The sequence below is a fragment of the Odocoileus virginianus genome, chromosome 11 (assembly GCF_023699985.2).
Source record: "Odocoileus virginianus isolate 20LAN1187 ecotype Illinois chromosome 11, Ovbor_1.2, whole genome shotgun sequence".
NCBI classification, from domain to species: domain Eukaryota; kingdom Metazoa; phylum Chordata; class Mammalia; order Artiodactyla; family Cervidae; genus Odocoileus; species Odocoileus virginianus.
The window spans coordinates 3,309,723-3,366,504 of record NC_069684.1 but is presented as its reverse complement, the minus strand read 5'-3'; the positions used below and the strand labels follow the sequence as shown (position 1 = coordinate 3,366,504).

The 56,782-nt window shown below is 43.8% G+C and overlaps 1 long non-coding RNA gene across 3 annotated transcripts; it reads right to left on the bottom strand.

The window, feature by feature from the left end:
- Window positions 1-14,595: 14,595 nt before the first annotated feature.
- Window positions 14,596-56,262, bottom strand: LOC139037416 (uncharacterized). Of its 3 annotated transcripts, XR_011490203.1 has the most exons (5): window positions 56,012-56,262; window positions 29,235-29,295; window positions 21,463-21,569; window positions 18,626-18,703; window positions 14,596-15,085 (listed from the first exon to the last, which is right to left on the bottom strand). It is a non-coding gene; the product is annotated as an uncharacterized lncRNA (long non-coding RNA). The 3 variants fall into 3 exon arrangements; XR_011490201.1 differs by lacking the exon at window positions 14,596-15,085 and having other exon boundaries at window positions 17,848-18,703; window positions 56,012-56,260; XR_011490202.1 differs by lacking the exons at window positions 14,596-15,085; window positions 56,012-56,262 and adding an exon at window positions 30,903-30,964 and having other exon boundaries at window positions 17,848-18,703.
- Window positions 56,263-56,782: the final 520 nt, after the last annotated feature.

Genomic DNA, 56,782 nt, shown 5'->3' with positions numbered 1-56,782 from the left:
TCAGGGGCACATTCTGTAGACAATCTGATGGTTCTAGTCCAAGGAACTTGACCTGAGGTTGGCGTAGAGTCCTCTACCATCCCCTCGGCTCCCTGTTCTGAAGGCTCCCCATTCTCCCGAAGAGTCTGTGTGTTAATTCAAAAGGAGGGAGGAGCCAGCCCCCAACACGCCAGGTTGCTTTGAAGGTAGGCGTGGGCATGTCTGGCCATTCCTCCTGGCTGAATCGCCTGAAAGCCATCACTCCACCAGAAGGACGCCCCAAGTCCTTCCACTTCTCTGGTTCCTCCCATTTCCTTGTAAGTTTTGGAGTTTCCCAGGATTCAGTTTTTGGACCATTTCCCTTTTTTATCTACATTCCCTCCCAGGGTGATTTCATTCTGGCTCACAGATTTAAACGCCATCTGCATGCTGATGACTCACACACAAAATCTGTACTTTGCACCTCCATTCTGAACACCAAGAGCATCACATTCACTTGGCTGTTTAAAAGGCAGCTTGCCTTTCACAAGTCCTAATCTGAGTTCCTGGACCCTGGGGAACCTGCTTCTCCTATATTTTCCCCCGTTGAAGAAAATGGTTGTTCCGCTCACATATTTCATCAAGACAGAGTCATTCTTTCTTTCTTTACCCAGATCAAATTCTTCAGCAAATCTGTTGACTTTTTTTTTTTCAAAATAAATTCAGAATCTGGTTTCTCACCAGTTCCTTAATAGCACCCTGGTTAAAACCACCATCATCTCTTGAGTAGTAGATTGGCCTTATTCTACGAACTGTTCTTCTTTATTTAAAAAAATATTTATGTGTTTATTTGGCTGTATTGGGTCTTAGTTGTGGCGCGTGGGGTGGCGGCATGCACAGTCTCTAGTTGCTGTGTGTGGACTCGGTAGCTATGGCCCATGAGCTTAGTTGTTCCCTGGCATATGGGATCTTAGTTCCCCAACCAGAGATTGAATCTGCATCCTCTAAATTGCAAGGAGGATTCATAATCACTGGACCAGCTGGGAAGTCCCTACTGACTGCTCTTCTCTTCCTGTTTCGGCTCCACTTAAATCTGTTTTCTTTGACTGTGTGGATCACAATAAACTGTGGAAAATTCTGAAAGAGATGGGAATACCAGACCTCCTGACCTGCCTCTTGAGAAACCTGTATGCAGGTCAGGAAGCAACAGTTAGAACTGGACATGGAACAACAGACTGGTTCCAAATAGGAAAAGGAGTACACCAAGGCTGTATACTGTCACCCTGTTTATTTAACTTATATGCAGAGTACATCATGAGAAACGCTGGGCTGGAGGAAGCACAAGCTGGAATCAAGATTGCCGGGAGTAATATCAATAACTTCAGATATGCAGATGACACCACCCTTATGGCAGAAAGTGAAGAGGAACTAAAAATCCTCTTGATGAAAGTGAAAGAGGAGAGTGAAAAAGTTGTCTTAAAGCTTAACATTCAGAAAACTAAGATCATGGCATCTGGTCCTGTCACTTCATGGGAAATAGATGGGGAAACAGTGGAAATAGTGTCAGACTTGATTTTTTGGGGGCTCCAACATCACTGCAGATGGTGATTGTAGCCATGAAATTAAAAGATGCTTACTCCTTGGAAGGAAAGTTATGACCAACCTATATAGCATATTAAAAAGCAGAGACAATACTTTGCCAACAAAGGTCCATCTAGTTAAGGCTATGGTTTTTCCAGTGGTCATGTATGGATGTGAGAGCTGGACTGTGAAGAAAGCTGAGCACCAAAGAATTGATGCTTTTGAACTGTGGTGTTGAAGAAGACTCTTGAGAGTCCCTTGGACTGCAAGGAGATCCAACCAATCCATCCTGAAGGAGGTAAGTTCTGGGTGTTCATTGGAAGGACTGATGCTGAAGCTGAAACTCCAATACTTTGGCCACCTCATGCGAAGAATTGACTCATTGGAAAAGACTCTGATGCTGGGAGGGACTGGAGGCAGGAGGAGAAGGGGATGACAGAGGATGAGATGGCTGGATGCCATCACCGACTCTATGGACATGAGTTTGGGTAAACTCTGGGAGTTGGTGATGGACAAGGAGGCCTGGCGTGCTGCGATTCATGGGGTCACAAAGAGTAAGACACAACTGAGTGACTGAACTGACTGACTGAATCTGTTTTCAGTACAGCAGTGAGAGTTATCCTATTAAAACAGCCAGAACAATGTCATTCCTCTGTTGAGGGCCTCATGGCGATTGCCCAGCCCACTTAGGGTAAAAATCAGGTCCTTTACCAAGGCATCTGAAGGCGTCCGCCTTGGATGCCCTTCAAGATCTTCTGAGCTCCTTATCTGGGAGGGCACCTGCTGCCTCTGCATCCCTGCCTTCCCCATTCCCTCTGACTGCAGTGCTTTTCCCTGGAATCTGCTGTGAGCTGCACCTCCTGAAGCCCTCGCTCCAGAGCCGTGGTCCACAACAGGAGAAGCCCCCGCAATGAGAAGCCGGTGCATCCAAAGTAGAGAGTAGCCCCCACTCGCCGCGACTAGAGAAAGCCTGTGTGCGGCAATGGAGAACCAGCACAGCCAAAAATAAGTGATTTTTTTTTTAAGTGCTTGGGGAGTTCGGGGCTTTTTAGGTTCATGACTACCCATCTCCTTGCATGCCCCCACATTAAACCTTTCTCTGTTCCAAACTCTAATATTTCAGTTTGTTTGGCTTCACTGTGGGTTGGATGCACAAACTTGCATTAGCAGGATTTATTCCTTGAAAGGATATTCAACTAGATTTAATCCAGACTTGGTATGGTATGCACAGTTCCCTGGTGGTCTAGTGGCTAGGATTTGATGCTTTCACCACCATGATCTAGGTTTGATTCCCAGTCAAGGAAGATGTGCTTTTTTGAGGCTTCCCAGGGGACACTAGTGGTAAAGAACCTGTGTGCCCATGCAGGAGACTTAAGAGACGCAAGTTCAATCCCTGGGTCGGGAAGAACCCCTGGAGGAGGAAGCGGCAACCTACTCCAGTATCCTTGCTTGGAAAACCCCATAGAGGAGCCTGGTGGGCTACAGTTCGTAGGGTCACAAAGAGTTGGACACGACTGAGGGTACAGTGTTTTCTGAAACTGTTGGCTGAGGCATTGAGTGGGTATGTCTTAGTTTCCATGTTCTTGCTGTTTAGTGAGGAGTGTGCATGGCCACAAGAATACAGCACAAAGCTGGTGAAGAGCAGAGACTTGGGAGCAGAGAGCTTAGTCTGGGTCCCAGCTCAGCCCTTTCTTTCACTGCGCCCTGGAGACGGAGAGCTAAAACCAGTACCTACCTAACAGGGGTGCTGTGAGATTAAACTAGCTAATAATTATAAAGCACTTAGAAAAGTGTCTAGCACAAGTTAATGGCACATTTTAAAAATATAATTAAATAAAAAGTGTTCGAAACCTTATTTATTCCCATTATCTCATCAGCCTCACAGCTCACGTCCTTACGATTTTCTGTCTGCCCAAGAGGACTCACATCTCTACCCTGACAGGTCCTACTTGATTCATTTTTTCATCAAATTTATTATTTCAAGTAGGAATTTTGTTTTCAAGGCGAATTCCTATGGCTGAAAGGAATTGCCTGTAGCATTGTGATTTAGAAAAAGTGCTTCATTTTGTGACTTATTCTAACATAATAAAAACTCCTTTCTTTCCATCTAATTTTCTGTTAGTGCCTCAGTTGGTTTCTAATTATGAAAAATTGGGGTTTGGGAACTTCCCTGTAGTCCAGTGGTTAAGACTCTTCCTTCCAATGCAGGGAGTGTAGGTTTCCTTCCTGGAACTAAGATCCCATGTGCCTTGTGACAAAAAAATAAAAACACAAAGAGAATAACAATAAGAGTAGTAAATAATTAAAGAAAAAAGAAAAGTTAGGGTTTGGATTAACTACAATACATTAGTAAACTGTGTTCTTGAGAATTTTCACTATCAGACAATTTAGGGATAAGGTAAAAGGATTTAAACAAGAATCCAGAGAGGGGATGAAAGAAAAGCAAGACACTTCTTTTTCCCTGAACTAAATAGAAAGTTTTTCTTCTTTTTTAAGGTGTAACATAGGTGAAGTTATTTAAGTCAATAAATTTTTTAAGGAATTTCTTTGATTCTTGGAAAGACTTTGATTCTTTCCAATTAGTTTAGTTCCTCCAAAGTCATAATCTTCCAGATGAGAGGCATGCATGCTCACTTGCTCACTTGTGTCTCCGTGGACTGTAGCCCACCAGCCTCCTCTGTCCATCCAGGCAAGAGTGCCAGAGAGGATTGCATTTTCTCCTCCAGGGGATCTTCCTGACCCTGGGATTGAACCTGAGTCTCCTTCGTCTCCAGCATATGCAGGCGGGTTCCTTACCCGTGAGCCACTTGGGAAGCCTCAAGACGAGAGTGCCGTTGTTGCTCAGTTGCTAAGCCGTGTCTGACTCTTTGCAGCCCGTGGACTGCAGCACACCAGGCTTCCCTGTTCTTGAGTATCTCCCAGAGTTTCCTCAAACTTGTCAGTGTTTCTATCCAAGTCCTTTCAAAAAGAGGTTTTGCTCAATCCACAGCTGTCATATCAGCAAAACGCTTTATTTCCTAGTCCTTAGTATTTGAAATGTATATCAAGGGCAGATTTCAGGGGAGTTCTTTATTCAATGATATGCTTCATGCTTTTTTGCTTCAGAATCTCTTTGAACAAATTTGCAACTGAAAGTCAGTACCCTTGAACAAGAAAAACCACAGGATCTTAGACTTTTGTATTTCAGATGCCATTTCTCCCAAAGACTGACCCCCTGGCAGCTGGGCCCTAGCTTCTTAGGGTGTAGGGTAGCTCAGTAATGGTAACCAAAGCCCAAGACACTGGGGCTACACCCTCGTCCCTGATAAGGTGGGTGATCTTGGGCACATTACTCAGCCTCATCCATGAAACATTGTAGATAAATCAGGTCCTGTGTCATGAGTATATCTTGAAAACTAACTTGGATCAAGAGTGGGAAATGCCTGCAGGGAGAAAGCACTCCCTGAGTGCTATTGTTGTTAGCCTTTGGATAAAGCAGAAACCATGCCAAAATAACGTGTGACCTTCTTGCCTTTAACACGGCCTGGGTTATCGCAGCGAGTGTCTCTAGCATACTTCTGAACTGGGTAGGTCTTTTCAGGTCATCACGACTGCGGTACATCCTAGTGCAAAGAGCTATTTGCATGGGATACACCTCAGGCTTGAGTTTTGACCACATTGTTTTCTAGCCAAGGGACCTCAGGGTGTTGCTCTCCTTAGCTGAAACCTCTGTTTTTTCTTCCGTAAATGGTGATAGTTACACCCACCTTTCTCTGTGGTATGGATCAGAGATAATCAACAAAAGGCGCCTATTGTCATGACTGGCATAGAGGCAGTTCCCGGTAACTGTTAGGTATCAGTCTCAGCTGTTGAAGTGCTCGGCTGAGGAAACAGCAGCGGCAACAGTAGGTGGACTTGCTGGGTGTCCTGGGGTCGATCTGCAGTTTATAAAGCCGTTCTAGGGCCTGAAGTCTATGGCTTGCCCACGTCAAGATACACGAATGAACACCTTTGACGTTCTGTAGAGTTTGATTTACTTGCATTTGCTTAGGAGAAACAACACAACTGTGCAGGTTCCCTGGTGGTTAAAACCGTGCTCCGGTGCAGGGGGCGTGGGTTGGATGCTTGGTCAGGGAACTGAGATCCTACATGGTGCACTGTGGGATCAGAAGTCACACACACACCAGAGAAAATAATGACAATGATGATAACAAAACAACAGTGTATAGTAATTCCTTGAATTCCAAAGTTTGAAAACTACGGACATAGACTGAAGGAAAGAATGAAAGGAAGGAGTTAAACGGAGCAGGGCCCTGTGGTCCTACCCCCTACCTCACCACCATGTTCTCTGCCTGCCCTTTGTCTATGGAAAACTTAGTCAAAGATAAGTTTAATCAGAGAGGTGAGAAATGCTGAAACAGAGGAAAACAGCCCAAGGAGACTACATAATAGTAAGTTGTCGTTAAGCATAGTCAAGGACCTTTAGCTCTTTCTCAAGGGCGGTAGGTAGTATTCTGAGCCACATCCTGCGAGCTGTCTTAGAGACACTAAAACCCCCGGTGGAGAAGTTAGCTACACAATGGCCAGACTGTACCCAGGACATGAGCTGCCACAATTCCGAGAACTGACCTCAAAGAAATTGGAACAAATGGACTCTGGAACTGAAGTTTATCTATACTTTAAAACAACCAAGATGATGCTGGTCAGACCACTGAAGACCAATTTGAAGATGACTGTTAGAGATGACTGTGCTGTTTCTGCATGTAGCCTTCCCTCTTCCCCCCTCCACCCCCACTGCTTTCTATGAAAGCTCTTGCCCCACTGGTCGCCAGTGGAAGGGGAACTGGCCGTTGGGCAGGTTTCCTTGACCCGCCCCTGCCCAGTTGCTAGCATCTGAAATAAAGTGAACTTTCCTTTCCACCATCCTTGCCTGTTTATTGGCTTTTGAGCAGTGGGCAGCCTGATCCCACATGCTCTTTCAGTAACAAGAAGGTCTGGGCTTTCCAGTTTTTCCGGCTTTCGGACAAATACCAAATGCTTAATGATGAGTGGGGTGGATTAGACAGCTGGGAACTGTTTCCAATTGCCTGGAACGTTGGCTCTACTCTGTTTTACTATTAATCTGTAACCATAACATATATTATTAGACATGCTTGGTTTTGCGAAGGTTAAACAAAATAATGGAGGAGAGAGTCACTCAGAGTTAGATTTTAATGTCAATGTAATAGACTTGTGTTGAGACTTCACCCTTCATCTTCCAGAGGTACTTCTCTATCAAAGGAATATCAATTCTATAAAATTCATTTTTTATTTGACATATTTTAGATCAGTCTAGCAGAGAAGGCAATGGCACCCCACTCCAGTACTCTTGCCTGGAAAATCCCACGGAGGAAGGAGCCTGGTAGGCTGCAGTCCATGGGGTCGTGAAGAGTCGGACACGACTGAGCGACTTCACTTTCACTTTTCACTTTCATGCATTGGAGAAGGAAGTGGCAGCCCACTCCAGTGTTCTTGCCTGGAGAATCCCAGGGACGGGGGAGCCTGGTGGGCTGCTGTCTATGGGGTCGCACAGAATCGGACACGACTGAAGCGACTTAGCAGCAGCAGCAGCAGATCAGTCTAGAAGTTATAGGATCTGAAAAATCAATCAGTCCTCCATTGTACATGCTATGATATAAACTAGTTGACTTGAACTCCAAAAATTTCATGGTGCTGCTGAAACCATGTAACCATGAAGCAAGCTTTGGGTCTTTTAACTGAGGTTACATATCTGGTTCTGGGATATAATGAAGCTCAGGTTCTTGATGTTTTATCACAGAAAGAATTCAGTGAGAGACAATGTGATAGGTAAGAACTGGATTTATTTAGAGACAAAGTGTATGGTCCATCTCAGAAGGCAAGAACAGTCCTTGAAATATGGCATAGTTAGTTTTCATGCACTGAGTAATTTCATAGGCTAATGAGTGGGAGGATTATCCCAATTACTTCAGGCAAGGGGCAAGGATTTCCAGGAATTGGGCTGTCACCCACATGTTGGTCTTTGATGGTTGGTCTCATAATGGTCATGGTGCTGGTGGATGTATCAGTTAGCTAGCTGATGTTACAATGAATTGTATACTGAGGCTTAAGGTCTAGTGGAAGTCAACTGTTCACCATCTTGGACCTCCTTGGTTCTAATTACTTTATGTCACGCCCTCAGGCTATCTCATTCTTTTAAAGGCTGTGGCCTGCTCCCTTTCCTCCTCTTTCACTACCGGCAAGTGCACTGGAGACCCACACTCATGTGAATTTTGTATTGCCTTCTTTGAATCTCACCATGCCCACATCAACAGGGCATGCATTACTTTGCCCATTTTATGCATGAAGAAACTGAGAGATAGGGAGATCAGGTGTCTGGTCCTGATTATCTGGCTCCTTAAAGGTCAGGTGAGGATCAGGATTTGACACTGACTCCAACTTTTCATATTCTTTCTACTTAATATGTTTTCTTACACTTAAGAGGTTTAGGAATAAAACACACATGAATTTGCATGGAAAAGACTGGGTATTCTGCAGACAAATTGGATTGTTTGTACACGGGACTGAAACCATTTATCTCAGATTAGGACATGAACCCACATGGTTGGGACTTGAACCCAGTGAAGACCCTTGGTCTTCCAACTGAGATCACAGACCTGGTTTCAGGACCAAATGAAGCTCTGGTTCTTGAAGTCTCATCACAGAAAGAATTCAGTGAGAGACAAAGTGATAGGTAAGAAATGGATTTGTTCAGAAAGACAGAGTGTGGGCCATCACAGAGGGTGAGGGCAGCCTCTAAATGTGGTGTGGTTAGCTATTATGGGCTGGGTGATTTCATAGGCTAATGAGGAGCAGGATTATTCCAACTATTTCAGGGGAAGGGGCAGGGATTCCCAGGGTGAGACCACTGCCCACTTTTCGGTCCTTGATGGTCCAACTGGGAGCTGTCGTGGCACCTCCGAGTGTGTCGCTTAGCTTGCTCCAGGTTATAATGAGTGTAGCCTGAAGATCAAGGTCTGGTCAAGTTGACTTGTCTGCCATCTTGGGCCCATTTGTGTCTAACCAGTTTGTGCTGTGCCCTGGAGCTACGTCATTTGTTCAAAGGTTGTGTGCCCTGCACCCTTCCCTCCGGCTGTAGCACAAGGTCGTTGGAGGTGACATTCATCATTGACAGCCACTGGACCTGTCTTCTCCCCATGCCTCCTGCCTCCCTCTAGAGAAGCAGTGAAGGAGCTTAATATGGAATCTGAAGATGCAGAGCCTCGGAGGCCTTTCCTTCAGATAAAATGGAGTTGAACCATTCCTGGGCTAGGGTTTCATGGGTGGTTCTGGTTCGATCCCTGTTTCGGGAAGATCCCCTGGAGGAGGAGCTGGCAACTCACTCCAGTATTCTTACCTGGGAAATCTCACGGACAGAGGAGCTTAGCAGGCTACAGTCCATGGGGTCACACAGAGTTGGACACGATTTAGCAACTAAACAACAATAACACCCCCCCTCCCCAGGTTGGAATCAGTTGTTAAGGGACCAATGAGGCAGCACTTGGGGACCCTGCTGTCTTGGTTGGGTAGAAATTGCCAGTTGGGTGACTTAGGACATCACAAGATTGGGGGGATGAGGGTGTTTCCCAGCTTGTGTAGAGAACTGAGACTTTACACCATCATTTGCCCGTGACCTCTCACCAGGAACTCTCCACAGGGAGGCAGAGGGGGGAGGGCTTCCTCTTTCCCCTCACCCTTGCACTGTGCTACGCTTATATGAGTGTTTTTATCTTTAGGACTGCCTAAGAGCTCCTTTGACCCAGTTCCATATGGGAGAGGGAAATGAGGAATGCCCACATAGCTACCCACTTGTGATCCTGAAGAATGCTCAGGAACATCAGGAAAAGCAGTAAAGCATTAGGGGATAAAGTGCATAGGGGTAATCCTTTCACAATGGAATTATTACTGGAAGAAACCCTGACAAAACCAAACTGGTATTTGATGTGAATCCATAGGAGTTCAAGCAATCATGTTAAAATAAAGGTTAATTTTACTAAACCTTCATATGTTTTAAAATGGCTTAAAAAAAAGTGCCCAGCAGCAGTCATACAGAAAGTGTTGCCTGGCACAGCCATCCCCCTGAAATAGGTCCTGTCCCCTTGCATGCCATCTGGGTCCTGGGGCACTCCTAGTTCTGCAACTGTGGCTCCCAGGACGCTGTGTCCCTTTGACCAAAGAAGCACCTGATCACAGCAGATGGAAAACAGCATTAAGTAGAGGACTTCCCATCACTTTATGGAAAATAGATGGGGAAAACGTGGAAATAGAGACAGACTCTATTTTCTTGGGCTCCAAAATTGCTGTGGATCATGACTGCATCCATGAAATTAAAAGATGCTTGCTCCTTGGAAGAAAAACTATGACAAACCGAGGTAGCATATTAAAAAGCAGAGACATCACTTTGCCAACAAAGGTCTGTATAGTTGAAGCTATGGTTTTTCCAGTAGTCATGTACAGATGTGAGAGCTGGACCATAAAGAAAGCTGAGCGCCAAAGAATTGATGCTTTTGAACTGTGGTGTTGGAGAAAACCGTTGAGAGTCCCTTGGACTACAAGGAGATCCAACCAGTCCATCCTAAAGGAAATCAACCCTGAATATTCATTGGAAGGACTGATACTAAAGCTGAAGCTCCAATACTTTGGCCACCTGATGCGAAGAACTGACTCATTGGAACAGACCTTGATGCTGGGAAAGATTGAGGGCAAGAGGAGAAGGGGGTGACAGAGGATAAGATGGTTGGGTGGCATCACTGACTCAATGGAAATGAGTTTGAGCAAACTCCAGGAGACAGTGAAAGGGAAGCCTGGTGTGCTGGGTCACAAACAGTTAGATATCATTTAGCAACTGAACAACAAAAAACCACTTTGGAGCTTTAAGAAGACCTTCTGCATTGGGAACTCACGCAAAGAAAGAAGGGTCCATTGGAAGAAGAGCCTGGGGCAGAGAGAGCTGCACACCCAGCAGAAGGAAATGGGCAGATGCAGGGGATGGAGAGGGGGGAGGGGGATGGGGGGAAGGACAGGGAGGGACCAGGAAGGAGGGGGAGGGGCAGGGTGGGGGACGGGAGGAGGAGGGAGAAGACACCTGATGATGTGCAGTGGAGCTGAGCACGTGGGGGGATGGGAACATCTGCGTGAAGTAGGTTCCTATTCTTGTAAATGGTGGGTGGTATAAAAACTCAGCTGTGGGCATGCTGAGGCTTCTGAAGTCCAGACAGACATAAAGTACTTGTATTGTTATCTAGAACTGACGCATATACATATAAATTAAATCCAGTAACCCAATGGAAATGTTCTTCATTTTCCAAGGTTCATCATCTGACACTGTTATTGATTGACATCAAACATCAAAAGAAAAACAAAATGCCCAGACTCTAGAACTGTCTTGAACAAAATGGTAGCCACTTGCTATACCCACGCACAAAGATCATGTGTATGATTGGCTTGTCTACAAGAAGATGTGCTATATATGTAAATTCCTACTGGACTTTGTGGTGTGCATAAAAGAATGGAAAAAAATCTCTTTTTAAAATTAATTGCAAGTTGAAATAATATTAGGTGGGCCAAAAGAGTTCATAAAACACAAACAAACTTTCTGGCCAATCCAGTATTTTGGATGTCCTAGGTGAAATACAATGTGTGAGAATTCATTTAATGGCACTCGACTATTTTTGATGTGACTACTAGAAAATTCAGAATTACAGATGTGGCTCGTATTGCACTTGTATTGGGTGGTGCTACTTTTGAACCCAGTTCTGTCACTTAATAGGGTTGATTTTCTTTAGGACTGACTGGCTTGATCTCTTTGTATTCAACCCTTTTCTGTGGGTTCGGTATGAAAAGGCAAAAAGATATGACACTGAACCCACAGAGAGTGGTTGCCTAGAAATGCATTTCTGTATTTCCAGCCAACCAGTTGAACAGCAGCATACTTCTGTTGAAGCTATGGAGACATCTGAATTATTTTGGTGATAGCTGTAATAATGATATTTCAACTATTTTTCAAAATTGTTTCTCAGTCTTTTAAAAATGTGAACCCCCACAACCGCTTTCTTGTTTTATAGCTGCAACGACAGTAAACACACGTCAGGGCCTCGCAGGTAGGGCATGCATTGTAGCATAAACAGACAAATGCTTTTTGGTTGTTTACTGTCCATAAAAATAAAACTACAGTGGAATTAGTGAGTTGTTTAATTAGAATCTGCAACTTATTCATGTGTGTGTTTTCTTTTGCTAGTTTCTTCCCCTAAACTACTTTTAATTTGCTTAGAAGTGAGCCTAAAAGCTATAACATGTGGACACTTCTAAGGACGGAAAATCCGAAAGCTCTGGTTGGATTGGAGGAGGGTGATTAAAAGGAAGAGGGGAAATGGAAAGATTGCAGTTGGTATAATTTAAGGGACGTGATCAGACATCAAGAATATGACATGTCATTCAAGAATTGCTTGCACACATAGAAATCAACCCCCCAAGCCCTGGGATATATAAATAGGAGGAGACCCACAGGAGGGCTCCTCTTTTATGTGATATCTATCATTGCTCCAGTGTTTTTTAGTGGGGACTGATTCTAATTTTTGGCTCCATGACTTAAAATGAATGTAATGGATATATAGAGAAAAACAGTGATGAAAGGATTAGCAAATGAAATACCTGAAAACAAAGCATTTTAGCACAGAGTTTTTAACCCTTTAGAGTGAAAGCCCACAGCATTTTTAAACCAGGAGAAGGACGAGGGGCATTTTACCAAAATTGGAAATGACAAGACCGAGGCCAAGAGTCTAATAGGTGAGCGTGGACACTGTCCTGTGACTGTCTCAGGGCATCCCTGCCAGAGAATCCAACAGAGCGCTTTCAGCCCTGGGCTTCTTTTTTATTAAAAAAAATTTTTTTGGCCACCCTGTGCAGCGGGCAGGATCTTAGCTTCCTGACCGGGGATCGAACCTGTGCCTCCTGCATTGGGAGCACGGAGTCTTAGCCACTGGACTGCCAGAGGAGTCCCACCCTGTGCTTCTTAATTCGTCTCACGTGTTTGCCATTTTCGGGGGAAGCAGGGCTCAGATCTCCTAATACCCTGTACCTCTCTCTAACACGTGCTTGGCCCGCTGTGTGGCAGTTTTTCACTTTTGTGTAGGTCTCTCCAGATCTCTAAGCACAGGAACTCAGGTCTTCTTGGCCCATTTTCCCAGAACCTGTTGATGTCTTTGGCACATAGTAGTAGACACTGACATATCTCTTGCCTAAGTGCATGAATAAGCACAAGAATGCTTAATTTTCTTGAAAGGCTAACTTAGAATAGCTCGAGGTAATTAGTTTGTTGTCATTAGGACCGTTATAAATAGTTCCTCAATAACTGATTTCAGGACTAAGGGTGAGATGAGCTAATGGTGTGTTGTTACAGGAGTTTTAGAATCAAACGCTTTTTTTCTAGGTTGGGCAAGTTGTTTAACTTTTCTGGGACTCATCTTCTTATCTGTGAAATGAGGACAGTATGACCCAACGCCCTGTAAGGTAATTTGAGTTTATAATTGAAATGCAATGATGTGTAAAAAGGAGTTAAGTGTCTTTCATAATGTGAGTACTTCATTCATTCATTCAGCAAGTATCTATTACTACATGATAGACACTGTTCCACATGTTAAGAATATTATAGGTGGGGACTTCCCTGGTGATCCAGTTGTTAAGACTCTGAGCTTCCACTGCAAGGAGGCATGGGTTCCATCCCCAGGAGGCCGGTACTGGGGCTGCTGTGAAGGACAGTAAACCTCACCTAATGCAGGATGTTAGTAACGCGGATGCCCCTATCCACCTGTGATGTGGAATTGAAGGATTCATTAGAACAGCTTGGTCTCAAGACTGACTTGGAGATCTGGGTCCCTGCTTTAGAGTTCTCCCTGTTGACCCTCAGCCTCCAGCATTGAAAAGCCCACCTGAGTCCAAAAACCTTCCAACTATTCTGCCTGAGATTACTTGCATTAGATCTGGCAGTGAAACACTCAGAAAAATTTCCCTTAGCCCTGCCTGTAATCTACTATGGCTTTTGAGAATTCAGATTTACCAAAGAAAGTTAAATATTGTTGAAAGGAAAGCAGACTTCTGTACTGGCATGTGCATTAAAGGTTTCGTTTTCACAACCCCAGTTCCTTCGCAACTGCTTGCTGAGTCTGTTGCCAGAAGGAACCTCAATTTCTTTTTCCTCTTCTTGGTGTTCACTGAGATTGCAGTAAGGATGAGGAGAACACAGAAACACTTAATACCTCTCATCACTCAATCTGGAAAAGTCAGTGAGCTCAATTCAAAGCCAAATCCCCAAAGAAATCGGAGCATGCCCTAAACCATAAGTCAGAAAAGGTAGCAAATCCAAAGCCAAGGTGATTGTCCTCTTAGTTAATGTGGATGTCCCTCTGTGATCTCTTATTCAGAAGAGTCCATCTGGAAGGATATTTCTGAGAGTATCTTGTCTGGCAGAGACTCTCCGTTCTTAATTTAGGGAAAAGAAACATTGGAGAAAGAAATGATCACTGTTAGAGAAAAAAGAGAGGGTTTGCTTTAAAAAATATATATTATTAAATGCAGAGGCTGATATTTTGGGTCAATGAGAGCAGTTGATCCCTTCAGTAGCCTATTGAAGTCTACACGAAGTGGTAGAAATGATTTTACTTTGTGAGAGAGATCTGTGTCTATACGGGTTAATTTCATTGCGTGTGTGAGAGACGGTTACCAGGGATCCAGAAGGCGAATAGTAACAGTGATTTTTAAATTAAATTTGCCTTTTTAGCATCTTGGCTTCGCGGGGCCTTCGTTGTGGCTCGTGGGCGTCCTCTGGGGTGCTGCGCGTGGGGACGTCTCTCGTTGCGGCTCGCGGGCCTTTTCATGCTGCAGGGCACAGGTGTTAGAGCGCTCAGGCTCTCTAGTTGCAGCCTGTGGGCTAGTTCCCCCAAGGCGTGTGGGATCTTAACTCCCTGACCAGGGATCAAACCTGTGTCCCCTGCATTGGAAGGCGAATTTTAACCACTGGATCACCAGGGAAGTCCCAGAGTGATTTTTTTTTTTTTTTTTTGCCTCTTCTCTAAGGATCCAACCAGTTCCATTTTCTGTCTCTTATTTCTCCTCCTCCCCTCTCTCTCCCTCTTCTTCCCCCTCCCTGTCTTGCTCCCCACAGTCTTCCTCCTCCTCCTTTTTTGGGGGTTCTGTTCCAGGCTGGGAGTGATCCCAGGAGGTGCCCTTGGGCTTGGCTTGTGAACAACAACAGAGACGGTTCTCTATCACCCAAGAAGGTCAGGTTGATTGTAGAACCAGTTGGATGTCTGATTCCACCCTGAGTTGACCTTAATCATTCCCAGGAAGTTCTGCTTCTGCTGAAGAGTGGCCCATCCTTGACAATTCTCATCTGAATTCTTAGGCAGGACAATATTTCTGTCTCAAGAACATGCAGCCCTGGGGTGTGTTTCTTGGGTTCCAGACATGCTACCATTATGGCTGGTTCCTGATGGAGGAACAGATGGTCAGGCCCCTGGAAGACACAGAGGGAGGAAATGACTGCAGGGTTGCTGGTCTCTGCCGGGAGCTGTGTGGAGCATCAGTTCCTGGAAGCTTCACAGCAGCTGGGTTAGGTGATGAGAACCCCATTTTTCGTTAAGGGAATTAGTGTTCAAATACTTAATTTTCTAAAGGTTGAGTAGTTAAAATGGCCCTAGGGGAATCTGGACACAGGCTACCTGAGTCAGTTGCTAAGTTGTGTCTGACCTGGGATCCCATGGACTGTAGCCCGCCACGCTCCTCTGTCCGCGGAGTTCTCCAGGCATGAACACTGGAGTGGGTTGCCATTTCCTTCTCCAGGGGACCTTCCCGACCCAGGGGTTGTACCCAGGTCTCCTGCGTTGCAGGTGGGTCCTTTACCGTCTGCGCCATCAATGGTGACCCACTCCAGTATTCTTGGGGCCTCACTGGTGACTCAGTGGGTAAAGACTGCCGCATTACAGGAGGCTGGGGTTCGATCCCTGGGTCGGGAAGATCCCCTGGGGAAGGAAATGGCAACCCACTCCAGTGTTCATGCCTGGAGAACTCCACGGACAGAGGAGCGTGGCGGGCTACAGTCCATGGGGTCGCAGAGTCAGACACGACTTAGCAACTGACTCAGGTAGCCTGTGTCCAGATTCCCCTAGGGCCATTTTAACTACCCAACCTTTAGAAAATTAAGTATTTGAACACATTTCCCTTAACGAAAAATGGGGTTCTCATCACCTAACCCAGCTGCTGTGAAGCTTCCAGGAGTTGGTGCTCCACACAGCTCCCGGCAGAGACCAGCAACCCTGCAGTCATTTTCTCCCTCTGTGCCTTCCAGGGGCCTGGCCATCTGCTCATACGTATAGCTAACTCACTTTTAGAAACACAGCATTGTAAAGCAACTATACTCCAATGAAAATTAATTAAAACAACCAAAAAAAAAAAAAGAAGCCAAATCCCCACAGAAACATGCAGAGATGCTCTGGGTGTGGTTGCCTGTGTTAATGGTATTTCCGGCTTCCTGTCATCTTAAGAAAAAGGAAGTTCAGGAGTGTGTGTGTGTGTGTGTGTGTGTGTGTGTGTGTGTGTGTTTGCGTGTGTGCACACGCGCTGGCGTGTGAGTTTCTCATTGGTGTGTGAGTTTTCCCGTGTTTCCGGGTGAGGCTGGCTGCAGCGTGGAGACCGCAGGAAGTCCAGTCCCTGTGGCACATCTGTCCACCCTGGAGTCAGCCGGGTGCCCAGGGTCCCTCTCCATTTCCTTGGGTCTGGGAATGATTCCTTTTAATTACCTCTTTGGTTTGACTCTCATGTTTCTGGGCCACTACATCTGCTTTTTATTTTCTCTCAGTTACATAAGCAATATATATTCAATGAAGAAAACTTGGAAACTATAGATTACAGGAAAAATCACACTGGCTCTGTCGCTCTGCAGGAACTATTCACATTTGGTCGTGTATCCTGCCAGGCATTTAGTTTTACAAAAATGTGATGATACCCTACCTATCACTGTATTTTTTTATTTGCCACACCCCACGGCATGTAGTATCTTAGTTCCCGGACCAGGGATCGAACCCCCGACCCTTGCATTGGCAGGTGGATTCTTAACCACTGGGCCACCAGGGAAATCCCTGTGCTGTTTTTATGTGGCAAATCTTCATATGCTCTGGACGCTTCAGCGTCTCAGCCGGGGGATTCTCCACCCTCCTGCAGACCCATCCATCAACTTTAGGATGTGCTTTCCTCCAATGATTCCCTCACATCTGGTTTTGACTCTCTGATCCTTCCATTAAATCACTTCTTGGCTTATACATTCAGATCCCTTTTTGTAATCACCTGCTAAAACTTCGACTGCAAAAAAAAAAAAAAATCAATTATATTGCTTCTATTCCACATGAAACCTTGCTGGAGAAAAATATGTATCTGAGCTGACTCCTGAAGTTGCTATTCCGCACACATGACATCCCTCTAATAAATAAAACGTGCTCTTTCTTTGTGCCCCCGAGCGTCCCCTTGCTCAGAAATTGCTTTCCTGAGTTGTCTTCTGTGGTTTATTCCTTTACGGTCAGAAATTCCTACCCTTAAATGTCAGCTCTAAACTCAGAGAAAACTATCACTGGCCTCCTTGCACTGAATTGAAGTGATTGAATCATTTGTTTGTCTTTATTAGCGTGGAGTCTCCCTGAAGATAAGAAACGTATCTAGGGACTTCTCTGGTGGCCAGTGGTCAGGGTGCCACGTTTCCACTGCAGGAGGTGCGGACTTGCTCCCCGGTTGGGATGCTAAGATCCCACAGGCCACGTGGTGCAGCCCTCAAAAGAACCAGACCCAGTGGAGTTTCGTCACATAGTAAATGCTCAATAAATGTCTGCTAACTGTAAGAATAAATGCATTTAAAAAACTGCCTTTCTTTCCAGTTACAAAAGGCTTCGACCTACATGATCTTATTTGATTCTTTTTACAAATCTCTGCGATATTTGTTGCTGACAGCATTTTGGTCATTTTATGTCTATTTTGAGCGGGACTTGGCCAGTTCATACCTCTCACAGAGGGAAAAGCAGAAGCTTGGTGTGACTCTTGCTCTGACTTACTTCTCACACGTTCGCACCAAGTAGTCCTAACAGCAGAAGAAGCTGTCAGCCCTGGACACTTTGGGAGCTGAATGTTCCTGGACACATCCTGCTAAAGCCTGACATATCTCTGAAGTCTCTAAAACTTGTTTGTCTTAAAACTACCCTAAAATTTGCATGAATTTAGTGTATTACTTCAATATTATCTTTGAATAACTGACCACTTTATTTTTTAATTTTTATCTTACATTGGAATATAGTTTAATGTTGTGTGAATTTCAGGTGTACAAAATGATTCAGTTATCCATATACATGTACCTATTCTTTTTCAGATTCTCTTCCTATATAAGTTATTATGGACTGTTGAATAGGGTTTTCTGGGCTGTACAGTAAGTCTCTCTTTGGTTATCTATTTTATACATACTGATGTGTATCTGTTAATCCCAAATGCCTAATTTAATCCTCCCCCCAAGTTTCTTCTTTGATAGCCATGTTTGTTTTCTATGTCTGTGTGTCTGTTTCTATTTTGTAAATAAGTTTGTTTTTATCATTTTTTAGGATTCCACATAGTGATATCATATGGTATTTGTCTTTCTCTTCCTGACTTATTTCATTTAGTATGATAATCTCCAGGACCATCCATGTTGCTGCAAATGGCCCTATTTCACTCTTTGTTCTGGCTGAGTAATATTCCGCTGTGAATATTTACCGCATCTTTGTCCATTCATCTGTTGGACACTCAGGTTGCTTCCGTGTCTTGGTTATTGTAAGTGGTGATGCAGTGAGCACTGGGGTGTGTGTATCTTTACAAATTTTCCCCAGATATACGCCCAGGAGTGGGGATTTTTACTTTCATGTCACTGGCTCTCCCTCTCTCCCTCCCTCAAGTAAAGCTGCCGCTCCAGAAAAGGCTTCAGATTCCTCCTCTTCCCAGACGCTCCTGTCTGTACCCCTTGCTGTCTGCAGAGTGATGTGCAGACCTGATCTCAGAAGCAGGGGCTGGACCGCACATCCTTTCCCGCTTGTGGGTTGAAGGCAGGTCTTGGTCATGCTGCTGTCTGAACATCAGGGAGTGAAGAAGAGAAGCATCAGTGAGAAGCACCAACTCAATTAAGCCACACATATTTCCAGTGCATGCTCTCTGAGCACGAGCGTAGCTCCCGGAGCTTCATAACATCCGGACATGTTTTTAATACATTGAAACTCCTCCCACCTCCCCTGACATATAACCACACTCTGCTCTCCCCTCATCTGAACAACGAATATACTTCCCGTGGATGATTTGGACATTTATTGCATGTATTTGGAAGGCATGATGTTCTCTCAAGAGGAAAAAATTAATAAACACTTATATGTCTGGAACGAGGAAAAGTAAGTAGAGGAGATGAAGTGTCATGTTACTTGACTCCCAGATACACCTGCTCAACCTTTCAGAGGCTGGAGTCTTAATAAAAGGCTAAAAAAGGCAATATGAGAAGTACCAATGCATATTTTGATTGTATCACTGAGGGATTTGCATTTTATATAGCAGAAAAAGGAAGCACTTTGTTATTTATGACAGATTATTTATAGCTTTCTGCTTTATAAAATTATCTGCAAATGTAATAATCATACATAAATTCTCTACTTCCTATTGTTACTCATAATTGCCTTTTTGAGAAATATTTCCTTCTATCACCAAAATAATCTAAATAACCTGTTTTGATTTATTAGCTGGAAAATCATTATAAAATAGCAAGAATACTGTGCATTCTTGTGAGGACAAAAATTACAAATATGTGGCAAGAAAGTGAACTCTCAAGGCAGAGCTCAGAAGCTACATACTTGAATTCCCTTTGATATTTGCCTTAGTTTTAATCGTCTTTTGTTTCCTAGGATTTTTATATCTGAAAGCCTTTCTCTCTGGAGGAAGCATCATATATCCCTCCAAGTTACAAGAATGTACAGAACTCCAGAAGTGTATAATAGAAAAAAATTTTAAATCAGTAAGCCAAATACTCCAAATTTAGTAAATCAGGACTTCCCTGGCGGTCCAATGGTTGAGACTCCATGCTTGCCTTGCAAGGATACAGCAGAATGGGTTCGGTCCCTGGTTGGGGAATTGACATCCCACGTGCTGTGTGGTGTGGCCAAAAAATAAATTAAAAAGAATGAAATTTAATAAATCATTCTTTGGGTCTCAACCCTTTACGCTTAGGATGTACACATGGGGTGATTCAAGACTGCAAGGAAGAGCTTCATATCAGAATTTTCCTCTCTAGATTCAAGCCACATTCTAAGAGTTCTGACTTGGGGGAATCTAAATTTATAGCTTTCTCTTAAAATGATGACTGTTAGCAAGGTATACAAATACACAGACTCCAGGGAAGCACACGGCATTCCCTCCCTTCCTCTGTCCAATATCAGCTCCGTCTCCCTCACTCTGCTCCAGCGGCTGCCAGCCAATTCCCAGGGCAAGGCATTTAAAACAACCTTGTGACTCCATACTGATTGGCGATGTGAAATTAGGCTCCATGAAGTCTGGAGAATGATGCTGTTACCTGCCTGGCTTCAATGTATCTTTGTTTGCTTCCCACAGGAAAAACAGTTTAATCACAGGCGGTTTACAGCCTTGATTAGAGTGGGCTGGGGCAGTTCAGTACCAGAAGCGCTGGCAAAACTCAGCCAACAGATTCGTGGTCTTATTTATTTATATTTTATAAAGTCAGCTTTTAATGGCCCATGGGTGATTGAATCCAGAATGGCACAGTCTATACTGCTGACCTTGTTACAGCCGGGAGCCCTCGATTTTGCCAAGAATCTCTGGCTGTGCCTATAAGATACCACCAAAATCACAGGGAAAGGGCAACATACTAGGTATTTTGTCCCAATGAGAATTCTGATGTTTCAACCAGTGTAACACATTGAGGGAGGAGGGAGCATAGACTACCTCTGAGTGGAATTTTGCTTTGTGGTGTATGCCCTGGTAAATGAGGGTTTTTATACAGATTCTTCTGGGAAAAATCAGTTAATTTGTAACCTGCACAGTAGAGTAGGATTCATCTCACTTACTTGAAACCCCAAAATTAAATTTAGTTGGAATAAGAAAGTTTATGAATGATCATTGTAAGACAGGTCATGATAACTGAAAATAGCAATTTAAATTTGGCATTGAGTGTTGGGTTTTTCCTACTGCCTTGGATTATTTTTATTTACGTTCATATATTTCTATTAAATTCAGGCTGCAGCTGACCTCTTGCAACAATGGTAACAGGGAGAAATGTTGGCTTTAATTTTGGGAGGATTTTGTAAGAAATCAGGACCATCCATTATTTTATTCTATTCTTTTTAAAGAATTTTTTTGATGTGGACCATTTTTTAGAAGGCTTTATTGAATTTGTTACAATATTGCTTCCATTATTTATGTTCTATTTTTTTGGCCATGACGCATGTGGGATCTTAGTTCCCTGACCAAGGATTGAACCTGCACACACACCTCTAACACCCACCCCCCACCACCACCTCACAAGCCCTCGTTGGAGGGCAAAGTCCTAACCACTGGACTGCCAGGGAAGTCCCCATCAACTTATTTCAATCTTTTATTTCTGCAGTTTGATACTTTCTCATCCTAGTCAACAGAGATACCAGTTGTTTCTGAGTCAGTGAAAAGCAAATGATCTAATTTGTAGCAGGATTTAGGAGCATTTATGACACCATAATAGAAAATAAAATAGAAGCAAAATGTAAAATACAGGGACTTTCAAAAACCGCCTCCTCAGCCTCCGAGTGTTTCATTTCCCAGCCCTGCCCGCCTCTCCCCTGCACCCCCATAAATCACCTGGCTTGTCTGGCTTTCTGCCACGTTCTCCTTTCTTTCACACCAGTAGCACCTCCATGTTAACACGAGCCTCTGGAACTGCTTGCAATTTTCTGTCTTTTAAATGCCTTTTCATATTAAAAAAAATAGAAAAAAGAAATATGGTTGAGAGAGATCCAATTATCTTCTCTTTTTCTCCCTTTCTCCTTCCTTCTCCTCCTCCCAGAAAAAGGCAACTTCAGATGCTAGGGATCAACATGCATTTTTAAAAATGACTACATTTTTTCATGAATAAGTTGGATTTAAGATGGGTTACTTTTAACTTCCATTTTTAGAATAAATTTTTATTGGGGTGTAGTTGATTTACAATGCTGTGTTTCAGGTGGAGAGCAAAGTCAATCAGTTATACATACACGTCCACCCACTCTTTTTTATTCATTTCCCATATACACCATTACAGAGTACTGGGCGGAGTTCCTTGTGCTATACTAGGCCCTTATTAACCTTTTTATATACAGTAATGTGTACCCCAAACTCCCAATTTACCCTCCACCTCCTTTCCCCCAGTTGAAGGTTTGTTTTTTATGCCTGTGGCTTTATTTCTGTTTTGTAAATAGGTTCATTTGTACCATTTTTAAAGATTTCACATATAAGCGATATCATTTGGTATTTGTCTTTGCTGATTTACTTCACTCAGTATGACAATCACTAGGTCCATCCATGTTGCATTTTAACCTAAATGTGATTCTGATTTTTCTACTCTGATTTAAGAAAATGATTTAACATCATTGCCTCATTCAGGATCCAAGGAGGAAAGCTTTTAATATTTCTCCGTGAAAATAAAGCTGACTGTTTTTTTTAAAAAATAGGTTTAATGAAATTTCCTTTTATTCCTAGTTTAGAAAAGTAGTTTTGAATAGATGTTGAATTCTATCAAATACCTTTTCTATTCTTATTGAAACAATCACATAATTGTTTTTCCTTTATTCCATTAAAGTGAATTCCTTTGGTCTTGAAGGGTAAACGCCTACCTGGAATAAATATCTGTAGTGATGACTTCGTTTTTATTCCTGGTATTAGTTATTTTTTACCTTTCTTAAAAAAATGCCAGTCAATTTGGATTTATTACTTTTATAAGTCTTTTTAAAGACCACAGCACTTGGTCTTGTTAATTTGTTCTACAGTTTTGTCTTACATTTCTTTTTGCTTTTATATGTATTTCCTTTCTTTCACTTTCTTTGGATTTAATTTGCTCTCTTTCAAGTGTCTAAAAAACGGATACTTAGGTCAATAAAAATCATTCATTAGATGTACTTTTTCCTTTTCTAATATATTCATCAATGCTATATACTTCTCAGTGCTTTGATAGGCCATATTTTAATTCTCATTGATACCATCTACATTTTATTTAATTATTTGAGTCATGGGTTATTTAGACAAATATTGTCTAATTTCTCAGCATCTAGGTATTCTCTAGTTATCTCTCTGCTACTAATTTCTAGCTTGTCATTGTAATAGAACATACTCTGTCTAATTTTTTTAAAAGTTCTTGGCTGCACCAGGCAGCATTGAGATCTTAGTTCCCCAGCCAGGGATTGAACCTGTTCTCCCTGTGGTAAAAGTGCAGAATTTTAACCACTAGACCATCAGGGAAGTTCCTGTCTGATTTTTAAATTTTTTTAGTTGAAGTATAGTTGATTTACAATGTTGTATTAGTTTCCAGTGTACAACAAAGTGATTCAGTTATATATATATATATTTTTTAGATTATTTTCCCTTATAGATTATTACTAAATATTGAGTATAGTTTCCTGTGCTATATAGTAGATCCTTGTTGATTATCTATTTTATATATGGTAGTGCTTATATGTTAATCCCAACCTCTTAATTTATCACTCCCCCCACTCCCACTGTGTCTAATTTAAACCCTTTACAATGTGTCCAACTTTTCTACTTGGTCCCTGTGGGAGATTTGCACTATAACCCCCTCTGTCTTATTACAGATGCAAAATCACCATTGTATTTTATCTGCATTTTCTTGATTACTCGTGCAGTTTTTCATTTTTTGTCTTCTGTTCAGAAATTTAAAATGTTGACACAGTGTGATTTGACATACTTTTCTTTATAATTTGCATCTTTTATTTCATGTTTCAAAAAATTATTTCCAATTTGGATATGCTAAATATGTTCTAAGACAATCTATGCTAGTGAAAGAACACACCAACCATGTAAGTTACCAAGACAACATACATAAACAAGGTCTGGTCTAAGCAACTGGTAAATACTGTCACCCTGCAAGGACCTACTGTACGGCACAGGGAACTCTGCTCACTGTTATCTGGCAGCCTGGGTGGGAGGGGAGTTTGAGAGAGAATGGACACACGTGTTTGTATGGCTGAGTCTCTCTGCTGTGCGCCTGAAACTGTCACAACATTGTTAATCAGCTATATTCCAACATAAAATAAAAAGTTTAAAAAAGCACTGTCACCCCATCCAAGACTCAAGAAAGTGTTATTTGCTCAGTCTTGTCTGACTCTTTGAGACCCCATCAACTGTGGCCTTGGTTCATGAAAGTCTCCAGGCAAGAACACCTGGAGCGGGTGGCCGTTCCCTTCTCCAGGGCATCTTCCCGACCCAGGGATCAAACTTGGGTTTCCTACATTGCAGGCAGATTCTTTACCATCTGAGCCACCAAGACCCATCAGATGTTTTATTCTCTTACTTTACCTTATCTGTCCAAGTGAATCAGGGTTTCCTAATAACAGTAGCTAACATTTATCACTGATTATGTTGGAATGCATTCAAATGGGAATATCCTTCCCTTTTCTCCTTTGCTTTTCACTTCTCTTCTTTTCACAGCTATTTGTAAGGCCTCCTCAGACAACCATTTTGCCTTTTTGCATTTCTTTTCCATGGGGATGGTCTTGATCCCTGTCTCCTGTACAATGTCATGAACCTTAGTCCATAGTTCATCAGGCACTCTGTCTATCAGATCTAGTCCCTTAAATCTATTTCTCACTTCCACTCATAGTCATAACGGATTTGATTTAGGTCATACCTGAATGGTCTAGTGGTTTTCCCTATTTTCTTCAATTTGAGTCTGAATTTGGCAATAAGGAGTTCATGATCTGAGCCACAGTCAGCTCCTGGTCTTCTTTTTGCTGACTGTATTATAGCTTCTCCATCTTTGGCTGCAAAGAATATAATCAGTCTGATTTTGGTGTTGACCATCTGGTGATGTCCATGTGTAGAGTCTTCTCCTGTGTTGTTGGAAGAGGCTGTTTGCTCTGACCAGTGTGTTCTCTTGGCAAAACTCTATTAGCCTTTGCCCTGCTTCGTTCCATACTCCAAGGCCAAATTGGCCTGTTACTCCAGGTGTTTCTTGACTTCCTATTTTTGCATTCCTCAGTGAGGGAATGCAAAAGAAAGCCTTCCTCTGCAATCAATGCAAAGAAATAGAGGAAAACAACAGAATGGGAAAGACTAGAGATCTCAAGAAAATTAGAGATACCAAGCGAACATTTCATGCAAAGATGGGCTTGATAAAGGACAGAAATGGTATGGACCTAACAGAAGCAGTAGATATTAAGAAGAGGTGGCAAGAATACACAGAGGAACTGTACAAAAAAGATCTTCACGACCCAGATAATCATGATGGTGTGATCACTCACCTAGAGCCAGACATCCTGGAATGTGAAGGCAAGTGGGCCTTAGAAACACTTGCTACGAACAAAACACATCACTACGAACAAAGCTAGTGAAGGTGATTGAATTCCCCTTGAGCTATTTCAAATCCTGAAAGATGATGCTGTGAAAGTGCTACACTCAATATGCCAGCAAATTTGAAAAACCCAGCAGTGGCCCCAGGACTGGACAAAGGTCAGTTTTCATTCCAATCCCAAAGAAAGGCAATGCCAAAAGAATGCTCAAACTACCGCACAATTGTACTCATCTCACACGCTTGTAAAGTAATGCTCAAAATTCTCCAAGCCAGACTTCAGCAATACGTGAACTGTGAACTTTCCAGATGTTCAAGCTGGTTTTAGAAAAGGCAGAGGAACCAGAGATCAAACTGCCAACATCTGCTGGATCATTGAAAAAGCAAGAGAGTTCCAGAAAAACATCTATTTCTGCTTTATTGACTGTGCCAAAGCCTTTGACTGTGTGGATCACAACAAACTGTGGAAAATTCTGAGAGAGATGGGAATACCAGATCACCTGACCCGCCTCTTGAGAAACCTATATGCAGGTCAGGAAGCAACAGTTAGAACTGGACATGGAACAACAGACTGGTTCCAAATAGGAAAAGGAGTGCGTCAAGGCTGTATATTGTCACCCTGCTTATTTAACTTATATGCAGAGTACATCATGAGAAATGCTGGGCTGGAAGAAACACAAGCTAGAATCAGGATTGCCAGGAGGAATATCAATAACCTCAGACATGCAGATGTTATGACGCTTATGGCAGAAAGTGAAGAGGAACTAAAAAGCCTCTTGATGAAAGTGAAAGAGGAGAGTGAAAAAGTTGGCTTAAAGCTCAACATTCAGAAAACTAAGATCATGGCATCTAGTCCCGTCACTTCATGGGAAATAGATGGGGAAACAGTGGAAACAGTGTCAGACTTGATTTTTGGGGCTCCAAAACCACTGCAGTTGGTGACAGCAGCCATGAAATTAAAAGACACTTACTCTTGGAAGGAAAATTATGGCCAACCTACATAGCATATTAAAAAGCAGAGACATTACTTTGTCAACAAAGGTCTGTCTAGTCAAGGTCATGGTTTTTCCAGTGGTCATATATGGATGTGAGAGTTGGACTGTGAAGAAAGCTGAGTGCCGAAAAATTGATGCTTTTGAACTGTGGTGCTGGAGAAGACTCTTGAGAGTCCCTTGGATTGCAAGGAGATCCAACCAGTCAACCCTAAAAGAAATCAGTCCTGGGTGTTCATTGGAAGGACTGATGCTGAAGCTGAAACTCTAATACTTTGGCCACCTCATGCGAAGAGTTGACTCATTGGAAAAGACCCTGATGCTGGGAGGGATTGGGGGCAGGAGGAGAAGGGGATGACAGAGGATGAGATGGTTGGATGGCATCACCAACTCGATGGACATGGGTTTGAGTAAACTCTGGGAGTTGGTGATGGACAGGTAGGCCTGGCGTCCTGTGATTCACGGGGTCGCAAATAGTCGGACACGAATGAGCGACTGAACTGAACTGATTGATGCTGAGATGATGCTAAATGCTTTACAGACACGTTTTAGTTAATTTCTCACATCGGCCCTGGGAGGGAACTAGACAGCCATTCCTGGTTTGCAAATGAGAGAAGTGTCAGCATCAGAGAAAGGCATCTGGTGGGCAGCAGAAGGAACACAGGAGCTCGGGCGGCCTCTCCCAGGGTCTGACTCTGAGTCACTGCGGAACGCCGAGGACACGGTGCTGTGTGCTAAGTCGCTTCAGTCGTGTCCGGCATCACTAGCACATAAGGGATGCTAGTCATCGCTCCCTCTCCTTTGGGATTTCTCTTGGTTCCACCTCTTTTCTTTCTTCTAGCATTCCTTCCTTCATTCCTTTGATTTTCGCTCGGATTTAGACTTTTGGATTTAGGCTCTTTGAATTGGAACCTTATTTCAATGAGCTCTGGTTTAGTGCTAACTTTTTTTTGCTACCTGCTACATTTGGCTCCAGCTACAAGCCTTTGAGTTTTCTCTCCATCCAGTGCTCACGGCTGCGTCTACTGATCGCCTAACAGAGAATATTACGTGAGAAATGTGTTGCTGTCTTCCAGTAGCTCTAATAGCAACTTCTCCTTTAAATGCTATTTGTTCACTTATTTATCCCTTCATTTAATCAAGCTTTCCCTTTCTCCCTTCCTTTCTCTTTCTTTCTTTCTTCCCTTTCTCCTTTCTTCCTTTCTTTCTTTCATTCATTCTGGAATTTTTCAGACATTTATCAACAATGAGCTGATCTGTTCTAAGCACTGGGCATATGGAGATGAATTAAACAAAACAAAACAGAAGTGTGTAGAACTCATATTCCAGCTGAGAAGATACGAATTTAAGCCTGTGGATAATAGTCTGTGACATAGCTGTGCATAAATATTCCAGATTAATCATGAATGTTTTCACTAAAGAGCCTGTAAGTCAGCTGAACCTTTAAGATAAGCTTGTCAGATGGAGTGTAGAAAGTGTTTAGTTGCTAAGTTGTGCCCGACTCTTTATGGCCCCATGGACTGTAGCCTGCCAGCCTCCTCTGTCCATGGGATTCTCTAGGCGAGAATACCAGAGTGGGTGCCATGCCCTTCTCCAGGGCATCTTCTCAATCCAAGGATCAAACCTGGGTCTCCCTCATTGCAGGCTGATTCTTTACCCACTGAGCCACCTGGGAAATGCCTTAGAAGTGATTAAATTAGATATTAAATAGCTCTGCTAAACTATGTTTTTTGAGAAAAGATAAAGAATTACCCACATTTCACTAAATTTTGAAGCACAAAGCAGTTTAAGACTAGTTCTGGCCTGGGTCTCTAAATTAAACTCTTTTTTGCAAAACCAGAAGACCGCCTACCTCTCTAAGAGTATTTTTTTTTTCATTTATTTTTATTAGTTGGAGGCTAATTACTTTACAATATTGTAGTGGTTTTTGTCATACATTGACATGAATCAGCCATGGATTTACAAGTATTTCATTCTAGTAGAGAAATAGACACACTAATAAAAAAGTATAAGATGATATATAAAAAAATAAAATAAAAATAAAAGAAAGAGTAACTTTCTTTCCTTTCTTTCTATCCCTAACCTGGGATAACAATGAATTGCTAAAAATAATAAACTCAGAGACCAAAAAAAAAAATAGAACAACTTAGAGCTCATTTAGACAAAGTCCCAACCCAGTTTTGGAAAGTCTCCTAAATATCAATGATAGGTAGTTATGCAGACCACTGAATATATATATTTTAGTACACAACAATCAATAGAAATTTTTCAGCATTTACCTCTGATTTCTAAATGTTATTTATTTATAAATTACATACAATTTCAAATGTAATCAAATAAAAATTAAAAAATAAAAAGTTGAGGTAAAGAGCAAGTGAATAACAATTTATAAAACACTTTGTGAATGAGCCAGAATATTTTAATTTCTTTGAAATCTTATTAATATGTAAATTTAAATATCAAAACTGTTTCGGTTTCACAAAGAAGATGTATAAGAACATTTTCATACATGAAAAATACGGAAATGCTTCACAATTGTTAAAAAGCTTTATGATAAAGTGATTCTGATATTTGGTTATAATAGTTGTCATGACTAAAAAATATATGAAAATCTAAATCCAAAAAATATGTGTATGTAATCACTGCAATTGATGAAGATGAAATTTTAATTTGTTCTTTGTTATGAAATGTTCATTATTGAATATCCTGACATGCCAGGGCCTAGGGAGCTTTGCAGAATGACAGCAAAGTTAATAGAAAAGTGAATTTTGGATCTTGAAAATCCAGATGTCCTGTGTCACCAGAGGTAGAGGTACTAAGTGAAGTTGAGTCGATTAAGCTCAGAAAACAGCAGTGGTGAGCTGGACAGACAGGGTGTGGCTCTGGACTCCTGGTCAGAGAAAACCTCCTCCACTGACCACACGGAATCCTCTTAGCAGGTTAGCCAGCTCAGGCGTCCACAGGCCCCCGAGAGAAGAGCAGCCTTGGAGCGCAGCTTGCTGCCGGAGGCTTTGGAACTTGTGCTCACTTTCAAACCAGCTCCCCAAATGCACTTGTCAACTTGATGCACTGAAGAAACTCACCTTCCAAGAGCTTTTTCAATCATTCTGGAGAATGCACCCTGACATGCTGCAGTCGTCTTAGCTGTGAGTTGGAGGAAAGAAAAAAAAAAAAAAGCTCAGTTAAAGTGAAATCATCTTCGAAGTACAGCTATTTATTCTATGTCACAGATTGGGAGACTAAGAAAAATGGGCTGTTGAGGCATGTTAAAAAGTTGCTGCTGCTGCTAAGTCGCTTCAGCCGTGTCCGACTCTGTGCGACCCCGTGGACTGCAGCCCACCAGGCTCCTCCGTCCCTGGGAGTTTCCAGGCAAGAGCACTGGAGTGGGGTGCCATTGCCTTCTTCAGTTAAAAAGTGAGGACCCAGTAAAAAGAAGTTCCTTAAGTTATTGATACGGTAGAGCACTGTTGAAAACCATTAGTCAAAAAAAAAAGAAACAAAAGAGTTCCATTTTGTGTAAACATAGCCTGCTTCCGGAAGTCCAGCAGCTAACCTCCCCTGCCAGCTGCCAGGCTGGAGGAGGTACACTCAGATTTACGGTCTTCTGACCTGTGTGGTCACACCTCTCCGGTACTTAGAATGGCTCCTTGGTGGAATGCTCTGGGGTATTGTTTGAGATGTTTAACAATTTTGAACGAGAAGTCCCACATGCTCACTTACTTGGCAGTGAGTCCCGGAAATTATGTAGCTAGTCCTGGATGGAGGTGAGAACTCTGGTCAGGGCTGTGGTTTGTGGCCAGAGCACAGAGTTTCCTAAGTACTATATTCTCTGCAGCTGTGACTGGGTCTGCAAGGCTTCCCACTAGTCAGTGGGGGCAACTGGCCCCCGAGGCAGACCCAGGCTTCAGAGCTTCAGCCTCGTCTCTTCCTGCATCCAATCGGCTGCTCAGACCCCTGGTTGTCATCTCCTGCGTCTATTTAGACTCGATTCCCTGTGTTGCCTGTGCCAAGGGCTTCCTTCAAGTCTCTGCATTCCTTGCCTGCTCAGTTCTTCTAACCATCTCCCTGAAGCATCAGACCCCAGTTTCTGTCTTATTATCTCCAATTCATCCTCTCTGGCAGGATCAGATACTGCCTGCTACCATTGCCTGTCTCTGTGAATAAACCTTTAATAGAATAGCCATGTCCATCAACGTACCCACCCTCTAAAGCAACTTTTGCCCTAGAGCAGCAGTGTGGGGAAAACTCTCTTTGACCTAATAACGCCTACAGTGAGAGCCGCCTTCTTCTTTTTTTTTTTTTTTTTTGGTTTAAATTCATTTCTAAAGTTCTTGAAAAAGTTGTCCGAATGAATTGCCAACAATTCCAAAGCATTCGTTCACAACCACTTTACCACCTGCCTGCTTCCCCGCCTCTCTGGTAGAATAGCTCTCTCACAGGTCAATGTTAGTAAGTTAGAACGAGGATAACAAGCATCGTACATCAACACATATATGCAGAATCTAGAAAAATGGTACAGGTGAACCGACTTGCAAAGCAGAAATAGAGACCAGAGGCAGAGAACAAATGGATGGACCCCAAGAGGGAGGCGGGGGTGAGATGAATTGGGAGACTGGGGTCGACAGATATACACTGCGCTCTGTGGTGTTGACAAAGAGGGGCTACATGTGTTCAAGTAGCTGACTGCAACATAGCAGAAACTAACACAACACTCTAAAGCAACAAAACAAAAAAAAAAAAGTCAACGTTACCTAGACTTACTGTGATAATCATTTCATAGTACGGGCAAATACCAAATTATTACACTGGACACTTGAAACAAATATAACGTTCTGTGTCAATTATATCTCAAGAAAAATGCAACACAAGCTTATTGGGTCCAATGGATCTGTCTTACAGTTGAGCTGCTTTCACAGGGCTGCAGTATTTGACAGTATATATATATTTTTAATATATTTTCTCTCTTAGCTTCTGTGACCCTGTCTTTTCCTGCTTTCACCTCCCCTCTGTACTACTTCTCAATCGTCTTGTCTGTTAAGCTCAGATGTTCCCCCAGGGTTCTGTACTGTCTTTGAGCCTTTTCACCTGTTTCCACAGCTTCAGTGATCAGAGGACTTGTTGCCTTTCTGAGTCACAGGACTCTTTTAGCATCCGACCAAAGCTATGAACCACCCCCTCGCCCCCTGCATCACCACCAACCCCATTTTAACATAAAAATATAACAGCTATCATTTATTGAGCTCTTACTACTCAGTCTATTAAATCTTCTCAACAATTTCATGAGATTGGAGAAGGAAACTTGCCAAAGAACCACCCGTACCAAATTAACTCGGTTGGGAGTCAAACCTCAGCAGTGTGACGACAGATACTCAGGAGCACTCAAGTTCTGGCACGCTGCTAGCAGAATCATTGAATTCCTTTTGAGAGAGTCCTGAACGATCACCATCAAGATGATGGCTACAATACCCTCTCTCTAGGTACAACCTGAATTCTCACTTTTCCGTCAAAAACAGGTTTTATAAAGCTGTGAAAACACTTTTGTATGAGTCAGTATGAAGCAGATTGGTTAGAACACAAAATACATATATAATTTTTTAAAATGATGTCAAAGAGTTTGCAAAGTGGCTGTATCATTTTGTGTTTCCATTCTTGAGGTATGAGAATTAGAGCTGCTAAGACTTCCCTGGTGGTCCAGTGGCTAAGACTCCGAGCTCCCAAAGAAGGGGGCTTGGGTTCCATCCCTGGTCAGGAAGCTACATCCCATGTGCCACAACTAAGACCGGCACAGCCAAAGAAACAAATAAATATTAAAAAAAAGAAGTAGAGCTTCTCCACACTGTTGCCAATAGTCAGTATGGTCAGTATTTTTTATTTTTGCCTTTCTAAGAGGGATATACAGGTCTCTTGCCAGTTTTTTTTTTTTTTAAATAAATATGAGGCTTTAAGGGTTTTTTAAAACGTGAAGTTTATTTTTTAAAATTTTGTTACTTTTTATTTTTTGGCTGCTCTGCGTAGCATGTGAGATCTTAGTTCCCCAACCAGGGATTGAACTCAAGCCCCCTGCATTGAAAGTCCAGAGTCTTAACCACTAGACCACCAGGGAATTTCCTACCTTGCAGTTTTAATTCGAATTTTTTTTAACGACTAATAGAACTGAGCATCTCTTCATGTGCACTTCCTTTTTATACACATATACTTTTTGTTGAAATGGCTCCTTGAAATTTTTTTTCCGTTTTAAAAAATGGACTTTCTCCCCTTATTATTGACATTTGAGAATTCTTTATGTATTTAGAATATAAATTTCTTGTTATATTTATCATTTGCAAATATTTTCTTCCAGGCTGACTTTTCATGATCTCAACAGTCTTTTGAAGATCACAAGTTTTAACCTTTGATGAAATCCAGTTAATCTTTTTTTTTTAATGTATATGTTTTTGGTGTTGTGGCAAAGAAATTTTTGCCTAACACACAAGATAACAAAGATATTCTCCTGTTCTTTTTTTTCCAGAAATGTTAGAGTTTTTGGTTTAGTATTTACATCTAGAATCATTTTTTACTTAATTTTTGTATATGGTGTGAGGTGTGACTCAAAGTCTATATTTTGAATATGCTTATCCAATTGTTTGGTCACTATATTAAAAGATCAACTAAAGACTGTGTTTGAACACCATTTGCATAAAAGACTCTTTTCTCCACAGATTTAATTTTTTATTTTGCCAAAAAGTTGTCCATCTATGTATGGGCCTGCAATTCTGTTTCACTGATCTATTTTCTATCTTTATACCAACACCACACTTTATTACTTTAGTCTTACAACTAGTCTTGAAATCAGTTAAAGTTAACCTTCCTTGGTTCTTCTCTTTCAAAATTGTTTTGACTTTTCTAGGTTCCTTGAATTTCTATGCAGATTTTCAAATCAGACCATTAATTTGTATAGAAAAGCACACAGGATTTTTATTGGGATTACACTGAATCTATAGATTAATTTGAGGAAAATCAGTATCGAAATGTCTTGTTTTCTGAGCTATAAACTGGGAACAATCTATTTAAATTTTTAAAAATTTATCTTTCAGTTACGTTCCATAATTTTCAGTTCTATGTAGTATGCACATCTTTTATCAGATTCACCTCAAAGTAGTTGATTATTTAAATGCTACTACAAATAATATTTTTTAAAAAATTTCAGTTCAAATTATTCTTTGTTGATACACAGAAATACAATTTTGATTTTTATAGGTTGATCTTTTATTCTACAACCTCTCTAGATTAACTTTTCCCCAGTGGTAGGTGATGTCCACCAGATTTCTTATGAAGACGATCACATTGTCTTCAGAGACACTGGTACTTCTTTCTTAGCAATCAGGGTGGCTTTGGTCTAGCTATTCTTGCCTTAATGGGTAGAATCTTTCACACAATGAACGGAAGTGGGGAGGGTGGACATCCTATCTTGTTTCTAATCTTGAGGGGAAAGCATTCAGTCTTCACCTCTAAGAATGTGCTGGCTGTCGGATTTCCACGTACAGAAGAGGCACCCTCCTGGGCCTGGTGGTCTGCTCCTCTCTGGTCCCAGAGCTGTAGCTTCAGGGGTGCTCCCTAGGGGGCTGCCTGCACCCTTCTGCGATGCTGGGGGCCCACTGGTAGGTGGTGCCTGGCCCTGGCCCAGCTGGCTGTGAGCTCACCCTCAGGGGATGACTGTGAGCACATGGAAGGTGGGGTCAGCTTCCCAAGCAGTTGGCTGCAAGGCCAAGGAGGGCATAGGGGCCCCCGACCTGCTGGGGGCAGAGCTGGGCCCCCAGCATCAACAGACCAGAGGAAAGATGCCAAAGTGATGTTTGCCTGCACTCATGTTACCCTGTAGAACGAGCTCCCCGAATGCCTGCCACCATCGCCTCCTTCCCCAGGAGGAGTCTCAGGTCCCACCCGCCTCTCCAGGAGGCTCCCCAAGATCAGCAAGTGTGCCTGAACCGGCCTCCTCTCCAAGTACTGCCTCTGCCTCTGCCCTGAGACCCTGAGCACGTGAGATTTCGTGTGTGCCCTGCAAGGGTGGAGTCCGTGTTCCCTACAATCACCTGGATCTTCCGAATGTGAAACCTGCTGGTTCTCAAAGCCAGGTGTTCTGGGGCCTCATTTTCCTGCCCAGGACCCCCAGGCTGGGCAGTCCAAGCTGGAGCTTGGACCCCTTGCTCCTTAGGGAGGGCCCCTGCAATTGTGATTACCCCCCAATTGCTTGTTGCTGGCCTGAGAATATGGGTTCTGACTTTACTACATCTCTGTTCCTCTCACCCGTCTCATTGTGGTCCCCTCTTTGTGTCTTTAATTGTGGAAAATCTTCTCAGCTTATCCTGAGGTTGTTCTCGTATGTAACTGCTCTACCATGCTAAGTCGCTTCAGTCGTATCCAACTCTTTGCAACCCAAGGACTGTAGCCCTCCAGGCTTCTCTGTCCATGGGATTCTCCAGGCAAGAATACTGGAGTGGGTTGCCATGCCCTCCTCCAGGGGATCTTCCTGACACCCGGGATTGAACTGAATCTCTGGCATCTCCTGCATTGGCAGGCGGGTTCTTTACCACGAGCACCACCTGGGAAGCCCAACTTCTCTGTGCTGTGTTTTGTTGATCAGTCAGGTCTGACTCTTTGCAGCTCCATGGACTATAGCCTGCCAGGCTTCTCTGTCCATGGGGATTCTTCAGGCAAGAATACTGGAGTGGGTTGCTCTTTCCAACCTAGGGATCCAACCCAGATCCCCCCCACTGCAGCCAGATTCTTTACCATATGAGCCAGCAAGGAAGCCCAAGAATACTGGAGTGGGTAGCCTATTCCTTCTCCAGGGAATCTTCCCAACCCAGGAATTGAACTCGGTCTCCTGAATTGCAGGGAGATTCTTTACCATCTGAGCCACCAGGGAAGGCCCAAGTGCTCTATAAGTGGTGTAATTTTGGGGTGTCCACGGGAGAAGAAGAGTTTGTTTATGTTTAGTTGCTAAGTCCTGTCTGACTATTTTGTGACCCCATGGACTGTCGCCCACCAGGCTCCTCTGTCCATAGATTTCCCAGGTAATACTGGAGTGGGTTGTCATTTCCTACTCCAGGGGATCTTCCTGGCCCAGGGATCAAACTGGAATCTCTTGCATCTCCTGCATTGGCTGGTGGATTCTTTACCACTATACTCTTAATATCAAAAATATCTACAAATTCTGTAGTAATGTCAACTCTTTCATTCCTGATGTTGAAATTTTGTGCTTTATTAATTTTATTGATCTTGTTAAAGAATGGGCTCCTTGGTTTCATTGATTTACTCTTATTTTGTTGTTTTTCTATCTCAGTAATTTCTATTCTGACCTTCATTAATTTCTTCTGCCTTTGAGTTTAAGTTGCTGTTCTTTGTTTTCAATTTTCTTAATCAATTCAGTTCAGTTCAGTCACTCACTTTTGTCCAACTCTTTGCGACCCCATGGACTGCAGCACGCCAGGCTTCCCTATCCATCACTAACTCCTGGAGCTTGCTCAAATTCATGTCCATTGAGTCAGTGATGCCACCCAACCGTCTCATCCTCTGTCATCCCCTTCTCGTCCCGCCTTCAATCTTTCCCAGCATCAAGGTCTTTTCAAATGAGTCAGTTCTTCACATCAGGTAGCCTGAGGATTGGAGTTTCAGCTTCAGCATCAGTCCTTACAATGAATATTCAGGACTGATTTCCTTTCAGGACTGGCTGGATCTCCTTGCAGTGCAAGGGACTCTCAAGAGTCTTCTCCAACACCACAGTTCAAAAGCATCAATTCTTTGGAGCTCAGCTTTCTTCACAGTCCAACTCTCACATTCATACATGACCACTGGAAAAACCATAGCTTTGACTAGACAGACCATTGTTGGCAAAGTAAAGTCTCTGCTTTTTAATATGCTGTCTAGGTTGGTCATAACTTTTCTTCCAAGGAGCAAACTTCTTTTAATTTCATGGCTGCAGTCACCATCTGCAGTGATTTGGGAGCCCCAAAAAATAGTCTGTCACTGTTTCCCCATCTATTTGCCATGAAGTGATGGGACCAGATGCCATGATCTTAGTTTTCTGAATGTTGAGTTTTAAGCCAACATTTTCACTCTTCTTTCACTTTCATCAGGAGGCTCTTTAGTTCTTCTTCACTTTCTGCCATAAGGGTGGTGTCATCTGCATATCTGAGGTTATGGATGTTTCTCCCGGCAGTCTTGATCCCAGCTTGTGCTTCATCCAGTCCACCCTAAAGGAGACCAGTCCTGGGTGTTCATTGGAAGGACTGATGCTGAAGCTGAAACTCCAATACTTTGGCCACATGATGCAAAGAGTTGACTCCCTGGAAAAGACCCTGATGCTGGGAGGGATTGGGGGCAGGAGGAGAAGGGGGCGACAGAGGATGAGATGGCTAGATGGCATCACTGACTCAGTGGACATGGGTTTGAGTAAACTCCAGGAGTTGGTGATGGACAGGGAGGCCTGGTGTGCTGTGATTCATGGGGTCGCAAAGAGTCAGACACGACTGAGCAACTGAACTGAACTGAACTGAATAAAATACATACTTAGGATTGTAATGTTCTCTTGGTTAATTCGCCCTTTCAGAATTGTAAAATGATCATTTTTACCTCCAACATTTCTTATCCTGAAATCAAGTTTTTCTAATCTTAACATAGCCACTTCAACTTTCCTTCCATTTGTATCATGATGTTATATCCTCTTCCATTCCATTATTTTGAAACTATGTCTACTTAAACATACATATATAGGTCTTATTTATATATCCAGTATGACTGTCCTTGCTTTTTAAGTGGTTTGTTTAGAATATTTGCATTTAATGTGGTAGTTAATATAGTTAGATTATAACCTATCATTTTGCTATTTGATTTCTATTTGTTTCATTTTTTCTTTATTCTCTTTTCTTTTGTCTATCTTTATTTGGATTGGGTATTTTTTGTTTTTGTTATGTTTTTGTTGACATTAGCTATACATTTTTGTACATAATTGCTTAGGGTTATTAGTATACCTACTTAACTTATTAGTTTGCTTTCGAATGATATGATAGCATGCTGAGTGTAGTATAAGAGCCCTGTAATAGTATATTTTCATTTACCCTCTCCTGCCCTTTGTGGTTTTGTTATGTACATTTTACTTTGACATATGTCAAGAATCCCACCATATCTCATTATTTTTTGTTCAGTACTCAATTATCTTCTAGATAAATTTAAATAAATAATAGGGAAAATTTTATACATTCACTTACCTAGTTACCATTGTTGGTGATCTTCATTCTTTTGGGTAGAATGATATTTTCACTCAATACCATTTTCTATCTGTTCAAGTACATTCTTTAACTATTTTTGTGTTTTGGTACCACAGATATGCTGGTGATGTGATCGGTTCATCAACTTTTATACTTCTCAAAGAGTCTTTGCTTTTATTTTTGAAATATGTTTCCTATGCATAGAATTCTAGACAATCTTCTTTTTTACATTTCAACATTTTAATGGTGATTTTTCTCTTTTATTGGCTTCAGTGGAGTATCTATTGTCCTCTCATCTTTGGTCTTCTGTAGGTAACATGCTTTCTTTTCTCTTGATGTTTTCAATATTTTCATCTGTTATCGGTTTTGAGAAATTCGATTATGATGCTCCTTGCTATAGTTTTCTTCATGCTTTGTGCATGAGTTTTTTTGAAACTTCTTCTATATATGCGGGTTTATAGTTTTCACCAAGCTAAAAAAGGGTTCATCCGTTGTTCCCTTACATTTTATCCCCACTCATTCCTTTCTGGGGATCCCAATTTAATACATGCTAAGGAGTGATGTCGCCAAAATGATGAGTAGAAGACTCCAGCCACTGTTCTCCAACAGAAACCAGCCGTTAGACAGCGGTCCATGAACAAAAACTCCTCCGGGAGAGCTCGGGAGCTCACTTGGGGCACCTCGGCGGTAGTGAAGCAGAAATCTGGGGATAACCGCACAGAAAGGGGAGGAAGCGACAGCTTCAGGTTGCTCACATCGCCCCTCCTCCAGACTGAAGCTGGTCAGTGCTGAGAGGGAACTCCCCGGCTCAGAAGAGTGCCCCTTGCCAGGAAAGGCAGAGAAGGGTGCCTGACCAGCTTCCCCAGCCTCCTGGGGGCACTTCCTGGGGGACCCTCTTTGGACCCACCCCATCCAGAGACCCAGCGAAGCTGAGATGAATAGCAGACAGCTGGGAGCAGGAAAACGCCAGTGGCAACCAGTAAGAGGCACGTGGTGGGAGGGACCACGGTTCCCAGGGGTGTCCTATACAGGGTTCCCCAGTGGGTTTTGCAGCTCAAGAAACCAGAGGCTGGCACAGCCACCAACCCCCCCTTCCGCCCCCCGCAGACTTCACCACGGATGCTTCTTTCCTATACGTTTCATCTTCGCAGACACCAGCAGCTTGAATATCTCCCTCCTCCCCCCTTCCCACCCTGCGGCTCCCCCTGGAGTGCAGGATCCACTCTGGCAGTCAACCCTGACGTCTGCAGGGGGCAAGACACACCCTGGATCGCTGCAGCGGACCCCACTGCGGTGTGCACACAGTGGGCCCGCACCGCCCGCTGCGCACCTGCACGCCACTGGCCTGAGCTCCATCACAGGCCACCGTGCCCTGTGTGTACCTGTGATGAGACCCCGCAGTCACAGTGGAGTAGCCGACAGCCGTGACCCCCTTCCCGCAGACGGCTTGTGGACCCAGAACCAGCCTTCTCCCCCGACACTGGCATGCACTGTCGGGCTCCCCTGCAGCTAACCCATCTATCCGCGAGTTTGCCGCCCCTTGACCTTGCTCCCGAGTATGCCAGCGGGAATGCCCAGCACTCACGGGAGTGCCTGTGGACAGCAAGGGTCCCCACAGCCCTGTGCCCTCGACCAGAGCCACCGCGGCGGGCCCTCAAGCCGGTGTGTCTGCAGCCCGCCCTCGGCACTACCCAGGCGCCTGCAGCCAGGCCTGCGGCTCAGCGTGTGTGCACCGCCATGCAGGCCACCCCGGCTGGCCGGCCTGCTCCCTAACGTGGACACAGAGTGCTTCCGAGGACCCCACCAGCTCCTGAAGCCTCTGCAGACCCCATCAGCAGTGCTCGCCAAGAACCGTGAGAGTGTCACGGTCCCCATCAGCCTGAGCTTTCCAGACCTCAGAAACCCCAGACGCAGAGGCACTACATTCTCTTGCATTTAGAGCCCTGCAGGCTTAGACCCAGGGCCACAGCAAGCTCTAGTGGATCCCTCTCCACAAACGGTCTTCATACTGACGTCAGTCTGTAGAGACTGAATGAGGTGACTGCTTCTTCAAATGTGCAGATATCTACACAGGGCTACATGGATCACAAAGCATCAAGGGAAACAAGACATGAACAAAGAACTCAGTAAACCTTCATAACCTGATTGTTGTTGTTGTCCAGTTGCTAAGTTGTGTCCAACTCTTTGCGGCACCATGAACTGCAGCACGCCAGGCTTCCCTATCCTTCACCGTCTCCCGGAGTTTGCTCTAATTCATGTCCGATGAGTTGGTGATGCTATCTAACCATTTCATCCTCTCCAGTCCCTTTCTCCTCCTGCCCTCAACCTTTCCCAGCATCAGGGTCTTTCCCAATGAGTTGCCTCTTCGCATCAGGTGGCCAAAGGATTGGAGCTTTAGCTTCAGCATCAGTCCTTCCAATGGGTTGATTTCCTTTTGGATTGACCGGTTTGATCTCTTTGCTGTCCAAGTGACTCTTAAGAGTCTTCTCTAGCACCACAATTCAAAAGTGTCAATTCTTCGGCACTCAAACTTCTTTATGGTCCTACTCTCACATCCATACATGAATCACTGGAAAAACCATAGCTTTGACTATACAGACCTTTGTCAGCAAAGTGATATCTCTGCTTTTTAATACACTGTCTAGGTTTGTTACAGTTTTCCTTCCAAGGAGCAAGCATCTTTTAATTTCATGGCTGCAGTCACCATCTGTCGTGATTTTAGAGCCCAAGAAAATAAAATCTGTCTACTTTTTCCTCTTCTATTTGCATGAAGTCATGAGACCAGATGTCATGGTGTTAATATTTTGAATGTTGAGTTTTAAGCCAGCTTTTCCACTCTCCTCTTTCACCCTCAACAAGAGGCTTTTTACTTCCTCTTCACTTTCTGCCATTAGAGTGGTGTCACCTGCATAACTGAGGCTGTTGATATTTCTGCCGATAATCTTGATTCCAGCTTATGAATCATCCAGCCTGGCATTTTGCATGATGTGCTCTGCATATAAGTTAAATAAGCAGGGTGACAATATACAGCCTCGATGTACTCCTTTCCCTATTTGGAACCAATCTGTTATTCCATGTCCAGTTCTAACTGTTGCTTCCTGACCTGCACATAGGTTTCTCAAGAGGCAGGTCAGGTGGTCTGGTAGTCCCATCTCTTTCAGAATTTCCCACAGTTTATTGTGATACACACGGTCAAAGGCTTTGGCATAGTCAATAAAGCAGAAGTAGACGTTTTTCTGGAACTCTTTTGATTTTTTGATGATCCAGCGGATGCTGGCAATTTGATCTCTGGTTCCTCTGCCTTTTCTAAATCCAGCTTGAACATCTGGAAGTTCACAGTTCACGTATTGCTGAAGCCTGGCTTGGAGAATTTTGAGCATTACTTTACAAGTGTGTGAGATGAGTGCAATTGTGCGGTAGTTTGAGTATTCTTTGGTATTGCCTTTCTTTGGGATTGGAATGAAAATTGACCTTTTCCAGTCCTGTGGCCACTGCTGAGTTTTTCAAATTTGCTGGCATATTGAGTGCAGCACTCTCACAGCATCATCTTTCAGGATTTGAAATTGCTCAGCTGAAATTCCATCACCTCCACTAGCTTTGTTCATAGTGATGCTTCCTAAGGCCCACTTGCCTTCACATTCCAGGATGTCTGGCTCTAGGTGAGTGATCATACCATTGTGATTATCTGGGTCTTGAAGATCTTTTTTTGTACAGTTCTTCTGATCTTTTTTTGCACAGTTCTTCTGTGTATTCTTGCCACTTCTTCTTAATATCTTCTGCTTCTGTTAGGTCTATACAATTTCTGTCCTTTATTGAGCCCATGAATGCATGAAATGTTCCCTTGGTATCTCTAATTTTCTTGAAGAGATCTCTAGTCTTTCCCATTCTGTTGTTTCCCTCTATTTCTTTGCATTGATTGCTGAGGAAGGCTTTCTTATCTCTCCTGGCTATTCTCTGGAACTCTGCTTTCAAATGGGAATATCTTTCCTTTTCTCCTTTGACTTTAGCTTCTCTTTTCTCAGCTATTTGTAAGCCCTCCCGAGACAACCATTTTGCCTTTTTGCATTTTTTTTTCTTGGGGGTGGTCTTGATCCCTGCCTCTTGTACAATGTCATGAACCTCCATTCATAGTTCTTCAGGCACTTTATCAGGTCTAATCCCTTAAATCTATTTCTCACTTCCACTGTATAATCATAAGGGATTTGATTTAGATTATACCCGAATGGTGTAGTGGTTTTCTCTATTTTCTTCAATTTAAGTCTGAATTTGGCAATAAGATCTGAGCCACAGTCATATCCTGGTGTTGTTTTTTCTGACTATATAGAGCTTCTCCATGTTTGGCTGCAAAGAATATAATCAATTGGATTTCAGTGTTGACCATCTGGTGATGTCCCTCTGTAGACATCTTGTGCTGTTGGAAGAGGGTGTTTGCTATGACCAGTGCATTCTCTTGGTAAAACTCTATTAGCATTTGCCCTGCTTCATTCTGTACTCCAAGGCCAAATTTGCCTGTTACTCCAGCTATTTCTAGACTTTTTACTTTTGCTTTCCATTCCCCTATAAAGAAAAGGACATCTTTTTTTAGGTGTTAGTTCTAGAAGGTCTTGTAGGTCTTCATAGAGCTGTTCAACTTTAGTTTCTTTGGCATTACTGGTTGAGGCATAGACTTGGATTACTGTGATATTGAATGGTTTGCCTTGGATATGAACACAGATCATTCTGTTGTTTTTGAGACTGCATCCTAGTACTGCATTTCCGACTCTTTTGTTGACTATGAAGGCTACTCCATTTCTTCTAAGGGATTCCTGCCCACAGTAGTAGGTATAATGGTCATCTGAGTTAAACTCACCCATTCCAGTCCATTTTAGTTTGCTGATTCCTAAAATGTCAACGTTCACACTTGGCATCTCCTGTTTGACCACTGCCAATTTGCCTTGATTCATGGACCTAACATTCCAGGTTCCTATGTAGTATTTCTCTTCACAGCATCAGACTTTACTTCCATCACCAGTCACATCCACAATTAGGTGCTGGTTTTGCTTTGGCTCCATCCCTTCATTCTTTCTGAAGTTATTTCTCCACTGATCTCCAGTAGCATATTGGGCACCTACCAACCTGGGGAGTTCATCTTTCAGTGTCCTATCTTTTTGCCCTTCTCATACTGTTCATGGGGTTCTCAAGGCAAGGATACTGAAGTGGTATGCCATTCCCTTCTCCAGTGGACCACATTCTGTCAGACCTCTCCATCATGACCCGTCCATCTTGGATGGCCCTACAAGGCATGGCTCATAGTTTCATTGAGTTAGACAAGACTGTGGTCCTGTGATCAGATTGGTTAGTTCTCTGTGATTGTGGTTTTCATTGTCTGCCCTCTGATGCAGAAGGATAAGAGGCTTATGGAAGCTTCCTGATGGGAGAGACTGACTGAGGGGGAACTGGGTCTTGTTCTGATGGGCAGGGCCATGCTCAGTAAAGCTTTAATCCAATTTTTTGTTGATGGGTGGGGCTGTGTTCCCTCTGTTATTTACCTGGGGCCAAACTATGGTGGAAGTGATGAAGACAATGGCGACCTCCTTCCAAAGGTCCCATGCATGCCCTGCTACACTCAGTGCCCCTAACCCTGCAGCAGGCCACTGCTCACCCACGCCTCCACCGGAGACTCCTGGACACCCACAGGCAAGTCTGGGTCAGTCTCTTGTGGGGTCTCTGCTCCTTTCTCCTGGGTCCTGGTGCACAAGGTTCTGTCTGTGCCCGCCAAGGGTCTGTTTCCCTAGTCCTGTGTAAGTTCTGGCAGCTCTATGGTGGGTTAATGCCGACCTCCTCCAAGAGGGCTTGTGCCAAACCCAGGTCTGCTGCACCCAGAGCCTCTGCCCCTGCAGCAGCCCACTGCTGACCCGGACCTCCGCAGGAGACACCCAGACACTGTTCTGGCTCAGTCTCTGGGTCCTGGTGCGCACAGGGTTTGTTTGAGCCCTCTGAGTGTCTCTGGCAGGTATGAGGTTTGATTCTAAACATGATTTCACCCCTCCTATCACCCCGCTGGGGCTTCTCCTCTGCCCTTGGTCGTGGGGTATCTCCTCACAGCCGCTCCAGCGCTGAGCATCTGGTAGTCAGTAGTCTGAGGCAACAGTAGACCTGACTTTGTTTGTCTTTAATCTTCCAGGGTTTATTACTTATTACCTGTCTAACTTCTTGAAGATCACCACTTTATATATTTTTTTGTTCTGGATTTTGGCGACTATGAAGAAAAACAGCACAATGCAGGGGAGAGAAAGATCAACATGGGATAGAGTATAGAACTGGAAGGACCGCTCTGGACTCTCTATGAGTGATAATTTGAAGAAACAAAGGAACTGAAGAAGTGAGCCATGAGGCTATCTCAGAGGAGAACATTTGAGGAGAGAAATAAGCAAATTTAAGAAGAGTGATAGGCACATGATTTATAATAGCCAGGATGCAGAAGCAACCTAAACATCCATCAACAAGGATTGGATAAAGAAGATTTGGTACATATACAGAATGGAATATTACTCAGCCATAAATAGGAACAAAATCGTGCCATTCATGGAGCTGTGGATGGACCTAGAGACTGCCATATAGAGTGAAGTAAATCTTAAAGATAAAAAACATATAGGATATTAATGCATATATGTGGAATCTAGTAAATGGCATAGATGATCTTATTTGGAAAGCAGAAGTAGAGACACAAATGCAGGGAATAGACACATGGATGCCAACGGGGAAGGGGGTGAGTGGGAAGGGTTGTGAGATCTGGATTGATGTGAATGTATATACACGTATGTATACTATCGCTACTCTGCATAAAATGGGTAAGCAGTGACAACCCGCTGTACTCCGGGAATCCTACTCAGCATTCTGTGATTACCCAAAGGGGAAGGCGATACAAGAAAAGGGGGGCAGGGGGTATGTGTACACCAACAGCCGATTCACTTTGTGGTACAGAAGATACTCACACACTGTGAAGGAACTATACTGCAATAAAGAGACGAATGAGCAGTGACCGGAGCATGATTGCCCCTCCTCCCCCTCCCAACCCACAGTGAACACTGGAGGTCAGGTGGCCTGAGTCAGTTAAGGGGCCACAAAGATGAGATGAGAGAGCGCTCCAGGTGCTCAAATCATAGGCGATTCGTAGGAAGCAAGTGCTTCGGATTTCATTCTCAGTGTGATGAGAAGTTGTAGGATTTTTAGCCAGGATGTACGTTTGGAAGCAGGAGATTTAACATTGTAAAAGCTCACACTAGTTGCTAAGTAGAAAATTGATCGTGAGGGGTCAAGAGTGGATTCCAACTGGGATAAAGGTAATTGCACTGGAAGTGATAATAAATGATTCAGTTCTAGAATATTTTAAAGAGCATGCTGATAAGATTTGATAGACTGAATGTGGGGTATGAGGCCAAGAAAGGAGTAAAGATGTATTCCTGAGATTTTGACCTCAGTGGCAGTCTCATTTCCTGACAGAGACAAGAGTGTTGTCAGGGAGAATTAAATTATGTAATTTTGCGATGCAAGTGGACATGCCAGGTCGGCAGTTGAAATTCAAGTCTGGAGTTCACAAAGAGGTTAGAGATATTCTAGAATCATCAGTGTACACGTGGTGTTCTGCAGGATGCTCACTAGGAAGTGTGAGGCTTGGAGAAGTCCAAGTACCGAATGCTGGTGCATCTTCAACTTTAGAGGCTGGAGAATTCAGCTGAACCATCAAGAGACCAAAATAGGAGCAGCCAGTAAAAATGTAAAGCCTGACATCCTGGAAGTCAAGCCTAGAAAGCATCCAAGAAATAGGGAGAGGTTGGGACTTCCCTGGTGGTCCAGCGGTTAAGAATCTGCCTTGCATGTCTACGGCCATACCACCCTGAACGCGCCCAATCTCGTCTGATCTCGGAAGCTAAGCAGGGTCAGGCCTGGTTAGTACTTGGATGGAAGAATCTGCCTTGCAATGCAGGGGATGCAGGTTCCATCCCTCTTTGGGAAGTAAGACACACACCATGGGTCATCTAAGCTTGCATTCTGCAACAAAGATCCTGCATGATGTAATAAAGATCCCGACGCAGCCAAATAAAGAAAAAAAGAAAAAGTAGGGAGGGATCAACCCTATTCAGTGTTACAGAGAAAGATAAAAACCGAGAATTGATATTAGATTATTCAATATGAAGGTCTTCAGGAAGAGCTCATTTCTTATCTCACAAGCCTCAAATATTGGAGGCATTGCATTTATGAAATTGCATTTATGAAATTAAATTCAGTTAATTTAATTAACTGGGTCTGTGATGTGCCCACATTCTCGCCTCCTGGGTTTGGTTGAAAATTTTGCTTATTTGTCTGTGTCTAAATCAGCAGGTACCCTGTGCTTTCCATTTTCCCCTCCCTGGGTTTTTGAAGGTCAGTGTGGAATTATGGGGGCCCCATCATCTGAGGGGTGACAAGAGACGTTCCTAGAAGGGCTCACCTAGCGGTGGGTGGGCTCGCCTTGTGCTCAGGGAGTTATTGTCTCTTGACCAAAACCTAAGAAGCCATTCAGAGTTTCTTTCTTTATTTTGGAATGTCATCACACTCTATATGTATCCCCAAAGATACTAGGAATGCACATGAACCAAAAGGTACAGCTTGCTAAAGAACACTCTCCTTTTCACTCCGTTAAAAATACTACACTCCCTCTGTGGTTACAAACAGTAGGAAGGGACTCACCCGGTGCTCCGGTGAGTGGTTAGGACTCTGAGCTTCCACTGCAGAGCGCAGGGGTTTGATCCCTGGTGGAGGAGCTAAGATCACACACCCTGTGGGGAGCAAAGCAAAACAAACAAAAAGCCAGCAAGAAAAGAATTCAAAATAAAATAACTATCAAACCTGTGGTCTTGCTTGTGCTTTTTTTTTGGACCTTAGATTAATTTTTATTTAACCACTGAAAAGGAATTTCAAGAGAAATGTCAAAAAAAAAAAAAATTTAAAAAAAAAAAAAAGAGGAATGTCTCCTAAGAAGGTCATGGATATACTCAGCGTTTTACACACACGGTTCAACAGGCTGCTTTGATTTTAACTTTACAAACGCAGTTACATCACTTAAGCTGCGGTCCACGGGGTCACAGAGTCAGACACAACTGAGTGACCGAACATCAGCATTAAAGCTACCACATTCTTTGTGCCTGAGTTGACTCTGCACAGCACATCTTTTCCTTCCATCATTATCTAGATGCCATCTCGGATGGCTTACATAACCCATAGGTGATACAGTTTCTAAATGAAGCAAGCTTTGTTTTTCAGATATGGTAGCTTTGGAGAAAAAGTACTGTGAGAGCTTTGAAGGGTCAGAAAATGCGGGTGTTTGGTATAAAAGTGCATTCTATCCGGTGTCAAGGGCCTGGTCTGTGAGGTTCTTCAACCACATGCACAGCTCCTAACCCATCAGAGGTGCAGGGAGCTAGCCGGCCCACTTGAATGTCCTTCCTCCCAAACTTACAAAGAAAACACTCCAATTATCTGACTTGAAAGTGAATAAAGAAAGAAATGAGGAAGAAAAGTCAGTTGCTTTTCCTCCGTGTGACTTCCTGAGCTTGAAATCGATACTGCTGAAGAGAGCGGTAGGAGCTAGCTTTAAAGGACAGCACTCAGCTTCTCTCAGACCAGATGCAAGAACCTCTCCCTCACTTCATCAGGGATCTGATTCTTGTTGTTGTTTAGTTTCTCAGTCATGTCCAACTCTTGGCAACCCCGTGGACCGTAGCCCACCAGGCCCCTCTGTCCATGGGATTCTCCAGGTAAGAACACTGGAGTGGGTTGCCACGGCCTCCGCCAGGGCATCTTCCTGATTCAGGGATGGAACCCACGCTCTTGCGTTAGCAGGCGGGTTCGCTACCACTGAGTCTCTGGTAGCTCAGCTGGTAAAGAATCTGCCTACAATACAGGAGACCCGGGCTTGACCTCTGGGTGGGGAAGCCCCCCTGGAGAAGGGCATGGCCACCCACTCCAGTATTCTTGCCTGGGGAATCTCATGGACAGAGGGGCCTGGTGGGCCACGGTCCATGGGGTCGCCAAGAGTTGGACACAACCAAGCCACTAACATTTCACTTCTTCATTTGATTCTCAGCCTTGTTTAATGTTCCTCTTGGTGACGGCCAATTTTATGTGTCAACTTCACCAGCCTTGGGGTGCCAGAGGAAACAGGATTTCTCGGTGTGTCTGGGAGGGTGACAGCTGACGTGAGCACTGAGCCGGTGTCTCGGTAAAGTTGATGTCCCGCTCCAGCGTGTGTGTGGGCCGCTCATCCAGTCCTGAGGGCTGACGGAGGAGGTGGGAGTGCTCCCCTTTTTGCTCACTGTTGAATTGGGACATCTCTTCTGCCCCCAGGCTGGGGTTTCCATCATGGGATTTCTCCCTGGTTCCCAGGCCTGTGGACTCAGCCTGGATTACACCACCCACCCTCCTGGGCCTCCAGCTTGCAGATGGCAGGTCACAGGGACTTCTCAGACTCTGCGATAGCGTAAGCCAATTTCTCCCTCTCTCATCCCTCCCTCCCTCTCTTGTTCTTTTTCCCTCCTTCCTCCGTCCTCCCCTCCCCCTCTCCCTTCGCTTTCTCTCTCTATTGGTTGTAAGTGAAATCATATGATATTTGTCTTTCTGACTTATTTCACTTAGCATAATACTCTCAAGGTCCATCCATGTTATCCCAAATGGTAGGATTTTGTTTTTTATGGCTGAGTAGCATTCAGTTGTATGTACACACCTCATCTTTTTATCCATTCATCCATCTATGGAGACTTATCTTGTTTTCGTATTTTGACTACTGTAAATAATGCACTATGAACATTGGGCTGCATATAGCTTTTCAAATTAGTATTTTCATGAACCTGGTGCTAATTCAAGTTGGCCATCAACCCACATTGCTACCAAGTAAAGCTGCCGTTTCATACATTGCAAAACAGAGACACTGAAAAACGTGCCTTATTTTCTTTCTTTAGAATCCTAACTAATACACCCTTCCTTTGGGTCCTTGAGCATAACACATCAAAAAAAGATGCTAAAATATCTCCAAGTGTGCTGGCTTCTCCGACTGGACCTTCAGGAATGTACTTTGTTATTGGAGAATATGAATTCAGTAGGGGAGCTCTGGGCTTCCCTGGCGGCTCAGGCAGTGAAGAACCCACCCTCAATGCAAGAGACGTGGGTTTGACCCCTGGGTTGGGAAGTTCCCCTGGAGAAGGGAATGGCAACCCAGCCCAGTGTTCTTACCTGGAGACTCCCATGGACAGTGGGGCCTGGTGGGCTACTGTCCAGGGGGTCGCAAAGAGTCAGACATGACTGAATGACTAAGCACATCTCAGTGAACTCTCCTGAGGTGACTAGTCTGGATCTGTACATCTGAGTGTTTTAATTAAGGGTAGAGAGCTTCCTTTCAAGAAGGTTTTCATCTGGGTAGGGTAAGCTAGGCAGCGGGTACCAACCGCCTCAACCTCTCCGAGACTTAGAAGAAGCAAGTGTGCTTCTTACTCCTACCGCGAGGGTTGGCAGGGGGTCTTTCTCTCTCTGCCATGGCAGTCAGTCAGTGATCAGGTGTGGTTCTGCCTCCAGGATCGCCTGCCATGGAAAAGGAAGCTCAGTGAACCGTACCCCGGATCTTAACGCTGCCACTCAGAAGCCACACGTTACTGGTGCTCAAACTCTACAGGGACAAGCAAGCAAGAGGGTAGAACTATTCTGGCTTGAGAAGAACAGCAAAAACCACATGGTAGTTCTCAAGGTTCATGGCTGGGTTACCACACTATGGTTAGAAACATAGCTGCCAGTATCTGGGGCTATAACAGCTCCAGGTTTAACGATCCAAGGCCAGGAACACAAGTCAGGAAGCGTTCCAAGAAGGGGAACCCAAGGTGAGGCTTAGCTGGGTAAGCACAAACTTCTGAGCCATGACAGAAAGATTGACTAGGCGGACAGCCAGGCTTCTTGAGTGTCTAGAATGGATATCTAGAGCTTTCCTCCTCCGTCTGACAATTATTCAAATGTTAATTCCAATGGACACAGAACGTCTAGTTCTCTGTGGGTGCTGAGTCTCTCAGTCTTGTCTGACTTTTGCGACCTTATGGAGAGCAGCCCATCAGGCTCCTCTGTCCATGGGATTTCCCAGGCAAGAATACTGGAGTGGGTGGCCATGTCCTCCTCGAGATGATCTTCCCGGCCCAGGGATTGAACCTGCGTATCCTGTGTCTCCTGCACCGCAGGAGGAATCTTTACCCATGGCAGCCACCTGGGAAGCCCCTAGTTCTCTAGAGCCTCCTCATTCTTTTACGTTCAATTCCTGACCTCAAAGATCTTCAAACTAGACAGATTCCAACACTTTCAAGTTATGTCATCATCTTACAGAAATGAACACTTAATTTTACTGTGTATTTCACTTCCACCAAACATTTTATATGAAAGCAGTTTAGCTCTGCTATTGATCTAGAGGTGAAGTGTTGGGTATTCTTTGAGAACTTTCTCTCCGCTAGACATTTAATACACGTTATATCACTTGATGCTCACGTCAAGCCTGTGGATGTGTCATGAGAAATTTGATGCTTGGAGACTGTTTACCAACAGCTCACTGCATTCCAAGCTTGTGCATCACATGTTGTACCTGGGAGTTCTCTCTTAGTTCTCACAAACACCTTTCCTGGTGGCTCAGTTGGTAAAGAATCTGCCTGCAATGCAGGAGACCCCGGTTCGATTCCTGGGTTGGGAAGATCCCCTGGAGAAGGGAAAGGCTTCCTACTCCAGTATTCTGGCCTGGAGAATTCCATGGACTGTACAGTCATGGGGTCACAAAGAATCACAAAGAGACACAACCACCTTAGGTAACCATGAAAAGGTTAGTAACTGGGGCGGGGGCGGGGGGGAAGGTTAGTAACTTTGCCAACAGTCACAAAGCTAAAATAGAGAGGAGCAAATTTTTGGACTAAGTTTGTGTCTGGCAGACCTATTCCATTATACTAAGTTGTTCATTAAAAAGAGATTCTAAACTACGAACAACTTTTAAAACAATCTAGTTTATCAAATCACATGCTATTGATTAAGATTTCAGTTAAGTTGGATTCATACAGCTATATCCATAACTAACCTGCCCTCCACTTATTATTATTATTCTTTTTTAGCCTAAATTGACACTTGAATGTACTACCCCTACCAGCAAGGATTAATTTATGACAGAAAACCCTACCCACTGGCGTTTCAAGCATGAAGGTATTTATGTCTTTCTTGACAAGGAGACTGGAGTTGATTTATCAAAATCCTGGATTGGTATTTTGTAATTTTGTGGGGCTTAGAAATGATGCCTCACATTCATCATGTTTTATGGACCCAAGCAAGGGTCTCAGCGAGCTTCCCAGGTGGTGCTAGTGGTAAAGAATCTGCCTGCAATGCAGGAGATGTAATGCAATGCGGGTTCGATCCCTGGGTCGGGAAAATCCTCTGGAGGAGGGCCTGGCAACCCACTCCAGTATTCTTGCCTGGAGAATCCCAAGGACAGAGGAGCCTGGTGGGCTACAGTCCATGGGGTCACAGAGAGTCAGACACGACTGAAGCGACTTAGCACGCATGCAAGAGTCGTGGCAGCTTGAGCAGAGACAAGGAAACACGTCACTAAACCAGATGATTCCTGGCTGACACGTCAGAGGGCGTGGGTGCAAGGCAAAAGGGCACTTAAGGAAGGGCAGAGGAAAGAGGGAGGGAGAGAGGCCTCCTCTGGCTCTTCTATCCCGCAAGAAGCATGTTTTCTAGGAGCCCACCCAGCAGGAGGGTAGTGCCTCTCACCTCTTATGGGTGAGGGCAAGTCCACATTGCAATCCCTGCATCTGCGGAAGCTTGAAAGACGGAAGTACCTGTTTGTTTCAAAATATATCGGGGGTGGTAATTTTCCAAAATTTGTTGTGGGTGATGAAAAAGAGAGAAGTTAGCTTAACCAACTTCGATTATCACCGTCATCCTAGCCACAATTCAATGATTCCAAATCAGTTTATTTCTATTCAGCCCTGGAATTCATCCTATTACCCGGTTTCAATATCACATCTATCCTTTAATTCGAAATTCAAAAATTCTGTCATGCCTTTTGCCAACAAATTCTTCTAGTTTGGTTCCTATATTAAAGTGCCATGAATTAGACTTTTGATTTTTTTTTTTTTTTACAAAGAATCTTTCAAATTTGAACCTTTCTACCTTCACATCTCACTCCCACGTCATGCCCACCACCATAGTCAAGGTGGGGACGTCAGGTCTCCACTGAGCTTGCAGCCTGCCGCTTTCCCTCCACCTCACTTTGACAGTCCTTATTTTCAGGCACCATCCTTTCTCATGTTGCCCACAGCAACGGCATCCAACTGTTTCTTTCACTTTCATTCTAGATTCCCTACAAGACACTGTCTGCAGAGTCCTGGGAGATTTAAAAAGTGTAAATCAGATTATGTCGCTGTCTGCCTAAAACTCTTAATGACCTTCCCATTGTTCTGTTCTCAAACCCTTCTTCAGGGACCATGCCTCGCCAGACTGAGAACATCTCGAGGCAAGGGGCTGGAGCTTTGTTCACATCTTACATTGAGCAAACCAGGGCGGTGCCTCCTATATCTGCATGCGTTTGTGTGCAGGGGTGTATATTAGACGAATGAATGGATGACAGCACTGCAAGTTATTGTCATCAGAATATATAAAATGTCTCTAGTAAAATTCTTTGAATGAGTTCTTCTCTTTCATGGAAAGGGTATTCCAAGGGCCTCTTTGCAGTACTATGTGGATAACAGGGGCTTCCCAGGAGGCACTAGTGGTAAAGAAGCGGCCTGCCAATGCAGGAGACATGGGTTCGATCCCTGGGTCGGGAAGGTCTACCGGATGAGGGCTTGGCAACCCAGTCCAGTATTCATGTCTGGAGAATCCCATGGACAGAGGAGCCTGGTGGGCTATGGTCCATAAGGTCACAAATAATTGACACGACTAAAGTGACTTGGCATGTAGATAACAGGATCATATAGCAATGAGACAAGATAATATTGACTGACCTAATTTACATTAATACTAAGCTAATGTGTATGAACACATATCCAACTAATAGGCTAATTTCAATTCTGCTGTTTTACAGGTTCTTCAACTGTAAGCATCAACATTTTGTCAAAAGCTGTTATTCAGATCCATAATTTACCATCTTAAGATGATGCTTCCAAGCTATTCTTTAAACATTCATCGACATAAAGCTAATACAATAACTAGTTGGGCAGAAAGAAGCCTCTACTATGAAATAATATGTCCAGTTTACTAAATGGTTTAACCTGCACATAAACATATCTACTATCTACAAGTGCTGTGCTGTGCACTTAGTCACTCAGTCGTGTCCGATTCTTGCAACCCCATGGACTGTAGCCTGCCAGGCACTTCTGTCCATGGGATTCTCCAGGCAAGAATACTGGAGTGGGTAGCCATTTCCTTCTCCAGGGGATCTTCCCACTCCAGCGATGGAACCCAGGTCTCCTGCATTACAGTCAGACTCTTTACCGACTAAGCTATGAGGGAAGCCCACTATCTAGAAATAATATGAAAATTTAACAACAATGTTCTTCTGTATTAGTTTCCATTTATTCTTGCCTGATTATTACTAAGAATTATAATCAGGAGCAATTAGTGCAATTTTCTTGTTCCTGACCCTCTGACGAATGTCTTCTGTTGACACTCTGCCCATGTTCTGCATCTTACTCTGATCTATACACCGTGTGAAGCCCAAACAATTCACCTGGGTGGTAAGTTACCTCGGAACTGCTGCACTAATTAGAGATGATCCCCGTCTCTCCATTCTCACTCCAAAGTCAGTCTTTTTCAGTGCCGTGTTTTAATTGATCTTCAATCCCACTGTTAAAGTTCTGCAGTTTCTGTTCATGTTTGGCACCTCACACATCCAGGCAATAAAATCCCTCCAGTTGCTGTGGCCGGTTACATAATGCCTGCGAGCAAAAACTTGCTTTTCTTTCTAAATCTGCACAGCAAGAGAGGTTGTGCAGAGACAGACATCATTTCTGACTGCTATCCTGAAGAGTCTCTCTAGCACTACTCAGTACTGAGAAATTCATCTTACTTTGTTTCACCTAATGCACCACAAAATTCATACTCTGCACCCCACCCCTGCTCCTACTAACAATCAATCAATCAATAATAAATAAATAATTAAAAACTACCTGCTTGTTATTCACTGGGATCTCATTACTTAAGTTCTTTATGCTGTATTGTGATTTATCGTGTATAATGACTTCCCCGGTAGCTCAATGGTAAAGAATCTGCCCTCAATGCAGGAAACACAGGTTTGAACTCTTGGTCAGGAAGATCCTCTGGAATAAGAAATGGCAACCCATTCCAGTTCTCTTGCCTGGAAAATTTCATGAACAGAGGAACCCAGTGGCCTGAAGTCCTGGTGGTCACAGAGTTGGACACGACTTAGCAACTGCACACATTGTACAATAATAACAGTATCCTGTAAAATGCAACAATAAATGCAAAAATATCACTGTATTTTTAAGCATAACTATGTCTTTTGATTCTTTATTTGTCCACCTTTGTGATTATTTTACTTTTCCCATATCAAGTCCCCTGCTTTACACCAGAGTTCTTGTAGATTCTAGCAAATGGCCTTTATTTAAAGTTCATGTGTCAAGGATAAAGCTAAAATGCAAAGTGCAATGAGCAAGCTCTATTTTAATTGCTTACTTGAAAAAAATAAAAAGGTACTCAGTTGCAATGATATCTATAGTTTTAATTTATTTTTTTATTTATAGTTTTCATAAAATTAAAATGCACTTGTTAAAAACATTTCTTAAAGTATACCTTGTGTACTACTGGTACAAAGACCACATGAATTGATTTAATTTTCAAGAGTTCTATGCGGTGTAATTTGTCTGTTGCTGACCTGGTGATATTTCCTTACTAAAATCCTAAGCCCCTCAGTTCCCTGTTATTCAGTCATAAGCGAATGATTGACAACGGGCACACCTTATCTCATGGCCCAGCTTCCCTGGAACACGTGGCAGCACAGAGGATGTGGATTCCATCAGGAAAAATGGGAAGGTGTCATGAAGGGAGCGGCAGGCAAGTGCTAGAGAGAAAATCATGTTCCTCTTGACTATGAAAAAAATCCACTTACCCTGAAAACACTCATGAAAAAGGAAACACCCTGGCTTCCGACTGAACAGGCTTCTCTCCATTTCATCTCTATCAAGATATTTGGCAAAATTAGAAAAAAAACTTAAGTATATGAGTCTTCCTTTCCTAAAGAAAATGAAAAGTTGGCAAAATCTATGACACTTGTCCTTGAAATATTGATGATCAGTAAAATCGAAATCTAAAAAAACAGGGAGGAATGTTTTCTTTTGGGAAAAAGCAAAGCTATCTGATTCTGTGCCCGTGGTTTCTAGTAGTAAATGCTCAGCAGTCTTAAAATTCCGGAACATAATAAAATGACAAGCAGTTACTCCCTGTGGCATTAAATCAATGGTTCTAATCAGGGGGTTGGAGAAGGAAATGGCAACCCACTCCAGTGTTCTTGCCTGGAGAATCCCATGGACAGAGGAGCCTGGCGGGCTACAGTCCGTGCGGTCGCAAAGAGACAGAGGTGACTGAGCGACTAGACAGTCGGGGGTAATACGACCCCCAGGCCGCACTTGGCAACGTCTGGAGATGTTCTTGGCTGTCACGCCAAGGGTGGGAGCTGCTGTGACGCCAAAGCCCGGGGGTTGTGCTGAACCCCCAGACCCCCAGGAAAGGCCCCTCAGCCAAGAGCTAGCCCACCAGCAAGACGTAAATAAGAAGAGCCCAGTCAGCTTGAGCGCAGTCCACTGCGTGAAGGAAGTCCGCCCCCGTGAAGCATGTGCAGAAAAGCTTCAGTCCGTCCCAGAGCTAAGTCTTCTCTTTTTCAGAGCTATCTAAATTTCCTGCGGTCAGCGTCCAGATGAGAAGCTGCTCAGACTGACTAAAAGCCTGATAAATAGGAAATACCGTGGCGGCGGGGCCGGGGCAGGGGGTGTTGTGGAGCCTGGGTAAGCACACAACCAGAAAGCAGCCCTCTGAGCTGCCTTTTGAAGGAGAGAAAAAACCCATCCTTCCTTGGGCGCTCCGCCTTCGCTGCTCATTAGCTTCCCCAGTGGCCCCGCGCTCTTTACAAGGGAAACTTCCTGGGGGGCTGGGGGCGGCGAGGGGGCGCTCCGGGGAGGGGCGGCGCGGGCGGCGTGCAAGTCTGGGGAACACGAATCTCTGAGGCGACTAAATTAAAACCACGCTATGAAGCCATAAACTCACTACCGAATCCGTGGCCTCGGGTCAGGATCGCTGCAGGAGACCCCGTCCTCAGTGCGCGCGCTTGTTAACGTTTTCTGTCAGGACGAGCGGCCCCGGGCGGAGCCCGCTCCGAGCAGGACCCCCAGCCCACATCAAAACTGACCACGGGCGGGCCGGGGCCACAGGCCTGGTGGGAGGGTCACCCCGCGCGGGGGTCCGGCCCCGCACACCCCAGGAGGGCGGCACCGACCGACGTAAACGCGCGCTTCCATTGAAAATCACTTCGGGTTAGACAAAGCCCATTCTTCCGCACTTGAAAAGCTTACCGGTTTCTGCAATTCATCTGTGTGAGAGATGGAGATTTTTCCACGGACCCCGGGAGAGCCGGGTGGAGACAATTCCTGTGCGGGTTTCATCCGCAGAGCGCGGCCGGGGAGATGCAGGAGTCCCTCCAGCCCCGCTGCCTTGACGACACAGCATCCTTCCGCGCCCCTCGGGGGACCGCGCTTCCGCGCTCCGGGAACAGAGGAGAAAGCCTGCCGTCAGCCGAGGCGAATCCAAAGCGGTTTTAAGCCGATGCTAGGTCGGAGAGAGTCTTCTGTTTGTTCTGTATTTTATTTATTTTCTAGTGGTTGTTGTCAACTGGGGGCCAATTTACCCCCTCCATCTGCCCCCCACCTCCTACACCCAGGACATTTGGAGACATTTTTGGTTGTTGCAACTGGAAAGTCTTGCTGGCATCCAGTGTTCAGAGGGCAGGAATGCGGCTGAACATGATACGGTGCTCAGGAAAGGCCCTCATGGCAAAGAACTACCCAAGCATAAGACCGATACTGTCAAGACTAAGGAATCCTGGCCTGATCCGATGCCAAGAACATACTCGAAGGGACGCCCTTGGCGGTCCAGTGGTTAAGACTTTTGCGCTTTCAATGCAGGGGATGTGGGTTCCATCCCTGGTCAGGGAACTATGATCCAACATGCCATGTGGCACAGACAAGAAAATAAGAAAAAAAAAAGAGAGAGAGAGAAAGAAGAAAACATAGATGGAACACAACACTTGTCCTTTATTGAACTATTAATATGTAAAGTAAATTGTC